The sequence below is a fragment of the Arachis duranensis genome, chromosome 9 (genome assembly GCF_000817695.3).
Source record: "Arachis duranensis cultivar V14167 chromosome 9, aradu.V14167.gnm2.J7QH, whole genome shotgun sequence".
Lineage (NCBI taxonomy): Eukaryota > Viridiplantae > Streptophyta > Magnoliopsida > Fabales > Fabaceae > Arachis > Arachis duranensis.
In genome coordinates, this window is record NC_029780.3 from 6,823,543 (window position 1) to 6,895,469 (window position 71,927).

The 71,927-nt window shown below is 34.4% G+C and overlaps 6 protein-coding genes across 6 annotated transcripts; 2 read left to right on the forward strand and 4 right to left on the reverse strand.

Annotated features, from left to right (window-relative positions):
* Nucleotides 1–24,413: 24,413 nt before the first annotated feature.
* Nucleotides 24,414–28,549, reverse strand: LOC107464414 (disease resistance protein RPV1). Its single transcript, XM_016083328.3, has 4 exons — nt 27,361–28,549; nt 26,164–27,247; nt 25,723–26,028; nt 24,414–25,617 (listed from the first exon to the last, which is right to left on the reverse strand). The coding sequence occupies exons 1-4, from the start codon at nt 28,347–28,349 to the stop codon at nt 24,502–24,504; spliced, it is 3,495 nt and encodes a 1,164-aa protein (XP_015938814.1). The 5' UTR covers nt 28,350–28,549; the 3' UTR covers nt 24,414–24,501.
* Nucleotides 28,550–29,422: 873 nt separating this feature from the next.
* Nucleotides 29,423–33,281, reverse strand: LOC127741501 (disease resistance-like protein DSC1; the record flags this gene model as incomplete). Its single annotated transcript, XM_052254166.1, has 4 exons — nt 29,423–29,622; nt 29,887–30,209; nt 30,963–31,191; nt 32,310–33,281. A coding segment is annotated over one exon (843 nt), but the record flags the coding sequence as incomplete, so codon positions are not given.
* A 2-nt stretch (nt 33,282–33,283) lies between these two features.
* LOC107464326 (disease resistance protein RPV1) lies at nt 33,284–36,436 on the reverse strand (the record flags this gene model as incomplete). The annotated part of the gene is made up of 4 exons (XM_016083256.3): nt 35,322–36,436; nt 34,045–35,143; nt 33,640–33,933; nt 33,284–33,526 (listed from the first exon to the last, which is right to left on the reverse strand). Coding segments are annotated over exons 1-4 (2,592 nt in total), but the record flags the coding sequence as incomplete, so codon positions are not given.
* Nucleotides 36,437–38,686: 2,250 nt separating this feature from the next.
* LOC110274942 (cysteine-rich receptor-like protein kinase 10) lies at nt 38,687–40,154 on the forward strand. Its single transcript, XM_052254826.1, has 4 exons — nt 38,687–39,039; nt 39,337–39,441; nt 39,567–39,712; nt 39,791–40,154. The coding sequence occupies exons 1-4, from the start codon at nt 38,994–38,996 to the stop codon at nt 40,028–40,030; spliced, it is 537 nt and encodes a 178-aa protein (XP_052110786.1). The 5' UTR covers nt 38,687–38,993; the 3' UTR covers nt 40,031–40,154.
* Nucleotides 40,155–44,769: 4,615 nt separating this feature from the next.
* Nucleotides 44,770–47,316, reverse strand: LOC107464328 (disease resistance protein RPV1-like). Its single transcript, XM_016083257.3, has 2 exons — nt 46,337–47,316; nt 44,770–45,805 (listed from the first exon to the last, which is right to left on the reverse strand). Exons 1-2 carry the CDS (start codon nt 47,158–47,160, stop codon nt 44,770–44,772), a joined length of 1,860 nt encoding a protein of 619 aa, XP_015938743.1. The 5' UTR covers nt 47,161–47,316.
* Nucleotides 47,317–48,995: 1,679 nt separating this feature from the next.
* On the forward strand, nt 48,996–49,538 carry LOC107464329 (uncharacterized). The gene has a single exon (XM_016083258.1). The coding sequence runs from the start codon at nt 48,996–48,998 to the stop codon at nt 49,536–49,538; it is 543 nt and encodes a 180-aa protein (XP_015938744.1).
* The last annotated feature ends 22,389 nt before the right edge of the window (nt 49,539–71,927 follow it).

Genomic DNA, 71,927 nt, shown 5'->3' on the forward strand with positions numbered 1-71,927 from the left:
CTTAACAAGTAACTATCGAGCATATCGAGCATGCGGATCTCCCAGGTAAGTGTCCATTGTTCCATGGCAACATGCATCTATTACTCTAAGTTACTATTGTTCACATATTCATCCATTAGTAGCTTAAATATTGAAACAAACACAAACAAAAATGCTATTGATAATACAAAGAAACAGATACTATGTAATCAGGAGTTGTGAGAGCATAGATAATAACTTAAAATGATTTGCTTTGCTAAGAATAAATACCTGTTAACTCCCTTCAAGCAGGCACATAAGATGTTTATGTCTAACATGATCTATAGCCTCCACTTTAATTATGAATTCTCTTTTCTTATTCTCTATTAAATAATTTCAAATTTCAATAACACAACAACAACTTCACTTTAATAATTGACAAAATCAATAGTCTCAACTACTGTCTAGTGTTATAATGAAAGAAAATTTGAAAGAAGTAAATCAAATAAAGTATCCTTACAATTTTTTAAAAAGTTTTTTTTACTGCCACCTCATTTTTATTGATCAACATATAGAATGCTTCTTACCCTTCTTAGAACTTCCTTCTCCTTCATACATCAAACTAAAATCTCTCTTATTGAGATAGTTTGATCTACACTCACTAACATTATTATGATCACAAAATAACACTCATGTAAAAAGAAATATTCACAAAAATTATGCTCTTAAAAAAGTTAAGTATATAAAAAATTACATGTTTAAAGAATGGATGCTACCATAGTAATCTAAATGGTGAAACTTCTTTTTCTGAAGTGATTTAGAATACACAGAACTAAATGCATAAAGTTAGACTCAAAAGTAAGAAACACAAGAAATGATAAAGAATATAAATAATAACTCTTGTTTGCTATCTTACTATAGCTATGAGCATTACCAAAATAATGTTGATTTTAGAAATTTCAACATATATAAGAAAACTAAAGTTAATTAGGAATATAATTAATCACATTAGTACGTACTAAATAGATAATTATATTTATGCATTTAAATTATACTTTATACCAAAGAGTTTATTCTCTATACCATCAAAAGGATAAATGAATAAAACATGCAAATTCAAGACAGTGCACTCATCTCCACCAACAACAAGAAGAGAAAATTTAAATCGACCAGTGTTTTAGAGAGGCAAGATTTAGAGCACTACCTATAGAAAAAAGTGACGGTGAAGGAGGTGCAATGAAGCAACCTAGAGTTCCTTTAAGTCTTCTTCGCGATTTGCCGTAAAATCGGATTCCGCCGATTTTGCTTACTTCTTCGGCGACTCGAACTGACGGCACTCGAACTGCAAATCATGGTTCCTTCTCTTTCACAAAATGTCTAATGCGATCGTACTCAGAACTTAAACATCAACAGATTGAGCAAAACGGATTTACTTTCAAGGTTAGTTGGCTTGACCTGAGTGCAGGAGTTAAGAAATTACGGATTTGGAGAAATTGAAGAGAATGTTATTAGCGAGAGAGGTTGGCTGCATGTTATCAAACTTGAATCAATTGCAGGAGCTAACAAATAAGGAATTTGAAGAAAAAGAATAGTGTGAGGGAGTTATCGTAAAAACTAGGTGAGTGGGCTATTAAATAAAAGTTACATTTAACATTACCGCAAAAAATTTCATTTATCTTATTATAAATGTTAATTTGAATTTTGTTTAGTGAAAATACAAATTAGAATTTAGAATTTTAACCTGTTGGATTTAAAAAAAATGACATCAATAAAAATTAAAATAAATAAACTTAAAACTTAAGAATTTGATACTTTGGATTAAAAAAGAATAAAAAATTTATACATAGTTAAAAAATGAACTTCCATAAAGTTTATTTTATTTTATTTTTTTATTAAATTAATAAAATGTTAATAAATAGATAGAATAATAAAATGTAGGTATAAAACTAATATTCTAAATTTTAAGAGTTAGAACAATATTCATTAATATTGCCGTAAATTAATAGTGAGTAATTAAATTAGTTATTATTCCAATCAATCATAGTTAGTATTTTTTATTTTTTAGAATTAGTTAGAGTTATTTTGTTAAAGATAAATATGTACTTTTTTTTTGTACTCTTTTGGTACTCTTTTTATAATTTTAACATTTATTTTTAATTGAATCATTTATTTTATTACTAAAGTCTCTAAATTAATGTATACTGTAGAATTGAACACTAAAACTGTATTTGGCTAGAAAGAATACGATCATATAAATATAAATAGTAAAATTGTATGTATATGAATTAGTCTTTTTTATTATATTACAATATGATTTTTATAAAGTAATGAACAACACAACTACACAAAAAAAATTACTTTTGAATCAAAAAAAAGAAAATTAACCAAATCAGCGCATAATTAGTAGTAAGTAAAAAAAATTCGGAGGTATGACAGAGTATAATTTTTCAACGGCAGCACTAAAAAGGAAGAAGGGAGAAAAACTAACAATTGGAGAATTGGAGAAGCCTGCATAAAAATTGAAAAAAGTATAAATTGCATAAAAATATTTTGAAAGGGGCAAAATTTTGAAGTGAAAATCATTTAAATTCGTCACGGTGATCATTAGGTCTGTGTAAATGAGAAAAAGTCATCTCAAATTGGCCACAAACAAACAAAACTGTCGAAAAAATCCACAAAATTTAGCTACGAAGATACAAGACATTAAGTGATTACTACGATCATATAATTTGTCACTATTTTTTATTCGTGGGTATCTTCCCGTTGATAATACCCGTATTTCTGTTAGTGAAAATATATTTTTATTAATTATTTTTATTATTAAGTTTGAACTTTTTATATTATATTACATTATTACATATATAAATACCCCAGCATCACCATTGCATTTAAGATGACACCTATATTTTTGTGATTGTACTATTGAGTGTGGAGACTCAAGTTGGTTGTAGTAGAAAATGTAGAATAGTAGCAGTTCGTTGGATTCAAAGACTTAGCAATGGTTGGCCCGACGTAATTGACCATAAGACAGCCACAAAAAAATTGCTCTCTGCAATCATGTTAATAGTATTTACTATTTAGAGTTGTATTATTATCTTCTGGTACCACAATATATAAAGTGCGGTGTATTCATTAGCTTCAGAAGTGAGGACACCCGCCGAACCTTCACTGAGAAAAAAACTCATTCCAGGAGGCATACATGGATTGTCTTCTCGAAAGAGCTCATTAAGATTCTTCAATGGAGCCATGGAGGGAAGACACGATCAGGTTCTTATACCAGTGTTCTATGGAACAGAACCGTCACATATACGGAACTAGAGTGGGAGTTTTATGAAGGAGTTTGCTAAACACAAAGAGATTTCGCAAAAAGCGAATCCAACAGAGAGAACAAGTGGAAAGAGGCTCTCAAGAAATCAGCTGATATAGCTGCATGCGTGGCACTCCAGAAACTATGCGTAAGTTTGTGTGTATATTTATATATAATTCTTATATTTTGTTTGCATAGACCATACATGATTTATGAATTTGATCTGCACTCCAATAAATTCAAATATTTTTCAATCTTTTTCATTAAATCTACTTAAATTTTTATTGACTTAAATATTAGAGTATCTTATAAATACTTTTTAATTGTGCTATATATCGTCTCGAAATTGATATGAAGGCTTTTCGAATATCCTCACCATCATCTCTAACCAATTTTATGAGTCCATTTACTCATAATTCCTTTCAGGTACGCAGTAGAGTAATTGTCTTTGTATACATTTATTTATATTTAATTTATAGATATAAATCTAAATCTAGTTAATGATATTGTTTATAAAATTTGATTATAAGTATAAATCAAATTTGATTGTATTATTTATAGAGTTCAGTTACATTATTTATGTGCTTGTTTCACTTGGTTTTTAGTCTTGTACAGTTGTACTATATGTGTGAAAATAATTACACTAATAAACGGAATAATATTTAAAATTACACATATATTTTAAATAAATTTTCGTTATAAGTCTAAATCATATTCATTACACATCTATTCTAGAATATCTCTATGCGTAAATTAAATTAGATTTAGTTATAAAAGTAGTAAATCAAATTAACTAGATTTAATTTATTATATATATATACTGCAGAAGTAATAAATCGAATTTACAAATCAAATCTAATTAATTCGATTTAATTCTAATTGATTTAATTTATTACTATTATAACTAAATCGAATCAAATTAATTTGATTTACATAGAGATATTCTAAAAAACAGGCGTGTAATAAAAATTAATTTAAAATATTTGTATAATTTTAAACTTTATTCAGTTTATAGTATAAATTACCCAAAATATTATGTTTAAGTCCATTAAATAATAGTTCCAAAATCTTTTTGAAAATTTTGAGGGACTAAAATATAATATTTAAAAAATTTATGAACCTGCACTGTCAGAATCAAAATCAAAACAATGTTAAAATGTTTGAACAAAAATCAAACTAAAAAATTTAATTAGTGTTATGCAAATTTTTAATAAATTTGGGTTGATTCAATATTTAAATTTTGAGAGTGAAATCTGTTTCTCTTAAAAAAGTTTTATTTTTTTAAAAGTATATCAAAGATCCTTAATTCAATTTAAAAGACAAAAAAAATCTAAAATATAAAAGAATAAACTTTAAAAATAAATAACTGAAAATAAAAGGAATGAACTTTAATTCAAAAAAGCAATAAATCGTCTTTGATGAAATTAAAGGATTTTAAATTCGAAATAGAATGCATTAATGTAAAAGAGAAATAAAAAAAATGAAAAGCTTCAAATGGAAAGTAAAATTGACCTGAGAAAGTAAATTTGCAAATGAATTTAAATGAAGGAAATATAAAGACAATAAAAAGAATTCTACAGAAATAAAATTCAAAGCAAGCTCAAAAAGTTTATGAGATGTGAGTGTACGTGAATATTGTTTGAAGTAAAATTTTAACTCTTTTTCTTCCATTCTTTAACTATATTATAAAACTCTTCAACCAATTAAATCTAAACAAATACTCCACGTTCGTATAATCTTAAGTAACTGTTCTTGCGTTTTGAATATTGTCATAATTGCCATCAATTGTCTTTACTTAACCTCTTCACCTCTTTGATAACCTGTCTTCGATGAGTCCTTCGAATTTTGTTCCCTTCTCGATAGATCATTTTTTATAAACCTCATGATTTCGAAACACACAAATAATGAGTTCCTACTTCGACATTCCAAACTAGTTTATTTTTTTACTAACAAATTGTCCAACAAATTGTCCCCTTACGATTGACGCATCTATCAAACTAGAAATAAAATGCTCAATCCTATTTGTTTCATAATTTTTAAAACTCATAATCAAGCAATTAATTTAAATATGGCCTATTAACTGCCCATGATTCTATGATTTCAAAAATAACGCCCACGAAAGCACGTTCCCCATTAATTACTGCCTACTCTCTCCTTTAATCATGGCTCTCGAAGAAGTTTCCTTCCCTTTTCAAAATTTGAAAATTTTCTCAAACCCCTTTATAAACCCTTCATCTTCAAATTTTCACTTTTTGCTTTTCAAAATTCGTCTTCTTCCAAAATCACAAAATTTCCTTTATTCAAAACTTCTTGTGCAACCTTCTCCATATTCAACCAATCAGCACTCACTTTTTTTCCTTCTATCCTTTTCATTCTGTAATCAATGACTTCATCTAAAACCTAAAAACCTCGTCAGCTAAGGACAAAGGCAAACAAGTTTTGACTGAAGCTTTCGAACAATCTAATTTAAAGATATTATCTAGATTTGAAGACACCGTTATTAAAGACCCAGATAACATCACAAATGTCAAAAAGATCCTCTTCTCCTTCACTGTTGAAGACGATACCTACTGCTTTCTCAGTCCTTTGCACTCCTTGGAACAAGCCAAGAAGACTATTCATCACTTTCCTAGTGCTGAGGAGAAAATTTGCTCGTCAAACAAGATATCTTCATAGCACCTTTTGTTGATGGCAAGAAACCCTTTCAAAATAATCCCAAAATCTCCTTTAAAACTGCCGATTTTATTGCTTGGTACCAAAGGCTTGAACTCATGAAAGGCGAAGCCTAGAGAATACAAGGTATAGACGACCTTCTTCGTCTTTCCAGTTTACACCAACTACACATAATTGGATGATTGGTGCTTCATTCTGTTTCTGGAACAAGACCACGAACAACTTCCACCTCTCATGTGGAATGATTGGTCCCATACTCTTCGATATAGCTGCTATTACTGGACTTTCGATGGACAACCCTGTAGCTACATTCGATATGAAGTCCACTAAATCCTATAATATTATTCAAAAAAGCTCTTATGGAGACTTTATTAAGCATAATATGGGTAAAGAAGGTAGTCCTGTTATTGAAGATGAATACGTAGTCTTCTTGTACTACTAGCTGAACGCTATCATTTTCTGTTCGAGGAGTATCTTGATGCAGAAATTGTTCATTCCATTGGCTACTTTACTTCATGAAGGGTACAATTTCAATTTGGCCAAATTGCTTTTAGAAAATCTATATGATGAATTAGGGCAATTAGTCGATAATCTTCGAAAGAGGACTTCGATCAGCACAGGAGGTTCCCTCTGGTTACTACAACTTTGGTCAATGCCATTTTCGAAAAACACATGAAACAGGGAGAATCACAACCTCTAAAAAGCAAAGCATTGAGAGTTTTTGATTAGTCACCTTACAACCAAATTTTAAAGATACACATTTGACTGACGAGCTTTATTGGAAAGCATTCTTGAAATTTCACTCATGTAAGAATTTTCGAAATGAGGATTTTATGCTTGCCCCCTTTGCAAATCGGAGATGTGGACCATCATGTTTCAATGCCTTCTCTTCTCCAATGATGATGGCAACAGTTTAAACAACACCATTTGGTCCAATTTCCTTGCTATTCAAGTATTTTCAAAAAGAATGCCTCAATACAAAAAAGAACAATTCAAGGTAACCCTCTGTGCCCCCCATTATGTTGCTGATGCGTGAGCATCATTAGTGTCTTTTCTATATGATTTATATGTGAATTTGTTGAATTTCTATGAGATTTAGGTGTTTTAAGCCATCATGGATGCTACTTTGAGTTGTATTACAATTTGATTGATTTTAGGTAACATTCTGGCAAGTTTGGCAGAATTTAGAACGAAGAAAAACAAGAGAATGTGGAGCTATGAACCTCGTGCTAAACGGCCAACCACCGGCGTTTAGCGCCTAAACCCTAAAGCTCAAAAGTTCTTTCAACCTTGGTGGCGCTAAACGCCATGACTCGATGTTTAGCGCCGAGAGCTTCGTAGCGCGTGCCTCAGTTTAGGAGACTTGGCGCTAAACGCCCAACCACCGGCATTTAGCACCTAAGCCTATATTTCGCATACAATGCACATTGCCTAGGTGGGCCGAGTGCGTAAATTTGAGTGGGACTACGCTTTACAACAAAAGCCACGAAAAGCAATTGGATTTGATTCTCAAATCAAATAACCATTAGAAAAGATACGGTTAGGGTTTTATTTTGATTTTAAATCTATTTTAATTAAGACTATAAATAGGAATTAGATTAGCCCATGCGGAACGCTCTTATCTTAATTTTCATTATGCACTTTTCACACTTTTCTCTGCTAGGGTTTACTTTCTCCATAAGCAACTAAACCTCCATTGTTAAGATTATGAGCTATATTTATTTAAATGGATTAATAAATAATTGTTCTTTTACTCTCGATTAATGCTTTGATTATCATTTAAGAATTAGTTTCGTTCTTCATCCTAAGAATTAGTGATTATTGAAAAATAACTCTAATTCAACTTGAATTCTATTTGAGTCTTGAAAAAGTTATATCATTAGAATTACAGCTTAAAACCAGTCTCTCATAACTTCTAATTATCTGGACTTAGTGTGGTACGTGACATATAATTGCACTCTGCTTTGGGGTTCTTAGGGTTGTGTGGCTTATAAACTGGAATTTGAACTTAACCCTCTAATGCAATTGAGTGATCAAGGGATTGACATTTGGTTTTATTAGAGGAGATTTGATTACCTTGGAATAGGAATTTAATCACTTGGGGTTTGCCATGAACATAATCATTACATGATCAAGGTAGTTGGCTTTGAATATTAATCTGGACATTTAAACATCTCCGAAATCACAACTTCACCCTCATCCGTTTTCACAACCATTTATTATTTGCTTTTCTTATTTCATTGCAATTTACGCTATTTGACTCACCAAACGTAACGCTCTTTTTAATTTGTCTAACTAGAATAGCTAATCAACCATTACTTGCTTGATCCATTAATCCTCGTAGGATCAACATTCATTCACCGTGAGTTATTACTTGGTACGACCCAGTGCACTTACTGGTGTTTGTAGATTCAAAAATTCCGCATCAGTTGCTAGAAAAATGGGTTTTTCACAAGCTATCCCAACTCCTTTTCCATGAAAAAACCAAGCTCTTTGCCATGTCAAATTCAAATCAAAAGAAGACATTAAAAAGTGTCTCGATGTCAATGACAAGAATCGGAACCACTATTCCCCATTGTCTTTCATTTATAGTGACTTCGTCACTAAGTCTTTTGCTGAATGGTGGAACAACAATTATTTTGATACAATCATTCATTGGATGACATCAAGAAAAGTTCAATCAAAACTCATCCTGGTGTTTCCGAGGCATCCCCAAAGAGGGCTAAAAAAAAAATCGAGGCTATCAAGACATCAAAGCAACAAAAACAAAAGGCACAAAAAACTTCCACCAAGATTACAAAATCAACAAAGGTAAAACTTAGTTAAACTTCCCTTTTGTTTTTTTTTAAACGTTTAATCTTTTAGAGTTCTCATATTAAACCATCTTAGCTTTATTTCAGAAACAATCATCCAGTGAAAACTCTTCTTATGAAAGCCCTCAACCTTCAACAAAACAAACTTCTTCCCATTCAAGTGATTCCTCTTCTACCTCTAGCGATTTCGATTCGAGTAGTTCATCGAAAGCTACTTCTTGATTTCAGCACCTCGAGCCCAGAAAAACTACTAAGGTATATTCATGACTAATACAACATCAACCTTATGGATTTCAACTTTATTTTACTAATTATTACTTTGTCATAACAAAGGCTGGGAAAATCAATCAACCAACTCCTTCTGCTTTGATGATACAAAATTATTCCAAAAAAGAAAGGAGACCATCATTCAGGCTCATCTACTTCTAGTGGCAACGTGATCTCCCATTATCTGCCACAAACTCAGAAAGCTCAATTATCTGCTCAGCCAACAATCACAACCATCATCCTTCCTGTCAAGACCATCAATCCACCATTCATCAAGGAACAAATTCCAATGGAGTCAATTAAAGAGAAATCCCCACCAGTTCAAACTGTAAATAATTCTTCTTCTTCTTCTTCTCCTATTGATGTTGACCTTATCATCAATCCCCCTCTTTCAAAGAAATTGACTATCATATCAAGAATATTGGATAGAAAATATCTCCTTTTCAGGTTATTCCTGAGTTTGAAATCCCCTCAGATCCAACTGAACAACCTGGGCCATCTCCTCAACATGGTCCTAAACCTAAAGAAGGGCCTTCAGCCACTGTTTCCAACCCACCAAATGCTGACTTGGCTGAGCTTATAGCTGTCATGTCTACTATCACTCACAAGATAGAAATGCCGACTTCGATCCCATCTGTGGGAGAAGTGCCAGTGCAGAATCTACTAAAAGAACTAACTCCCAGAACCATTCATAAGTTGATTGCCCTTCTTAGACTTCTAACTCATACTATCGATGAATGGGTGAATCGAGATGACCTGAATGCTACTCTCTCTGATATCTTATGCTCCACCCTCGAATACCAGGTTCCACCTAATTTTTCTATAGTGGTGAAGATATTTGAGAAAGTCACCAACAACCCCTTCATTTCTCAAAATAAGATGGACGAAGTAAAAAAAGGGATGGCTACCATCTAAGAAGAATCCACTCAACTCGATACCTCCCATAAATCAAAACAAAAGGCATTAAATGAATTTGAAATTAACGTTGCTCATGCTACCAGTACTCGAGCTCGACTGGCACATCAATAGAAAAGAACTCGAAAAAGAACTGGCTCAAATTCGAAAAGAAGAAGCCTTGCTCGACGGTCCCTTTTTGAAAGCCCAAAAGAAAAATCAAGACCTCTTTTGAGACTGTTGTGACATAGAAAGCAAACAGGCTGAAATTATGAGGAAATATAAAAGGTTGGAAGTTGAAGAACATGATGAGATCATGGTTTACGTCTCTCATGATGAAGAAAGAGTACGTCTCTTATTTGAACTGGAAGAATCACTAGAGCCCTATCTTTAAAGACTTGGGATGCTTTTCTTTATGCTTAACCATTCTTATGTAATACTTTTGAAACTCTTCTTCTATCATTTTTGATTTTGTTCATATATTAAATGTTATCTTTCCAGCATCGATACTGTTTTAAATACTTCCCATTTATTGATTTGACTTCGATACTAGACTCAATATTCTTAATGCGATATGCATTACTAGAATACAAATCAACTATTTGGAAGGGACCTTCCCAGTTATAAGACTATTTACCATAAAATCTCGACTTTCTTTCCATCGGTAATATAACTTTGAGAACTAATTCGCCCATTTGGAAACACTTTTCTTTTACTCGTCGATTATAAATACGAGCAATATTCTCCTTTTGATAAATAAGATTTTCGAGCGCCAAAATACGTTCATTATCTAACTCATTTAATTCATCAAACATTGCATTCCAATAATCCTCAATTGGCAACTCATCTTGCCTCATTACTCTTATGGTATTGAGGTTAATTTCTAAAGGTAATACTGCATCATGACCATAAACCAATTTTAAGGAAACATGTTCGTCGATCCCCTAGGTGAATTTCCATACATTCATAACACTTGACTTAAAGTTTCATGCCAAGTTCGAGGTCTTTGACTGATTTATTTTTTAATTAAATTAATTAGAATTTTATTTGCGGCTTCGACTTAGCCATTTGCCTGCGCATAATATGGGGTCAAGGTCACCATAGTTATGTTTCTTGATGCTGCAAAATTTTTGATACGTTGGCCAGTAAACATTATGCCCTGATCAGTGCTCAACGTTTGAAGAATTCCGAATCGATGAACTATATGTTCCTCTATAAAATCAATGATTTCAATTTGACTTACCTCCACCAAAGGAACAGCTTCAAACCATTTTGTAAAATAGTCAATGGCTACTAGAATAAATTTATGATTCTTTGACGAAGGAGGGTGGATTATTCCAATCAAATCCAATGCCAATCCTCTAAACGGCTAAGGTTTAATAATCGAATGTAACTCAGAAGCTGGAACTTATTGTATTATCCCATGCCTATGACAATCTTGACACGCCTTTGTGTAATTGATACAATCTTTAATCATAAATGGCCAATAAATTCGATATCGTCATAGCACTCATTTCATTCTTTCTCCAGCTTAATGAGCACCACATATACCTTTATGAACTTTTCCAAGAGCAATCTCTCTTCAGATTGACTTAAACACTTCATGAGGTTCCCTTCGATACCTTTTTTTATATAACTCATCACCTATCAGCACAAAATTCATCGCTTTTAACTTAGTCCTTCGATCAACTTGAATATTAGGATTTCTCAGATATTCCGTAATTGGTATTCTCCAATCATCATCATCCCACTCATCTATCAATAAAACTTCCCTTTCTTTAATAGGCACAAGGATTTGTTGTACATTAGCCAACTTTCCTAAAGTCTCGGGAAGAATCTATTATTTTCATGTAATATGAGCCAACTCATTAGCAACCTTGTTTCGAATTCTTGGGATATGTACCAATGACAGTCTTCAAAATGATACCAATAACTCCCAAGCTATTGATAGGTACCTTTACACTTTTTCATTGTTACATTTAAACTCTTTCGACAATTGCTTCAAAACCAACTGAGAATCTCCTAAAATCTGGACATCTAGCGTTGCTTTATCGATCAAAATTTCTAATTCTAATATCAAAGCTTCATATTAGCTATGTTATTTGAACATGGATATTTTAGTTCGAACAGAAATTCCGATGGGATACCTTCTGGTGATATAATCAAGATACCAACCTCCGCACCATCTTTATTCTTCAAACCATCAAAATACAACTTCCAAAATTCAGAATTCACCTCAATAATATTTGCTCCCCTGGTCATTAGAATCATTCGATTGATCAAGTAGAAAATCCGCAATGACCTGACCTTTAACAACCTTAGCTGGTATATATTGTAAATCAAATTTTGTTAAAGCAAGCATCCATTTGCCTAATCGACCTCTTAACATGGGATAAGATAACATGTACTTCATCAAATATGTATGAGAAATTATTTTTGTGGTTTTCGCAACCATATAACATTTTAGTTTTGAGTAAGCATAGTAAAGAGAAAGACATAACTTTTCAATAGGAGAATATCTTATCTCGATATCGAACAATACTCGAGCCAAATAGTAAATTTTTCTCTCACATCCTTTCGTATCATCTTGAGCCAACATGCACATAATAGTATTTGTTGATACCGCAATATATAACTTTAATGGCTCATGAGGTCGAATGGTCGCCATTATTGGTGCTTTCAATAAATAATCTTTGAGCGATTCAAATGCCTTTTGATGTTCCTCTTTCCATACATATTGAGATTCACCTTTGAGTTTAGCCAAAGATGAAAAAACATGGATTCGACCAGAAAGGTTAGAAATGAAACGTCTTAAAAAATTAATCTTTCCCAAGAAAAATTGTACCTCCTTCTTCGACGTTGGTGGTGGCAATTCTAAAATTGCCTTGGCTTTATTCTGATCAATAGCAATTCCTTTCTTTTGAACCAAAAATTCCAAAAAATTCCTGCAGATACTCCGAATACACATTTCAAAGGATTCATTTTTAAACTTTTCTAACGCATCATTTCGAATGCTTGACATAGATGATTAAGATGTTGATCTATCGAATTTGATTTAACTATAAACTCATGAAAAATGGTATTAATAGCACGTTGATACGTTGCCCCAACATTCTTCAAACCAAAAGGCATCACCACCCATTCATAAGTTCCCAAATCTTCAGGACATCGAAAGGCAGTATTCGATACATCATCCTTGGGTATAAAAATTTGGTTATACCCAGAATAACTATCCATGAAACTTATAATTTTATTGCCTGCTATGGAATCAATAATATATCTACCACAGGCAAAAAATACTCATCTTTGGATAGCATTATTTAGATCTCAAAAATCAATACAAACATGTAATTTTCCATCATCGGAACAATATTTGATACCCAATCAACATAACGAGTTGTTCGAATAAATTTTGCCTTAATTAATCTCTCAATCTCTTATTTAATTTAAGATTTATCTCAAGAGAAAAACATCGAGGAGCTTGTTTTACTGGAAAAGAAAATGGTTTTAATGTCAATCAATGTTCTACCGAAGAACGATCGATCCCAGGAATTTTATCATAATCCCAAGCAAAATAATCTTTATAGTAAGAAGATTGATTAAACTTGCTCGAAATTGCTCATCAATATTTTTGCAAATATAAGTGGGTCTAACATCATCATCAGACCCCAAATTGGCTTCCTCAAGAGGATCTTGGGACTCAAAACCTTTATCAATATTATCATCATTTACTGAATACTTCTCAAAACCCAAAGGCTCTAAATCATAGATACAATCAAAAGAGAAGACTATTGAATCATGTGAAGAAAAATAAATTTATTATCAACCAAATCAGCAATCGAATCTCTTTTAATACAAAGACTTTGGGATACATCGATGCTAAACTGGTTAACAACATTAGTCCTAGGAATGGAAATATAAGTAGTATTTAAATTGAGACTAAATTCGATCTGAGGAATTGAATTTGTACTAGGAATTGAAAAAACTAAATTGAAATTCCTATGTGATTCAACTTCATCAGAAGAATCACCCTTAATAAAAGAGAAATCTGCAGAATTTAAATTACTTAAAAAACTTTTTAATGAAACTAAATATTTTGAGATATCTTGCTCCTTGGTCATAATGAGATATTCTCGAACTTGTCATCCTTCAGAAATCACTACTTCCACCCAGTAGAAGAAAAATCAAGCTTTGGCAGACGAAGCTTCACATTTAGACCTTTCGAAGTCAGAAAACAACCTTCACAATTATAGGAATTGAGCACCTTGTCAACATTAAGAGGTTTTAGTTTTTCATTGCACACCTTAAAACCGACATGTATATGCTCCACATAAAGGCTCGAATCTGCTTTTATTATTTCAAATTTTCCTTCATAAATCCAAAGAAGAATGCTCTGATGCACAGTCGAGGAAACAACCCCCACACCATGAATCCAATCTCGTCCAAGTAAGGCATTATAACTAGCCTTCGAAAACACTACCACGAAAATAATGTCTCGAAATGAAGACCCCGCTTGCACTTGGAGAGTCACCAACCCTTTTGCAGGAGTCGACATACCACTGTAATCAGTCACTGAAATATTAGTAGGGATTAAATCATTAGCATGTTTTCCCACTTTGACCAACATCCGTTCTGGTAACAAACTAATTGTCGCCCCTCTATCGACCAACACTTTATTAACGCAAATACCACTCATGTAAGCAATAACATGCAATGGTCGAAGATGGGCGTTTTGTTTCTCAGTTGGCCTTTTCAAATAATCCAACTCAACCTCAGGACGCATAAAGGCAAAAGCCTTTTCATCTTCCACAGCGTAATCCTCATTTGGATTTTCTTCATACTCTCCCAAATATTCTATCGAAATAATCGAGATGGTCCTTACCATCTCCTCATCTCCTTCCTCAAAATAATCTTCATCTAAGTCAGCATCTTTTTCCTTATCATCGACTGGAGCTACAATAATAGTCTTGCCTTTTTTTAATTTGGCTGGTGAAGGAATCCCTTTAGGAATAGCTTCCTCATTAGATGGAAAAACTACTCAAGAAAGAACAGAAGAAGTTGCCCCTTTGTCCTTAGAATTCAATGGTTCCTTTTGCATTACTTGTCGTCTAAACCTACCACCTCGATTTCCTCTGGCTCTCCCTCGAGGATATTGATAATGACCTCGATGAAAACCTTAATGGCCCCTTTGAGGATTACGCCTATATTGTGCATCTCGATTACGAAACTCTTGACAATTTCCTTATCCATTGCACACCTAAGGCTTGTGATCGACTCAACGAAGGGGAAAAATTCCTTTGATAAACTCCAGAGCTTTGTCCCTCTTGTTATCGAGGGGGCTGCCTCTGACGAATTTGCTCTTCTTTGTGAGCTAATTCTTTCTTCATTCTTTCTTTTTTGAATATTGTCGCAGCATCAACATCGAACACAACATTGCATTGAGGATACAAAGACACATCTCGATCTTTTAATTTTTGCTGTATCAGAAACTCCAACAAACCTTCATCAACATTCGGGTACTGCTCAAACATTAGTTTCGAAATCTCCTAAGACAGTATCAAATTCATAAGAAAAAACAACCATGTTGATTCTTAAGAAAGGCTCGGCGAAATTCGCACTTGCATCGAAAGGATCAGAATCAACTTTCATATCTTTTTTGCCATCATCGAACTTCAATCTGCCCTCTATAATTGCCTCTTGAATCAAGTCCTTGAAACAAATACAATTATTAATCAAATGGCTAGTTGCTTGATGAAATTTACAATAGGGTTTCTCCTTCAAATATTTTATCGAAAGTAATGTCCTACCCTCTGGCAAAACCAACTGTTTATCTCTAAGCAACACATCAAATATTTGATCAGATTTTGAAATATCAAAACTATACTTCTTTCTACTCTTATATTTTATATCATTAGATTTATCAACATTTGTAATTTTCTTAAGCAAAGAACAAACATAAGGTGGTCCTTTCTTTAATTCAGCCAAATCGACTTCAGGATTTTCAAAATCAGATTCCTCACTCGAGGATTTCATTTTGACATATGAAACTTTTTCTTTTTGAGAAAAAGATTTACTTTTCAACCTTTTCTCACTTTTACATTTCTCTTTCTTTTTTTCAAAGAATTTCTACCTGACGAACTCTTTCAGCTAGACGAGCCAAGTCAAGTATATGGACATTAAGCAACTTTCGACGCATGTAAAAAGCTAATCCTATAGTTGCTATCTTCACCACTTCACTCTCAGGAAGAGACACATAACATCAACTTTGAGCATTTTTTAAATGAATCATGAAGTCATCGATCGATTCTCCATTATCACGTTTCAAAGCCACCAAATCAGTAACGGTTACATTCAACTCTCCTCTATAAAATTGAGAGTGGAAAACACTTTCCAATTGTGCTCAAGTCACAATCGAATTAGGTCTGAGATTTGAAAACCAAGTAAAAGCATTCTTCGTTAATGAATAATGCTAAAACTTCATTTTCAAATTCTCATCATTTGCCAAATTGCCTATTTCGACCAGATATCGAGCAATATGCTCAGTAGTTGATTCACCAACTTCTACTGTGAATATTGTTATTATTTTAGGATTTTTTACACCCCTAGGTACTTCTGTCATTTGCACAACAGTAGAAAATGCGAAAACAAAATATGGTCGATTCATAAAACCTACATTGAATCCAACCCTATTAAGAACATCTTCTACAATTCTCATAACTTGATAACGTTTACCACATTGGTTGACTCGCATTCGAGCCAACACCTCATCCGCATTTTGATCACGTTGAACTATTCGAGGGTTATCTCCACCCAAGTGTGCATCATCATTTCCATTTCTAAGTATGTACTCCAAACTTTCTTGGTCTCCTTCAACATTTTGTTTATCACCCTCATCGTAATCAACAATTCGAGCAATTCGCTTGACTTGCCTAGCAAGACATTCAACTTTGTCTCATGATCTACCATCATGGGGTTTAGAATAGTAGTCATTTGTTGGGTCAATAGGTTGACCAAATCATGATTACTTTCATTGACATGTTGTCGAAAAGCCACCATCGAAATAGGACCATTCAATGTCGAACCCACATGATAGTCTCGAGAAAATTTTGGGTATTGTGGAAACGATTGATTATTATTCACTCCACTTGCATTTCCAAATCGGATTGGAGGAGCATAACCACCTACTGGTGGAGTGTAACTTGGAGGGAATTCGTGGTTAAGTTTGTAGTGGAGCAATTCGTGGGCGTGGGTTACGACCACTATTCCCAACTGGGGGATTAGTAACCGTCGCATTCTCACTCAACGTACTTCCTTCTAAACGCGATGTTATATCCGCCGAAGTTTGTGTAACTACAGGAATATTATCATTTGCAGATAACCCACTATTAGCGTTAGAAACCTCGTCTGCCATATATATAATTCTTCCACTTCTAAGTTGCATACACTATACCATTGAAAAATCATTTAACACACTTAAATTCTAAAGTGTCCCACCGAGCGTGCTAATTTGTTATGCAGATTTTTAGCAAATCTGGATTGGTTTGATATATGAATTTTGGAAGCAAAATTTACTCCTCTTAAAGGTTTTAGTTTTCTAAAAGTGCATTAAAGAATAAACTTTGAAAATAAATAACTGAAAATAAAAGGAATGAACTTTAATTCAAAGAAAGCAATAAATCGCCTTTGATGAATTCAAATGACTTTGAATTCGAAATAAAGTGCATTAATGTAAAAGAGAAATAAAAGAAAATAAAAGCTTCAAATAGAAAGTAAAATTGACATGAGAAAGTAAATTTGCAAATGAATTTAAACGAAGAAAATATAAAAATAATGGAAGGAATCTTATAGAAATAAAATTTGAAGCACACTCAGAAGTCCTTGGGATATGAGTGTGCGTAAGTATTTTTTGAAGCAAAGTTCTAACTCTTTTTCCTTCCATTCTTCAACTATTTATAGAACTCTTCAACCAATCAAATCTAAACAAATATTCCATGTGCATGTAATCTTAAATAACCATTCCCGCGCTTTGAATATTGTCATAATTGCCATTAATTGTCTTTATTTATTAACCTCTTTACCTCTTCGATAACCTTCCTTCAATGAGTCATGTCGATCGAACTTTGTTCCCTTGTCGATAGATCATTTTCGATAAACCTCATGATTCTGAAACACACGAAATGAGTTCCTACATCGATGTTTCAAACTTGTTTATTTTTCGACTAACAATTTTTGTTTTCTTGGTATGCCTTAGATAAGACAATTATATTTTTGACCGGATTAGACAAGAGAATTGAACAACTTTTATTTTTGGTGATTCAACAACAATTTTTTTTTTTTGGTTTTGGTATTCAACAACAACTTTTTTTAATTGGGCAAAATGTGAAGCGCATTTTTATCTTTTTTTTTTTTTTTTGAGTCAAGTGCTTTTTGCCATTTCCTCCCAAACGCAAACAAAAGTTACAAATTAGATCTTTCAACGACAAATTTCTATGTTTGTGTATGCGGATATATCTATATAAGCCCATAAAATCGCACTTCTATTATTGAAAACTGACATAAGGAAACAAGTTAGGTGTGTAGGGATGTCCAATCCCAAAAAGAAAAGCCCATGGAGGTGGTCCTCTAACTCAAAGGTCCAAGTACAACAGTGTAATTTTGGAAATTTTTGTTCGTGTATTCAAAAAAATTCTGAAAAAAAATTATTTATACGTTATAGAAACCTTTAAATTTACTACAAAAAAAAACCCTTTAAATTTGTGAAAGTAAATAAATAAATAAATATATAACCAAATTTATTAGTATAGACTGTCAAAAATTCGAATTTCAACTTGTGCATACACTAATTCATTAGCCAAACAATAAACACTTAAATGAAACTATAATCTGCAACAAATTAATCTTTAACCTATTTAACCTAATAGGTTAAGGAATTTTATAAAAAATCTAAATAAATAAATATTTACAATCTATATCCTTATTTCATCCGTGGCCCTTTCAGGTTTAACTCCTTCATTACCATATATTGAATCAAAAACTAGGGTGTTTATGAATCGGATCGTATCCGCATATCCGCGGTAAATATCCGCATCCGATCCGAAAATTACGGATACGATCCAATCCGTAAATTGATCGGATCGGATCGGATCCAATTCGCACTCTTTGCGGATCGCGGATATCTGCTCTACGTCCGTGAATCTGCAGATTCGCAAAAAATAAATAAATATATTATGTTTGGTATTATATTTACTTGTTTGTATGTTTTAGTTAGTAATTATTATTCATATATTGTATTATTTTATTTTTGTTATTTAGAGAGAGTTTGATTAAAAATATTTTAGGAATAAATAAATTTAAGAGTATAAAAGAAATATTTTTATCGAATTTTTTTACATAGAAATATGATTAAAAAGAGAAGGTTTAATTATGCGGATATATCCGATATCCGATCCGATTCGATCTGCAAATGTGCGGATCGAATCGGATCAGATCCGACACTAAAAAGTGCGGATATCATATCCGATCCGCGGACACCTCTAATAATCAGTGAATATTTTTCAATAAAATCAGACTACGTCATATACAATTTCAATGAAAAGAGACAAAAGAAAAAAGGAAAAAAGGTGTACATCTTGCAAAACTTTTGTTCTTCAACCAAATGCACATTTCCGTGACATGATTCGTAATGGATCAAACTCTGGTAATCAAATTTTAATAATAATAATTGCACTAATAAGCATTTATACATAAGAAAAAATTTTGCAAAATTGTGAATTTGTTTGTCACATGTTGTGGTGTATGTGATGGTGTCAGCAAGATCAAGCAAGAAGAATTAATAAACAAGTCTCGCTTAGCTTTTTTTTTTTGTGACTAAGTTTCGCTTAGCTTGGTGTCCAACATGTCAAATCTAAAGAAAAATAAATAAATAAATAAATTGAAAAGATATTATTACTAATATTTTTAAATTAAATAAAATTTTTCAAATTTCATAAAGTAGATTTTTTTTTTCTTCTTGTGAGTGTCTTTCTTGATTCATTTGATATTAATTCTCCATGTTTCAACTATTACAATCAAGAGATCTTTTTCAGTTATGAATGTTGTAAAGAATAACTCAGAAACAAAATAAAAGATGAGTTTCTTGCTAATTGTCTTTTAATTATATTAAAAAGAAAATTGCTGAAAAATTTAACACAGATTCTATTATCGATAAATTTTATGATACAAAAAATCGACCACTTCGTTAATAAAAAATACATACATATTTTTTGTATTTTAAAATATATTCTCTATCGGTATATTTTTGTAATACATTTTACATTATATAATTTTTTGTATAATTTTTTAATATTATATATATTGTTGGCCCCCATGATAATATTTCTGGATCCGTCCATGCACCGTCCCTGCACAGATGTGAATTTTTTTCTATCCCTAATCCAACTTATATTTATATTATGTTACATTTTTTATCGATACAATTGATAGTTGATAGTAATGTAGAACTTTAAAGCATATATGAATTTAATATAAAGGACAAAATACATATATCATATGTCATCTGTTAAAGAGCAAGGAGGTCTAATGCCCTTGAAAACTACGGGGAGCAAAGTGTATTAATCAAAGACCTCCAGGAGAGTAAAAGTAATTGTCCCTATACAATTCTCTTTTTTACATTAAAATATTACGAATGTAGGTAACGCGGTACTTGAGTTCTTTCTTCCAAACAATCTTAACTCTTGGTGAGGAAAAAAACGTGTAGCCCAAAATATGTGAATTCCAACAATGAAACTAACGAAAGTGGTAGTGGAGGTGGAGAGCAGAGCTTGCAACACGATGGTTAATGATAATTGGATAAATTAATAATAATTGGATAACTAGAGACCAGAGAAACTCGAGTCTAACACATACAAACCTAGGAGAAATTGAATATTATTTACCCAATATTTTGTTATACTCCAGTTGTATCAATAAACCTATATAAATCAATACCTTGGATCCTTATCCAATTTGATTAATACACATTGGATTAAGTTGTTTGCCATGGGATTCGTGTATGGTTTGTATGCAGCATGTGCAATGCCATGCTTCAACTTGCTGCTATTGATCAAACGCTTGTTCCATGGTTGACTACGGGAAAATATGCAATTCAAACTCTTCTTTTTTGTACTTTAACCGCAGGAACGAGAACCCATTTTTGTTCCAACTCCTTTGATGAAAAGATTAATGCCAGTCGTATATATAAAGATTGCAATACCTTTTTCTCCTTGGCTGAATTAACGACGGCATAGGGAGACCCCGCCTACTAAATTTTCAGTGTCTCTGAGCTTCCAGACCTCTCAGGTGACAAAGGTAGCTAAAGAGTGTTATGACAAAGGCGCAAAGTGATAAATACGGCAAGAATGAGAGTATAAAAAACTTCAAGGTATCCTTTTATGGATTTGGCAACATCGGTATTTCGAAAATGAAATTAGGATAAAAAAGAAGTTAACTGTGTTAGGGTTTAGGGTGTTTATATGACATTGGTGTACATGTTTATAGATGAGAAGTGTGAGATCGTAGATCCTATGAGAAAACGCTTGATTAATCCCGAAACTATAGGGTCCTATGAAGAAACAAGTAATGTTCAAATATTTATGTTATTTCTTTTTGGAAGAAAACATTTCCTATACCAACACTGTGATATGGTGTGGCTACCATTTTTTCTGTTTTGGTTGTTATCATAATGTCAATTAAGTCAGTTAATGTTGTTGTTTTTCACTGTTTTGACCTTTCGGAATTTTTCTGAATGGCTCAACTAAATCATTCATTCAGGTGGAGAATATAGCAAGAGAACAAGGATAGCGGGAACTCTCAAACACGGGGTTATTCATGGTAGCTACACCTAGTGGGATGAGACTTTGTTGTTCTTGTTGTTTAATTATTTTGTTGGATAATCCTGATGAACGAGTTGAACTAGAAATTTTATTTTTAGAAGCAAGGTAGCTGACATTGTATATTTAGAGATGGGGAATTTTGGTGGTCCCTTTTGGGTGCTGCAATCCCTTTGGTTGTTGCAGGACAAGCTTTTAGGGTGAAGAAGAGGAATGCAGAGGAGCAGAGGCTGAAGAGCACGAGGGGAATCTGACCTTGATGCGTGTGCTGACGCTTGCGCTCGCACTGTTTGTGTTAACCAGCATCAGCTACCTAATTGGAATGACATATGCCTTAGGAGGTGCCAGAGTGAATGCCTGAAACTCTTATCTCAATCTTCCTAACTGATGGTTTGTCAGATTTAGTGCAATGAAAAAGTTTGTACATTGCATGTTTTTGTTTCATCATTTTAACTCTATAATCCCAGTTTTCTTGGGCAACCCTATAGAAATGCAAAATGGGAAATTAGTCAACTAGATCATAGTTCATTTATGATCAAATGCTTGTTTCTTTTGCTGCTCTATCTGTAATTTCTGATGGCATTCACACACGTTCAATGTTGCAGCATTATGTTATGATTGGCAACAAAGCAATTGTGTGTTTGTTTCTGTTTTTATAACTAAATGAGTTTCTGTATCATTTGTTTTTGTATTTCTGTCTCTAATAGTGTCCAAATGCAACTAAATCTGCATTCTTTTTTGTCTTTCACCTCTCTAAAAACTATCCAGCAATTGATGGCAGAAACCTTCTTTAACTGAAGACCAAGTAACTGTAAGAAGCTAAGATCAATAACAAGAAAAATACACCCAAAACCTAGAAAATAAGGACAACTTTACAAAAGAAACATGTCTTGTAAAATAAAAAAATTGAAATTTGAAAGTAACAATCCAACAGTTTTACTTAAGGCTTAAGAGTTCATCTATATCAAAGGTTTTTATAATTTGGAAGTGTATATTATTATTCTTTAATTAATAATATCACTTATCTATTATATTCTTATGAAATTATCCTCACAATGAAAAACTTCGTCTATCATTATAGAAAATAAAATAACAAAAATAGAAAAAAATAGAAAAATCACACAATAAAAAAGTGACAATATCACTTTCTTTATCATTTTTGGACATATAAATTAGACATGTCCATATCCTTAGAGATTACGTATAGGGACATATTCATGATAAGTGTGAAGAATAAATTCCATGCTTTGTCATGATAGAAGCAAAATACCATGGAGTATGAAACTAGAACATTCAATTCCATAACACACTCATAAGCAAAGTAGAAGACATATAAGGCCATACAGATTACAGGAGTCCACCCACCATGACCCAAAAACAATAAACAAACAGCACAGCCTAGCTCTGTAAATCCAATTGGCCATCTCTCAAATTGGCCCCTTATATTGAATAAAAAAATAAAAAATTAGGCCCGTTATTCACTGTTTCCATTAGCCGGCTCCCCCCTCCAACCAACAAGGCAGACAAGCTTGCAGAGCTCTGCCAAACCTGTTTCCAGCAACCAACGGCTTCCCACTGTCAACATATCCTTTGATTTGTATGCACAGATCTGTACCGTATAACTGGCCTCAAATTATTAAAGTAGTTCCCTCAACATTTCCAAAGTATTTCAATTTTGTCCATCTAATTAAATTGTCAACCATTATTCAGCTCTCTCTTTCCAAATTTGACAGTGTCCTATCCACACACCATTGCCACCGCCACCACCACCATTGTGCGGTGGCGTGCACTTCTAGATAAAGCCAAGAGCAAATCTGGAGGGGGAAAAAGGTTAGAAAAGAAAAAAATTATACAAACATTTAAATAAATCACTAAACTTTCATGTGACTAACCTGAAATAAATAGTACCAAAAATAATTAATTTAATGATTTAGTTAAAAGATTTCTAAGGACAATAATATACTCTTTAAAATTTTTTATATATTCAATACATTAAAAATATCAAAAACTTCTCAACAGAAATCAAATATATGAAAAGCTTAAAATAGGTCCTTTTAAGTTATGTTTGGTTGGAGAAAAAATGGAAGAAAAATAGAAGGAATGAAAGAAAAATTGCAGATTTTTATGTGTAATTTATGAAGGGTGTTATACAACTTCTCTTCCTTTCCTTCTATTTTTCTTTCACTTATCTCCTATTTAGTAAGCATACAATTGTGATCCATAAGATAAAATTAAAAATAATAATATTATCATTAAGCATCAAATTTTTTTATTTTAGATTCATAAAACAGATAGAAATGTAATTCATTTAACTTTTTCTTAAACCAAATTATAGTATAATCCAAATGCACGATTACCCCCCCCCCTCCTTATAAAACATAGTAACGAACATATTTGGTTCAAAAAAACTTTTGTTTTTTCAATTTCAATTATGAAAAATCTAACAGTTTTATACCTTTTATTCTCATTTGTAAGATTTTGTCAAGGAATTCATGAAAGCAAGATTTTCTTTATGGAATTAGTCAATTAGAAATTAGCCTAAGGTAACAAGAGAAAGCAAGGTAAACATGAATGATAAAAATTCAAGAGAAAAAAAAAGACACTGTACACGAGTTTTAGCTGGGGCCCGGGAGCTTTCAACTCCAACCTCATGGTTCCATGTGCTATAAAATCCAGTATCCCAATGCCTTGCTTTTCATGTCCAACTCCAAAATAGTAACGTCTATTCAGTTCTAAAATTGGAATCATTTAGTGGATAGACACCACACTCTTTGATCAACAAGTTATCATCTTGTTTACTTCCAGTATCGCCACTGCTGACAAAGAATTCAAATGTGACTTTCGGGTTTTGCCCGGAAGACGCAATCTTATTATTCAATCTGTCCAGCTTGATTACATCAAAGATGCCTCCATAATTATATGCCATATAAACATGATCAGAACACCCTTCTGCCGGAATGTGATTTAGAAATAATATGCCAAATGAATATTTGTGCATGTTACTACCATCTTCCAAGTAGCAACGGCATTTAATATCAAGTTCATAATCCAAACTATACTTAGGGAGAACAACGCAGAGAAGGGAACTAAAACCATAACTGGAAGGTGAAGAAACTTCAAAAGTTATGGAAGTACCCTTTGTCCGATGCATGAACCACTCTGGTACTCTGTAGTCGGGATAACAAATCTTGAAGAAATCACTTCTCCGAACTACTCCTTTTCCTCCTCTTCTGGATTCACACACGTAAGCAAGTTTCCTTATATTTTTAAGGTACCAATAAATACAATTCGCCACATCCAACTTCATGCAATTATGGAACGAGATGTTTATGCGTTTTTCTTCTTGTAGTCTAGGAATATTTGAACTGAATGTCACAGTTTGCAGCATTATGCAGTCCAGAGCAGTCAAATGACGAATGGATGATGGAAGCTCTGGCAAATGTTGAAGCATCTTACACCCTTTTAGTGACAGTGTTTTCAGCCCCGTAAGGTGCTTGATGCTCACCGGCAATGTCTCCACAGGGCTTCCATCTAGAAGTAATTTCCGTAAAGATGATAAGTGACTGACATAGGGTGGGATTAAACTTGTGCGGCTCTTGATAGAGAGGTGCTTAAGAGATTTTGAATGCATCTTAGTTTCAAGCATCTCAAGTTTTGCACAGTTCAGAAGATCTAAAAGTTCAAGTTTTCCAAGTGATAAAAGAGATGGATGGACATGACGCAAACTTCGACAGCCAGACAGATGTACACTTTTGAGATTATCTGCCTTGGAGAAATCCGGAAGCTCCACCAACTTTCGGGAATCTGTTAGATCTACTTCCTCTAAATTAACAAGATTCTGCAATAATGCAAATGGAAAAACCAAAATGGTAAATCATAATATGGGGTTAAAAAATCACACATATCCATCAAACAAATGACAAAACATGCATTGTGTACAAACCTGAACCCCATCCCAAAGTCTTTTAAGTTTACTGTTCCGGATGCGAAGAGTAACAAGCTTCTCAGGACAAAAATTCGATGGCAGAGATGGCAAAGGGTAGGCATCCCACTCCAAGTATCTTAATTTAGAAGGAAATGGCTTTAGTCCTACGGGAAGATGCAGTTTATTTAATCTGCCATCATTTTCCGATGGGATATATAATTTGAGAAATCTTAACTTAGGCATCTTTTTGAATGTATCAGCATTCAACTGTAGATCTTCTATTTGAGACATATCCAATACTATGCTTTCAATAGAATCAGTTCCCTGATAAACAAAAAGAAAAAGAAATGAATTAAATCAAATGAAATCAAGTACTATCAAAACATTGCCTCTAGGAATTCAACTAAACTATGTCTCTGTTCTAACAAATTTTCTCCCAGATAAGAGTGTGTGGCTTACTTTGTTGTTTCCCAAAACATCCCAAATATCATTAGAATCCCACAAGTGGCTACGATTTTCAGCATTTCCACTAGATTGTTGACAAACAATATCCCAACCTAATTCTTGGATCAAGTCATGCATCCGCACACAATTATGAGATATAGCTATTAAAGCTCTATCAAGAAGGGATCTCATGCCAATAGCTGCATAGAAGCCACAACTGTCTAACAGATTAACTACGTATTCTACAAGCTCTCCCTTAAAAAAACATGCGATGTCTAGAAAAATTTGTTTAGCCTCATCATCTAATCCATCATAACTCAATCTTAAAATATTCTGAATTTCTGGATCTGGTGTCTTCTCAAGCTTTTGCAATGCACTATGCCAATCAGTTTTACTCTTTGAATGGAGAAAAGAACCCAATACTATTAAGGCTAGTGGGATGCCTTTGCAACAGCCAACCGCTTTCCATGATAGCTCCTCGTATCCTATTTGTGGACAGTCTTCATTGAATGCATTCAAACTAAACAGTTTAAATGACTCATGAGAATCTAATATCTTCATCTCATATATTGTTTCAACCGTTGGAACCAGCACATTTTTGTCTCTAGCTGTGATAATGATCTTACTACCTGCGCCACAGCATTGAAGCTTCCGAACCAGGTAATTTAATTGCTCTAAACTACTCACATCATCAAGGACTATGAAATTTCTTTGTTTGCTTAACCTGTCCTCAACAAAAGTGGATTTTCCTGTGTTATTTTGCCAAAATTTTCCCTGTAAGAGCTCCAAGTAAAGTCGACGAACTAACTCAGTTAACCCGGACTTTCCTGATCTTTTCCGTACATTTTCTAAGAAGCAGGAGCCTTCAAACTTATAAGAATATTTCTCAAATATAAGTCTTGCTAGAGTTGTTTTTCCTATACCCCCCATGCCACAAATTCCAATCATTCTGACTTCAACAGATTCACTTAATAGTGATTTTACATTTTCAAGATTTTCACCAATGCCAACGAGACTTTTACTATCATTGGGTGGGTTGTGGTCAATCAGCTTCTGCAAAACATCTTTGACAATATTCTGAATGAATTCAATTTCGTCCCTACAATATGAAGGAAGAGGGGGGGTGAAGACATAACATTAGGAGCAGTGTAACACGATCGTCAACAAAATTGAACAAAAAGGGGTTCCTTAACTCAATAAACGCATACTTACCTATAAGAACGGGAGTCCAAGCCTTCTAAATTTGCTGCTGCAGTGAGAGCTTCCCTCCACTTCTGAACCTCAGCCTTCTTGTTTTTCTGCAAGTGTTTTTTAAACGCTTCACTGTAACTTCCTAGCTGATACCTTACATGTGATGGATCAACGTTGTAGAAGACAGGTATAACAAGCCGTCCATATTCTTTCTTGCACTCCATTATTTTAACCAGTTCTTGCAAGCACCACTTTGAGGATGCATAGTTCTCTGAGAATACAACAAGCGAAAGGCAAGACTCTTCAATTGCTCTGAGGAGGGACATGATCGAATCTCCTTCGTGAAGCAAGTCATCAGTGTATGTAACTATCTGCTTTCGGGACAGAGATTTGAAAAGATGGGAAGTGAAGCTTGCGCGTGTATCCTCACCTCTGAAGCTGATGAAAACATCATACTGTAAAGCAGGTAACGGACTATTCAAACGGGAAGAACCGGAATCTTCGACCGGTCGATTCACTTTTGGATCCGAAACCAACACCCGGTCTGAGGTATTAAAATTGTTAACCGGTGGCAGATCTTGGAACTTCACCGGCGTAATTTGCGGAGGAACAACAGCACCGCCGTTGACTTTGGATTTCAGTTTAGCTGGGAAGGGTTGGGTGGACGCGGAATCAGGACCGTTACCAGGGAAGATGAATAATCTCATCCGAGCGGTTTTAGCGGAATCTCTGTAGAGGTTATCATACTCAAGCATCAGGCTGTTTAGGTCGCTGTCGCTGGTGACGGATATTAGGGCGTCGAAGTCATCGCCGAGGAGCTGATACTTGAAGTGGATGTCACCGGCGGCGTCAAAGAGGGCGGAGAGTTCGGCGAGCATGGCGGTCAAGTCGATTCCACGGTTAACGTAGTGGAGCTTGTTGTGGCCGCCGACGTAGGAGATCTTCTTGTTGGGGCGGTGGTGGATCTCGCCGCCATAGCTGCAGAGAAACTTCACGTCGTAATTCTCCATGTTCTGAACTTTTCTTTCTGCGTTTGGAGTTTGTAATCAGAAGGAGCGTTAGCAATGGAAATCGATGAAATAACTTCTTTTTAATTTCGCTATCGGCAACGAAGTTACCAGGAAGGTTCCAGATTAGGTTTAGTCAACACACAGTATTTCCTTTTGTTTTCGGTGAGGGGAAAAGCTGTATTGTAGAAGACAAAAGTGATTGTTCCCACTAAATTTGCTCCAAAATGGTTACTTGCACAAAAAATATACTAGGTATTTAGATTAAAAACCATTAATTTATGAAAAAAAATTAGCCTAAAATTTTGTATAAATTAAGGGAAAGTACCATGAGCTATAAACAATGTGTTGAATGGAGGTTTATGAAATATTAGAAATATAAATATTAGTGTTATCTTTTCTCATCAGCTGATGCTTTTGGGACGAGTGATATCATGATATAGTATTAGAGCGCTAGATCCGAAAAGTCAAGTCTTTGGTGAACCCCAAAATCTGTTATTCTAAATAGTATGGAAGATATTTATTTTATAACTCAATAGGCTATTGTACACATTGTACAAATAATCCATTGTCTCCCGGAATCTTTATATACTCTTCATATACCATTTGTGTACTATTTATGCCCTCTTTATGTACTCTTCTAATTTTAGTAACATGTGCTACATAAACGGCTCTGATACCACTTGTTGTGACTCTTCTGATATGTAAAGAGTGACAAAGGCAACTTTGGTATATTAAAGACCCAAACACTAAAAGCACTATTTATATTTGATCATGACACTCATTAAACCCTAAAACCTAAATAAAATAGTATCTAAAGTCCAAAAGATAATTATCACAAGGACAAAAGATAATATCTGATTTTATTCTCATTTAATTTCAAATCAAAAGTAATTATGACTTATTCAATTTAGCATTTATAGCAATAAATGAAATCATCATTATATAAGTCATCCAATTTAAAATAGCATAATTTATGATTATAATTAATATATATATTATCCACAAATAAATTAAAAAATTAAAATAATTTCCTAACACCCACATTTTGATATGGCAATATTTAAATATGAAGCTGCAAGAATCACCAAACAAAATATTTTCAATCTAAAATGTCATAATTGCAGAACGAAGGATAATTAGATCATAAGAATAAGAAAAACAATTGAACTTATTATTTCAAAAAGAAATTATATGTTTTAACTTCTAATCACACAAAGATTCAAAGAAAAACTCCTTTTCCGTCGCAGCTACACCTTGATGCCATTCTAAGGGCCTGCAAATAGATACAGCCACAAATAGATACAGCACCGAATAAGATGCCAAACCAGAAATGATGAATACAAAAATGATATATACATGGACAAATCAAATTAATCAATATACACAAATATAGAACAAGATTAACTTGACAATACGAATGAAAAGGCATGCAGTTTTTCACATAAAGTTCATAAACTGATCAATTATTTCCTAGGAACAAAAAATAAAAGAATAAAAAAGAGGCATAGTCAGAGAAAATGGAGATTAAAGAACGAACCAATGAAGAGCCAGCAATGCTGCAGTTTTGGGTGGTGCTGTGATCGGTTGTCTTCCCTAAGGTGACCACACAATCTAGGGGGAGTACCAGAGACACCATCAGTTGTATTCTCCAGCAATAACTCCGGGCCGCACTAGTGGTGCTGCCAATTCTTGGGTGTGGTTGTGGACTTGTGGCTTGTGGGTCTAGGCAAGTGAAAAACGCAAGAACAGGAGGACATCCGGATGGGGCTAAGAGCTTCCTGCTTCAACCTTTTGAGAAGAGAACCCAGAGAAGAGAGCAGCAGAGCAGCCTGTAGACTCTTTAAGGTAGTGTTGTACTGACTAAATTTTGAAAATAAATTGACCTGACTTGAGTTTATTTATTTATAAATTAAATCTCGTGTAATAATTGTGCAAAAATTGAATTGACTTCAAAATCAAATCTAATGTGTGAAATATATTAATTACGTTAAGAATGATTAAATAAATTATTTATTTCATTTGGCAAAATAAGAGTTTATGCATGAGTTGACTAGTTTTTGCACGGTAGAATTGTATAGTCCTTTTTGAGGTAACTCGATAACTGTAAATTTGTATAGTGAGAAATGAACTAAAATTAATGTCTAGTGATAATAAACGTTACTTTTTGAAAAAATAAAATATATGATGATGAACAATGTAAAATTTTGCACAAATGACAATGAAGTAAAATGGATCTCTGCCGATGTTACATATTAGTTTGAAAAACATAATATATATGATGAATACATATTTTGTTGAAATCATTATTTAATAAAGATAAATCATAAAGAAAGTACCAAGATCTTGCAATTTACTGTTAAAAAAAATGGAAAAAGCAAAAGATAGACACCAATATTTTAAAATTAAAAGCCAACAAAGTATATAACTTTTATTTTAAGTTAGTTACCTTAAGATATAATTATTTGAGTAACATAGACTAGAGAATCATTTTCAGTATAATTACTCTCATAATTTTTTATTGAAAAAGGATATTTTGGTAAGTAAAATAAAATAAAAGTATAAATTGGATCAAAATGTAACTACGGTTGAATTAAAACACCTAGAAAATGGTACCTTATGCAATTCAGAGAATAGAATTTCCATCCTGAATTAGACACCATTCTTCGTTGACTTCTCTTTCCATCATTTACCCATGTGTGCAGCTGTGCCAGGCAGAGAAAAGCTACAAACCATCCTCTTGAATACTTAATCTTGGTGCTCCTCCTCAGCCGCTACAGTCACCCCAATTGATTCATTGTGCAATGTGCACAATCTCATTTGTGACAGAAACCTTGCTATTGTACTTTCATTTAACGATATTTAAAAAAAAAAAAGAGGAAAAAAAAATCAAACTTAAAAAAAAAAAAAGAGGAAAAAAAATCAAACAACAATATTCACTATATCAGTAACAAAAATAGGAGGAAGATAAGACTTAATAAAAGCTTTTCTTTGACTTCCAACAATAATTATTAGAGTTTAGAAACATTAAAAGATAATAACAAAAATAAAAATAAAAAAGAGAGAAATGTAAGTGTTGGAGGAGGGGGAGAGCTACCAGACCTGGACCTGTATATCTACCAAAACAAAACAAAATTTGAAAACACGTCCTTAAGGTAGCGTTTGGTGGAGAGACAGAGACAGAAAGACTAAGACTGAGAGACTGAGACTAAGAGACAGGGATTGAAACAAATCTCAGTATTCTGTTTGGTGCAAAATGGGAGACAGGAATTGAAACAAGAATGAAACTCTAATTTAATTTGCACAAAGGGTAAAATTGGAATTAATTAATTGAAATGAAAGAATTTTGGGTATAAAATGTTATTAAAGTTTCAATCTCCATCTCTAAAAATTTCAGTCTCCTGTGTCCCTACTTTTTGGAAGTACTGAAATACTGAAATTTTGGAGACAGAGACAGAAATTTTAGTACCAGTCTCTGAACTAACAAACACGATACTGAATCTCAGTCTTTCTGTCTCAGTACCTGAAAACAAACGCTACCTTAAGAGCTCTCTACGTGCAAAGCATAATTGGGGGAGGAAAAAAAAAACAAAAAAACAAAACAAAACAAAGATCATACATAAATATTTAGAGGCCTCATGCAAGGTAACCTCTCCTTGGCTTATAATAGTTCATGTCAAATCAAATTATTACAATAACTGATTTTTTTTTAAAACTTGAATAATTGAAATATGTTGTTAATTATTACCTCAAGAATGCATTTTATAAACAATAAATAAAATAAAATTTCAACATACGTTTTTTATGATATATTTCAATAACACATCGTATTAAAACCTTAAAATCTTCAATCATATAATTTTTTGAAATTTATTTACTGTTAAATTTAACACAGAGTCATCTTGTCAAATAGGCCATTCAATAGACCAAAGATAAAATTGAAAGAAAGAAGGGTGTCTTTACACATTTAGCCGAACTCCTTTATCTTTGCGGGAGAGTACAGTCCTTGCTTATTGGAACTTCCAACTCCAATACCCCACAATTCAGTGGTCTCGCCTATTGTTTATATATGCCCCAACCCCAAAAGATTATCTATTCCACGCAATTATTGGAGCCATTTAACGGATAGACACCACACTCTTTGATCAACAAATTTAAATCTTTTTTCCCCCGAGCCATGCCACTGCTAACAAAGAATTCAAAGGTGAGTTTTGGTTTATGTCCGGAGGAGGCAATCTTATTATTCAATTGGTCCAGCTTGATCACATCGAAGATTCCGCTGAAGTTATACGTCATATAAACATGATCTGAATGCCCTTCCACTGGAACGTGACTTAAAAATAATATGCCAAGCGAATACTTGTGCATTTTTCCATCTTCCAAGTAGCATCTGCATTTAATATCAAGCTCGAAATCCAAACTGTGCGAAGAGAGAACAATGCAGAGAAGCGAACCAAAATAGTAACTGGAAGGAGGAGCAACTTCAAAAGTAATAGAAGACCCCACTGCCCGATATGTGAACCACTCTGGTACTCTGGAGTCCGGGTAACAAATTTTAAAGAAGTCACTTCTCCAAACTACAATGTTTTCTCTTCCTACTCCTCTCCTCCTAAATTCACATTCATATGCCTGTTTTCTTACATGTTGAAGGAATGAATAAATACAGTTCTCCACATCCAAATTCACACAATTCTGCAACGAAATACTTACGCGTTTTTCTTCTTGTAGCTCATAACTAAATAAACCAAATGCTACTTTTTGCAGCAATGTGCAGTTTAGGGCCTTCAAATGTCGAATGGATGGAGGAAGCTCTGGCCAATATTGAAGCATCTTACAACCTATTAATGAGAGTGTTTTCAGATTTGGAAGATGCTTGATGCTCCCAGGCAAAGTCTCCACATGGCTTCCATCCAACTGTAACTTTTGTAACGATGATAAGCAACGCACAGGTGCTTAAGAGATCTTGAATGCTTCTTGTTTCCAAGCATTTCAAGCTTAATGCAATTCAATAGATCCAAAAGCTCAAGCTTGCCAAGTGATAAAATAGATGGATGGACATGGGCCAAACTTCTACAGTTGGACAGATGTACACTTTTAAGATTTTTTGCTTTAGAGAGATCTGGGAGTTCTACCAACTTTTGGCACCCAGTTAGATCTACTTCCTCTAAATCCACAAGATTCTGCGACAAATCAAATGGAGACATCACAAAGGCAAATCATTAGAGAAGGGAGGAAATCACAACCATTTTCAAGCAAAAAGATAAAAAAGCATATACTATGTATATGTACAAACCTGCTTTCCATCCCATAGTCTTGCAAGTTGACTGTTCTGAATACGGAGGGTAACAAGCTTCTCGGGACAAAAGTTTGATGGCAGAGTCGGCAAAGGGTACGCATGCCATTCAAAGTACCTTAATGGCTTCAACCCTATAGGAAGCTGCAGATTACTTAATTTACCATGCTTCTCTGACGAGTCATACAATTTGAGCAATCTTAATCTAGACATCTTTTTGAATGTGTCAGCACTCAACTGTAGATCATCTATATGAGACATATCTAACATTATGCTTTCAATTGCATCGGTTCCCTGATAAACAAAAGAGAAAATAAATCAAATCAAAATAGTGTCCAAGAATTCATCAAGGTATATACGTGTTCTACTAAATAGTCTTCCTGAAAACAATTGTATATCCCTTACCTTGTTGTTTCCCAAAACATCCCTAATATCATTATAGTCCCACAAACGGCTACGATATTCAGGATTTTTGATAGATTCTTTGCGAACAATTTCCAAAGCCATTTCATGGATCAAGTCATGCATCCTCAGAGAATTATCAGATATAGCTATTAGAGACTTATCATGAAGGGACCTCATGCCATTAGCTGCATCGAAGCCACAATTTTCTAACAGATTAACTACATGTTCTTTAAGGAATCCCTTAAAAAAACATGCAATGTCTAGAAAAATTTCTCTCTCCTCATAATTTAATCCATCATAGGTCAACCTTAATACATTTTGAATTGGTGCGTCAGGAATCTTTTTGATGTTTTGCAATGCACTATCCCATTCAATTTCACTCTTGGAACGAAGAAAAGAACCCAACACTTTCAAAGCTAATGGTAAACCTTCACAATATTTAACTGCTTCCCATGATAGATTTTCATATCCCATTTTCGGATGGTCTTGATTGAATGCATTCAAGCTAAACAATGTAAGGGAGTCCTCAGAATTTAACACCTTCATCTCATATATTTCTTCATCTTCCCATTGAGCAAATACACTCTTGTCTGTAGCTGTGACAATGATCTTACTACCTGCACCAAACCATAGATGCTCCCCAGCAAGGTATTTTAATTGCTTTGAACAACTCACATCATCAAGAACTATGAAAATTCTTCGACTGCGGAGCCTTTCCTTAGCATTGGTGGATTTTCTTGTGCTGTCTTTGCAATTATTTTCCTGCAACAACTCTGAGTAAAGTTCATTGCGTAATTCATATAGCGAATGTCCATATTTTTCTGATCTTTCTCTAACATCTTCCAAGAAGCAGGAACCTTCATACTGATAAGAGTATTTCTCGAATACAAATTTTGCTAGAGTGGTCTTTCCTATCCCACCCATGCCCCAAATTCCAATCATTCTTGTTTGGACTTCAAGGACTTCTCTTAGCGACGAATCTATAGCTTTAAGATTTCCGTCAATACCTACAAAACTTTTAATATCATTCGGTGGGTTGTGATCAATCAGCTTCTGCAAAACGTCTTTCACAATCTTTTGAATGAGCTCAGACTCATCCCTACAATAGTTCAAAGGAAAAATACATAAGGAGCAAATTATATTTCCTGCATACGGTATAACCAAATCAGCAATAAACAAAATTGAACTAAAAGTTAAACAATTATCGCACGCTATAATTCATCATCTGAATAGAGATTTCTCAATTTACAATTAAAAGTACATCGTTAGTTTGTTACCTGCAGGAGCTGGAGACCCACCCAGATAAATTTGCTGCTTCAGTGAGAGCTTCCCTCCATTTCTGAACCTTCTTCATGCTATTATTTTGTAACTTCTTTAATGCTTCACTGTAACTTCCAAGCTGCTTCCGCACATGTGATCGATCTATTTTATAGAACACAGGAACAGCAACCAGTCCATTTTCTTTACTGCACTCCATTATTTTCACAAGCTCTTCCAAGCACCACTTTGAAGAAGCATAGTTCTCCGAGAACACAACCACCGATACGAACGACTCTTCAATTGCTTGGTGGATCGAAGCAGAGATCTCATTTCCCTTCTGAACAGTAAAATCCACGAAGGTCTTTACCTGCTTTCGCGACAGAGCTTTACAAAGATGGGAAGTGAAACCGTTGCGTGTGTCTTCGCCTCTGAAGCTCAGAAACACATCATACTTTGCAGCAGATAACAGGCTATTAAATCGGGTCGGATCAGAACAATCAATCCGCTCTGTTTTAACATCAACTGGCGGAGGCGGAAGAACAACAACTAAACTGTCGCCGTTGACTTTGGAGTTTTGTTTGACTGTCTTCTTGGTTTTTAGGGTTTCGGTGGAAGCGGGATTGCGATCCAAATTGAAATGGTTGCCAGGGAAGACGAAGAGCCTTATGCGAGCGATTTTAGGGGAATCTCTGTAGAGATTATCATACTCGAGCATCATGTTGTTCAGGTCGTTGTCACCGGTGACGGAGATGAGGGCATCGAGTTCATCGTTGGGGAGTAGGTACTTGAAGCAGATGTTGCCGGCGACGTCAAAGAGGGCGGAAAGTTCGGCGAGCATGGCGATGAAGTCGATTCCACGGTTAACGTAGAGGATCTTGTTGAGGCCACCGACGTAGGAGATCTTGGTATCGTTAGGGCGGCGTTTGATCTCGCCTCCGTAGGTGCATAGAAACTTCGCGTCGTAGTTCTCCATGTTGTGATTTTTGTCTTTCTGCGTTTCCACTGTGCAATCTAGAATGCGCCTGTGGTGTGTTTGGTAAAGGAAATCTTTCAAATATTAAATAACCGCCTTTTTTTTTCTTTTTCCTTCAGCAATGAAGTTACCTGGAAGCTTCTCATATTGATTCGTGCTCTTTCTCTTTAATTTCTTTTCATTTTTAATTGATTTTCCTTGCGTGCTTACCTTTTATGAGTCATTCATTTCAGTATTTCACTAGTTTTGTTAGCTTTCCTTTCAATAATTGCTGCAATAGACAAAATGAATGAGGAGATGCGGGATTTGCGTTTGGATCTATTGTGAAGGTAAAGTAACTTAGCGGGTATCTTTATTCTTTAGATCAAATTTTCGTTATTCGCGTTTTAACGACAAGTGATTTTGATTGTACAAGTTAATGCTGATACTACTATCTCCAAGGTAGAAAAAATCGAGATTTTACGTGAAATCGAAAAAGTAAATAAAAAACGTAAAACGTAAAATCTTAACAAGATTTAAATCGTAAAATCGTCAAACTTAGTACAAATTTCGTAAAATCGATAAACTCATTTAAAATCGTATATCGAAAGATTTTAAAAGTTAAATCGAGATTCTAGCTACTATGACTATCTCTTTTGTAAATGACTTTTTAAAAAGTGTTTTTTTAAATTGATGTTGTAATTGTCTGCGATTGTTGCAGCTATGCGAAACACCGGCCAATTAACACAAGAAGAAGAGTACCCTGTACAGGTTAGGTGTCAATCTTAGATGGGCCTCAAAAGTTCTAATAGCACAAGTGAGGTATAAAGAATTATATTTTTTAATCAATTTGGTGTCTATGGATTGCAACAAGTAGCAAGACATTGAGACAAATGGTACCTTTAGACGGGATAAAGCAAGATAATATCGTAATGTGATTTTATGGCAGCAACAACGGGTGAAATATGGTAAAGATAGAGAGAGGAAGAGAATCGGTGATGAGAGAGAGGGAACAAATATGATCTAAGAAAAATTTTATTGAATGGATTGTTGTGAAAGGAGCTGCCAGACCAAAAGAGATGGATTGTAGGAAATGAGTGTTTTAGTTATCTTATCCTTATTTAATACTAATTAGTTGTTCTTGTTGCTACCTTTTTTTAGAATAAAGTTGCTTTGAATTTTGCTGTATGTTCGGTTTGTTAGCTATTAGTCAATAGTATATTATCGCTAACTGTTTGTTCTATTATTAAAAAAAAATGAATAGGGTTCTTTGCTTTTCACTTCAAGTCTTCAGTTTTTGGTTATTATTTTTGTTTTCCTGTATATTATTTCAGGTATATTAGGATGCGTTGCAGCTTAAAATGAATTACTTGCTGGAAGAGAATGCAAGACTCAAGAGCTAGCAACATCAGACGTGCATCTACGTTTATATACATACATACATACATTATATTACTCATTTAGATCAGATTTTCACTCTTCGCATTTTAATTACAAGTGATTTTGTTTGTTTATGTTTGCTTTTATGGTGATACTGCGATCTCTTTTGGTGGATACATGATCTAGTAAATGTTTAGTAAAAGCTTATAGTAGCAATTGTAAATTGTAATTATGCATCTTGTGCTTATTTTGATTGCATAAGAATTAGAAACAAGCGTGAAGAATTTTTTGTCATTTGTCAAAGAAATTAGGATGTGTGTAGTTTAGATCAGATTTTCATTCTTCGCATTTTAATCAAATTAAGTCTTTACTTCTATTTTTTAAACAGTGTTCTTTAAAAAAATTTAGTCTACTTTTTTTTAAACAGTCTTTATGTATATTTATATATGTATTCTTTTTAAACTGTGGGTTAATGTTCTTATTAAACTTCATGCCTTATTTATGACAATGAACGATGCAAAAAGCAGAGTTGAAAGAAATAATTTTTTTTCTTTTTCAGTGAAAATAAAAAAGAAACGTATTTTCAAAAAGTAATTATGTTATTTGATTAGTAGCTAAGATTGTGCATATACTTCAGTAATATGAGATTGGCGGAAACTTGCACAGAAGGTGTTTGTGAAATTGACGAGATTGCGACACGGAAGGAGAGAAAGTATGAAAGTGTATGCCTATTGTGGTTCAAATGCTATATGCATTGTGGATAGTAATGTTGCAATATGCAAGTGTCTGAAAGGGTATATTCCCAATCCCAGTTTTCCTAAACCACAAAATATGTCATATTGGTCCAATGGTTGTGAGAGAAAGGTTGCACTGGGTTGCAATAACACCAATGGCTTCTTGAGGTACACAGGCATAAAATTGCCAGACACATCTTCTTCATGGTATAGTGAGACAATGAACCTCCAGGAATGTCAAAAGTTTTGCCTGAAAAACTCTTCTTGTTCAGCATATTCAAGTTTGGATATTCGTAATGGAGGAAGTGGTTGTCAAGACCTTTACCTAAAAGTCCCTTCTTCAGAATTGGGTACCTTTCTTTTCTCCCTTTAGTTTCTCTCTATTTTGATTTATTGTGGATTTTGGAATTATTCTAAGGTAACTAATAGTATTTTGGATTCCATTGCTATGTCTCACCTATGGTTTGGATAATATTTTCTCTCCTATAGATTTTGTGCATACTATACTTTTGGTTTTGAAAACAAAAGTACAAACACTATAAGTAGAATTGGGTAGTTTTGTAAGTTTGAAAGCTGGAAAGGTGAGTTAAACTAAGCATTTTTGTATTGTAGCTTGAAATGCCATGCTTAAGAAGAGAGAGAATACTGTACTTGAAACAAGATCTTCTGGTAACAAGATTTTTCTAGCCTCTTTGGTATAAATGTACCTAAATATGTTGAATTATTAATATACGGAAGTTTCAAAGTCACAGAAATTTTTGGAATAGGAGTAGTACTTATTGTTATTATATTAGCAATGCAATGAATGCATATTAGTTGTTAAATAGTAATTATTTTTAGAATAAATACACTATCTTTATTAGTCACTCAAAATTTGAAGAAAGTGGAACAAACTATGTCAAAGTAGAATCTTTTGTACTAAGTTGGGGAGTAATGAAGTTCAACATTTTTCTGACAATATTGCAGCTGCTAATGGCCATGGAAACATCAAGCAAAAGAAGGTAGGAATTGCAGTTGGTGTGATTATTTTCGGATTAATCACATGTGTCAGCATAATGATTATACATCCAGGTAGATATCCTTATGAGTTAATTTGCCATCTTCCATAAATACCGAAAAAATAGAGAAAACAAAATATGGAAGTTGTTTGTTATAGACCCTCAGCTATTATTGACTGTTATCTTCCAATCAATTAGGGACAAGAAAAATAATTTACAGAGAAAAACAGATGCAAGAAGATATTGATCTACCAGCATTCAATTTCTCAGTCTTAGCTAAAGCTACCGAAAAATTTTCAAGCAGTAACAAACTTGGAGAAGGTGGTTTTGGAGAAGTATACAAGGTGAAATAGTAAAAAAAGAATTCATCAGTTTCTATTTCCCTTAAACAAACTCTAATGGTGCTAATGATTACTTTTCAGGGTACATTGACTGATGGGCAAGAGTTAGCCATAAAAAGACTTTCAAAAAAGTCTGGCCAAGGGTTGGAAGAGTTCAAAACTGAAGTGGCGTTAATAGCCAAACTTCAGCATCGTAATCTTGTGAAGCTTCTTGGTTTTTGCATTCAAGGAGTAGAAAAAATATTGGTCTATAAATACATGCCAAACAAAAGCCTGGACTACTTCATTTCTGGTTGGACCCTTTTCTACTGTATATTCTAAAATATTTATGACAATATTAATATTTCATATGTATAGTTTGTGTAGTTTTGAATTCTACAAGTGGTAAACTAAGCATGTCTACTTGATTTTTAGATGAAATTAGAAGGAAGTTGCTAGATTGGCCTAAACGAGTTGTGGGAAAAACAAGTTGTGCCACCTCCCTTGCAGTTTTCCATATTGGTGTTTTACTAACGGTTTGTTTCATTCTTCATGTCCCCTTATTTCAAGTTTGTATCTTAATTGCTTAGTTGCTTTGTATGTGATTCTAAAGAGAAATGAGGTGCGACTATCAAAATATATGAAGAATGAAAAACTAATCAGATAAAAGAGTATAAATGATAAATATGTCTTGTGTGTTTATCAAGTGGATCATCTCATTAACAAAAGAGTAACAAAAGAGAACACATCAAAATATTTGTAGCTGAAATATATGCTTCTTTCTATTCATTAACTTGCTGCTACACTTTTTTATTGTTTATATCCATAACTTATTTGATTGGCAAGGCGAAATATTTTTTGTTCATTTCTCAGAAATTAGGATGTATATAGTTTAAGAATTCAATAAGATTATAGCTTTAGGTTTTATGATACAAATGTCATTGAAGGCATTGAAATTGCTTTGGAAAACTTATTAGGAGCTTGGTAAAAACCAAAGTGTCTCCTTTGAATATTGTAACTCAATAGAGCCTCCTCACTCATTCTTATTTCTTTAAATACTACAAAAACATCCAAATTTTAAAGATTCTTGATGGTTGAAAATTTTGTTCTTTTGATTTGTACATGTATAAAATTCAATAGTTACACAATCAAATACAATTACTATTGCAAGTTTTTTTACTAGAATTATATGTTTGCTATATCCATTTTATTTTTTTTGGTTTGCTCTTTAAATGTAAGTTCTGAACATATAATATTGGATGTATCATCTTTGGTTGTTTGATAAAAGTTGAAGAAAATTAAATTGTTTTCTGATCTCTCTAATTCTTATTGTGTAACTATTTTTTTCCTCCTCCCGCATTCTTATCTTTCTAAATCCTATAAAAGTTTTAAGATTTCTTGAGGGTTGAAAATTTTGATCTCTTTGATTTGTTTATGACTTTATGGATAACATTCAATAGTTACACAAGCAAATCCAACTTCATTTTGGACACCTATATAGATTTTTTTTCTCTCAATGGACTCACAAGTTTATACTTTAGTATTACCTCCAATAATAGTAACTATCCTAAGAAATAATATTTGGATGGAAAATGAATTAGGAACAGCAGAACACATTTGGCATGCATATGATAAGAGTTGCCGCATATGTTTCTCATCATTTTAGTAAATCTTGGATTTACATATTGTCGTTTAGGTGGTAGGTTTCTGTTGCACAAAATATCTTCGCTGCATATTTCTTTCGATGAAATTTCACGAATTTTAAATGCTAAATTGTATGCATTCGACTGCCACTAAGTATTTGTGTATTGTAAAATACGGTATTTTCTTAAAAAAGAAAAATAGAAGAACCAATTCGCTAATTCATGGTGACCACTTTGTTGTTATTGTTGTTGTGAAATTGGACATGGTAGTGGTGGTGGCAACGGAAGAGAGTAAAGCTTAAGACTAAGGGACAGCTCCAGTGTAAAAGTAAAAGATTTTGATTCTCTAAATTTTAAATTTTATTTTAGAGGATAAAATGTAATTTTTCATCATTTATTTTATAAATGAAATTAAGAAAAAATACGAGAGAAAAATTATTCAAGAATAAAAAATCACATTTTATTTTCTAAAATGAAAATTCAAAATTTAAATATCCAAATTAAAAAATAAATTAGTAAAGTGAGATACCACTTGTAACTTCAATGACTAAATTCGTTAAATATTTAAAATACTGAATTAAGTCGATTTCCAAATTTTAATGGTTAAATTAAGTCTTTACTTACACTCTTCTAAATTTGATGAAAATATATTTCAATCTAAACTTATTATAAAGTTATTATTATACTATTTTTTTGTTATATCACAAATTTGAATGACGCTTAACATATAATCATTTTTTCTTCTTTTCCATGTATTTTTAATTTGTTGTGTATAAACTTTCCAAATTTTCTTTTTATAAATTTCTAGAATTTAATTTTGATGCATAAAGTAATTTTACATGTGCATGAGGTGCATCTAATTAGGTAATGTAACATCATTAAAAATAACTATTACATTATTAGTACATCAAAATTAAACTCTTAAAAAAAATCTTTTTTTTTTTACCAAAGATAGAGAGACTCGAACTCGTGATCTCTTAGATGAGTATAAGAAGACTATGTCATTTAAACTATAACTCATTGACTTCAAAAAAATCCTTAATAACTATTAAAAATTTAAAATGTATTGAAATTTACATAAAAAAAATTCAGCAAAAATCATATTTGTTATATACTACAGTTCTTGTTTAGTTACATAATTATATTCATATCCACTTTCAAATATTTTACTCATTTAAAAAGAAATGGTAAAGACATTAGATTTTCTTAATTTCTTTTGTCTCTATATAGAGCCACTGCTATACAAACAATAAAATCATATTAATCTGTTTCGCTTAACTAGGATTTCCTTCCAATTTTGCTGTTCTTAGAGTATCAATAAATTTCTAGTAGTAACCAACATGATATCTTTCGAAGCAATTTTATAAATTTGAGGGGAAAAGTGTAAAAGTTGTTTACGTTATTTCAAGAAAACATTCATTCCTCATCATACAGAGAATTTGTTTGGGTAAATTTTTTAAAAAATATTTTTTTAGTTTTTTTTAAAATCTTATAAAAAAATAAAAATAATTTTATGTTTAAATATTTCCTACAAAAAAAATCTTTTTATTTATCAATGATATTTAGGTATAACAGTATAAAAATATTTTTTGTTTATTTATTATGTAAAAAATAATTTTTTTAAAAAAATCTTTTAAATATATAAATTGTAACTTCTCAAAAAAGATATTTTTATTTTTATTTTTCTAGTACTTTTACTTTTACTACTAAAAATTTACTAAATACGAAATCTTTTTTTATTAAAAAAAATCTTTTTCTATCAATTTAATCATTTAACGGTACCAACATAAGCAAAAAAAAAGCAACTCTCCAAACTAATAGTGTGAATCCTAAAATCTGTTACTAATTAAGAATATAATAAGGTGTCCTTCAAAATGGAGCGAGGACATGACCCTTTGGGTCAAGATTGAGACAATGACTGCAAGGCTAATCTTAGTTTAGAAATTTAGCTATCAGCAGTGCTGCTTAAAAGTTGAAACATACAGTCTTCAAGCCTCCCCAGTCGTTAGTCATAATGATCAAGGTTCCTTCACTCTCACGAGTTGTTCTTGCTGAATTTTGTGAAAACTTCCTCGTTATTGAAGCATGGATATGGAATGTATAACAATACAATCCAAGCAATTGACAAATGTGACTCAACATTTAGCAAAGCAAAAACGTTACCACTTGCAACAAAGCCAACATAGCAGTAAAGGGAGGCATAGCAGTAGAGGTCAATCGGCAAAATAGATCAACAATGCTTATGAGTCATAGAAAAATTTTCTATTTGTGAAAGTCATAATCCTCCAAAGATGTCAAGATTCAACATAACTCAAACTAACTACATAAAAATCTCGTAAGAAAAAAAATTGGCAGTAAAAAACAAGTCTTAGTTTAATATTTCAGAAACGACACTACCAAATCTAAAGAAATATCATGATAATTGAGATATATGATAAAATAATTCACTCCATAAACATCCGAACAAATATATTCATTATTATTAGTAATAAAAAAATTATTAAAGAAAACCTAATTTGTCTTGTTGATATCCTCGAAGAGAACATGCTCAACAGTTTGTAGAACCTCAACCATAGCAAGAAGAATAATCAGACTATCAGTAAGTGGGAGATTAGTGTGCATTAAAGTCGAAAATGACACGAGTAACCCATAAAGTACGAAAAATATACACACATAATAATAATAATAATAATAATAATAATAATAATAATAATAATAATAATAAAATTGTGTGTGGGAGGTCGAACTAAATTGATCTCTATTCTACTCAATTTTATTCCTGAAAACAAGGACTTATAATACGAACTTCTCTTGATATTAAGCAATATTACATATAGAACTCCTCAATGTGGAAAAACATACACTAACCTCTCTGGAGGACTAAGTGATATTACACTTAGTACCCTTTATTTTTGGATAAAGTATATTTTGTATCTTAAAGTTTGCTAAAATTTTCAAAAATACCCTTAACTTTTATTTTGTTTCAATTTTATCTTAAAAGTTTTCAATTTGGATCAAATATACCTTTAGCGGCTAATTTTTGAAAAACAATTATGATCAATTCAATAATAATTTCATAAGAACAATCTTCAACACAAGCAAATCATACATAATTGTCATGCATTATTGCTAGATTGGTTCTAAACATTATAAAATTTAGCTGTCAAGAGTATATTTGATACAAATTGAAAACTTTAAAACAAAATTGAAATAAAATAAAACTTAAAGTATTTTTTTAACTTTTATCAAACTTCAATGACAAAAACTATACTTTACCTTTTCATTTTTTGACAAGGCGTGGCTCTGATGATATGCGAAATTGGCATATCCTAAAAACATAACATTAAGGGATGCTAATGTAAATATGACAAATCAGCAATGCCAAGTGTAATATCAGATAACCTCAAGAAAGGCTAGTGTAATTTACCCTAAAAACAATTATGTCCGATACCTTGCTATGATTTTCAGGATTCTTGATAGATTTTTGACAAATGATTCCCCTCCCCACTTCTTGTTCAAATCCTGCAACAGCTCAAAATGATCATATATAGCTAATAGAGCCTCATCAAGAAGGGAACTTATTAATACATCAATTCTCTGTTCTTTTTGCTCTCTCTTAAAAGATGTTGCAATGTCTAAAACAATGTAATTCTGCTGATAATTTGACCCATCATAACTCAATCTTGACACATTTTGAATTGATGCATTAGGATTCTTCTCGAGTTTTTGCAACGCACTATCCCATTCAGTTTCACTCTTGGAATGAAGAAAAGAACCCAATACTTTTAAAGCTAACGGGACACCTTTGCAGTAGGTAACTGCTTTCCATGATAGCTCTTGGTATCCCCTTTTTGGATACTTTTGATTGAATGCATTCAAGCTAAACAGAGTAAGGGAATCTTGAAAATCTAACACCTCCATCTTATAAATTTTTTCAACTCTTTTTTCCAGCACACTCTTGTTCCTTGTAATTACAATTATTCTACTTCCTGCACCATAGCATTGAAGGTCTCCAACTAGGTATTCTAATTGCTTTGAACTACCCACATCATCAAGAACTATGAAACTTCTTTGTCTGCTGCAGAGACAGCACTTTGCAGAATTTGTATCTGCCATGCTATTTGGGAAGTCTTTTCCTTCTAACAACTTGGAGTGAAGTTGATTACACAACTCATCTATCTCCTGCCCATACTTTTCCAATCTTTCCAGAACACCTTCTAAGAAACAGGAACCTTCATACCGATAAGAATGTTTCTCAAATAATTTCTTCACTACAGTCGTCTTGCCTACTCCTGCCATCCCACAAATCCCAATTATTCCCGTTTGTTCATCAGGAACCGAACTTAATAACAATTCTAACTTTTCAAGATTTTTATTAATACCAACTACACCCTTGATATCCTTAGGCAGACAAGGATTATTCAGCTTTCGCAAAACATCTTTGACAATCTTATCCACAAGTTCAAAGTCGTCCCTACAATATGAATACAACAAATGGAGCAGATAAGTTTTACTGCATCATATGATCAGAAATTAAAATTGAATAAAGAAGTCAAATAATTATTTCCTATTACAAAATCGATCATCTAAGCAGCTATTTCTTAATTAAAAACAAAGGATTTACCCATCTTATCCTAAAGGTACATTTTACTAGCATAATGATAAAAAACATTTATATAATTTTTGTCCGTAACTTCGCCATTTTCTTCAAAAATAGCCAAACGTTCAATTTCATTAATTTTGTCCTAACGTTTTTTATTCATTCAATTTTGGCCTAATGTTTTCAATTTGGGTCTAAACTCTCCTGAATGTTTATTTTAGACAGTTAAAAATTTTTTTTTAATAAAATCACAAACATATATTTATCCAGATTTTTTCCAAATATTTTAATGCATTGAAGACGTAAATAAAAACTATACTTCCAACAATTTTTACAAAAATGTTTGCTTTTATGCTGCTCTTAAAATGTAAATCTAGAGAGAACCCAAAATAAATTCATCCTTACCTACAAGAGCTGGAATCCCAGCCTTCTAAATCCGCAACTTTGGCGAGAGCATCCATCCATTTCAGAAGATTGTTAATGTTACTCTGCAAGTGAGACTTGAATTTTTCATTGAAACTCACTAGCTGCTTTCGTACATCAGATGGATCCACACCATAAAACACAGGTATAACTTTCCTTCCGCACGCCATTATTTTCAATAACTCATCGACGCACCAACTTGAGGTAACAAAATTCTCTGACAAGATCACAATAGATACAGACGAATTGTCAATAGCTCTTGTAAGAGAATCCGAGATGCAATCCCCTTTGTGAAGCTCATCACCAGTGAAGGTTTTTATATGTTTTTTATTCAGAGCTTTGACAAGATGGGAAGTGAATCCGGTAAGAGTGTCCTTCCCTCTACAGCTGATAAACACATCATGCTTCCAAAGATTCGAAGATAGCCCATTAGAGTCTGGCTTAACCGAATCGAGAGGTTTGTTAGGGTTTGGGAAGAGGAAGAGTCTCATGCGGGGGAATCTAGGGGAGTCGCGGTAGAGTTGATCGAACACGAGCATCATGTTGTGGAGGTCTCTGTCGTTGGTGACGGAGACGAGAGCATTGAGGTCATCGCTGCCGGGGACTTGGTATTTGAAGAAGTAATGGTCGTTGCAGGCGCCGTCAAAGAGGCTGGAGATTTTGGCAACCATGGCTGTGAAGTCAATTCTACGGTCAACATAAAGAAGCTTATTGGTGCCACCGACGTAGGCGAGCTTGTTGTTGCGGCCGCGGGGATTGATCTCGCCGCCGTAGCTGCAGAGGAACTTTGCTTCGTCGATCTCCATGAAACTGAAAGTATTATTATTGTGTTATTTGGTTTTGAGTTTGAAATTCACATATGCGGCAGCAATTTCAGTAATTGAAATACTCCTTGTCGGAGCGCTTGACCTGAAACTGCAAGATAAGTTCGAGGAAACATGGAGGAAGGCTCCACATTTGGATTTTTGATACTTTTAAAGTGAAATTGCTGCTTTCGCGGAAGATGCAAAGTAATTGTGTTGAAAGTTGAAACTTGACAGAGCATGTGGGACCCACTGAAACTACCTTACGTGCTTACCGTTACTGCGTCAACCGTTCATTTGGATTCAATTTGGTCCGTGGTAAGTCATATTTTTTTGTCTTTGTAATTTTGGAAAAAATTTTAAAAGAGTAGTATTAGGGAGTTAATGGTCTAAGTGTACAATGTGTATAATGGGTTAAATTTTTGGTTCATGAATAAATCAATAAAATGAACATCATCTATATTATCTAGAATAACCATCCAAATACTAGGATAAATAATCATCCCATAAGCTGATTTTTGGGTTCACCAAAGATTGAACTCCTAACTTTTCAGATCTATAACTCTAATATCATATCATGAAACCACTTATCCCAAAAGCGTAACGATAGGACAATATAACACATTATATCTCTAATACTTCATAAACTACTAAAACCAATTAATAACTATTTAGAGTTAATATATTTAACACTAGTTTAAGAAAAAACAAACAATACATAACATGTTATATTTTTATTAATCAAATTATTATAATTTAAATTAATCTTAACAAAATAATTTAAAATTATAATTTCAATCTTATCACGTGCATGGCACGGGTTAATACACTTGTTTAGGGGTATTTTTGACACTTTTGTCAAACTTTAGGGAAAAAATATACTTTATCCTTATTATTTTTTCTTTTTTTTCAACCAACAGACTCGAACCCGCAATTTTTTAAATGAGTATGGGGAGATTATACTATTTGAACTATAACTCTTTGGCATGCTTCTTCCATATTACCAAATTTACATTTGTATAATATACTAAAATATAAAATATAATTTTTAAACTTATAAAATTTATAATTAATAAATTAAACTGAAATTAATTTTTGATAAATACAAATCACAACAATTATATTTGAATCATAAAAAAAATAACAATTATAGATAAATTAATTTTTAAAATTCAAAAAGATTTTATTAAACATAAATATAAAAATAAATTTAAATATAAAATTATAATAATCTTTTTAATTTTTATAGGTATAAATTAACTTTTTTTCGGTGCTTTGAAAAATATTCCAAGTTTTTTAAAGTTTTAAATACAAATATATGATTTTTGTTACATTATGGTATCAGAGTAGTTTGTTCTTGTAGAGTCTGAGGAACGAATTGACTATGCTTCTGTACATTCTCTGTGTGTGTGTTTATATCATATTAGGATATCTAACTGATATAACTGGCATAAACATTCATGAGCATGCATTTGGAACTTTGAAGCACTAGACTTCCGATATTGTGACTAATCAACTTGATGTCGATTGTTTGGTGTGTATAGGAACCAAATGACGCTTCGTGGACGCGGTCGAGGTCGTGGGAGAGGTCGGGCTAGTAATGAGGAACCAAAAACTGACATAAACAATCCAGTAAACTTTCTGGCTGCATTAGAGAATATGACTGCTGCTATATAGGCCACTGCGACAGCACCTGGGCAACAAATGAATCACGGTAATTGGGAAATGGCGGAAATGAAAATCAAGGCCCAATAACTCTCGCAACTTTCTTGAAAGTCAATCCACCGATATTCGAGAAAACCACCAATCCGACTGAAGTCGATAACTGATTCCAGACAATGGAACGAGCCTTAAAAGCACAACTGATGCCTGAAGAACAGTGTGTAGAATTCGCTACTTATCAGCTCACTGGGGAAGCATTACATTGGTGGCAGAGAACACGACGCCTCCTGCAACATGGTGATGATCTTATTTCCTGGGATGCCTTCCGGGTGAAATTTTATAAGAAGTACTTTTCGAATTCTCTAAGGACGGAAAAGGAACATGGGTTACTGCAACTGAAGCAGGGTGTTATGTCCGTGTCTGAATATACAAACAAGTTTGAGAAACTGTATCGGTTTTCCCGTATCTGTCAGGGTGCTCCTGGAGACTTTGAGGATTGGAAGTGTATTAAGTATGAGGGAGGACTTCAGAGTGATATTTTGAGCTTCATTGGACCGACAGAGATTAGGGTTTTTTTCGAACTTGTGAATAAGAGTCGTGTCGTTGAAGAATGCGTGAGGAAGGCTGCTGTGGTGGAGAATGACTACCAGGAATCCCACCGCAGGGAGCATAACCAAGGATTCGCACCAAGGGGTCAAGAGTTTAAGAGAAGAAGATGATACACACAACATTTTCTCCAAGGACGGGATAGCTTTGCGACGAATGAGGATTCCCAATGAAACGGTAATGGAAAACAGACAGCGGTTGCTTCAGATGTTTTGAGTTGTCAGAGATGTGGAGGTCATCACCCAAATAGGCCGTGTCATTATGGTTCGGGTTTGTGTTACAATTGCAGAAAGTCAGGACATTTGGTCAGAGATTGCCCGCACAGAAGGGACTGGGGTACAGCCAGATCCGATCCTCGAATATGAGGTAATAAGAAAACTGATAACTTAATTTCTAACCACTTTGGATAATACTAAAGATTGGTATTTACTCGTAACACATAGTTAAATGAAAAATCATGATCTATTGTAGGCGACCCTAAGTTATCTTAATAAGAGGTTTAGCTAGCGTAAACGATTAGTTAGGTCCTTAATAAAAAGCGATCAGAGTAACGCAGCGAAAGCAAAAAACTTGGGAGGATATTAGGACAGCTAAGGTCAGGTTGAGAAGGGAACCACTCGCGCGAACTCTTGGAGCGAACGATATTTTCGATGGTGAAAGTTTCTGTTAGGTGGGTAGAATATAAAACCCGGTTAATTAATATATAATTAAGCCATAAATTAGGAATTGTTCTAGAAAATTAGAAATGTGATTTTTATGGTTTAATATGATAAAGAAAATTAAAATAAAAATTTTGACACTAATTTTAAAGAATTTCGCCCAAAATTAGACCGAACGGGCCAAACCGGACTAACCGGCCGTATTGGGCCCTTGGCCTAACCCAAGTCATTAAAACAAATAACTCGGTTCCCTTTTCTTCCCCAAAGTGAAACACATGCTGCTCATACACTTGGGGAGAGAACCTTGAGTTCAAATCCTTGCTCATTATTCAATCTAACATAACTTTTGATCCGGAGCTCCGATCGCCGCACCATTTGCGGCCACGCGACCACGGAGTTGATCTCTACAAAGCCCACAAACTTTATTCATGGGATAAGCCATTGTTTTATTTTAGTTTTCTCAGCCCTTGAATTCGAAATTATTGGGTTAAAGTGTTGAGATTTTGGACTGTTTGATATTATAGGATCTAATTAGCTTGAAGAAAAGGCTTAATCTCGTCTCTTTGATTTTTGGGTGTGGTAAGTTTCTCAACCCTAAGTCAAATGCTTGTGTTTTTGTGATTAGATATTGAGTTTGTATGTATGGGTGCATATTATGTGTGTTAGGCAAGGTATATATGTAAATGGATTGGAGCTTGATGGAGATTTTGGGAGCTTGAGATAATTTGCAAGCTAGAAGTCTGATCCTAGAGGTGTTGGAATCTTGAAAGTTGAGGAAAAGTTGAATTAGAAATGTTCTGGGTTGAGTGGAGAATCAGCCAAGGTATGATTTTGGTTTCTCGTATCTAAAATATAATGTGTCGTGAAAATTTAGGTTAGTTAACTATATGATAAGATTGAATTATTGTTGTTGTTGATAATTGAGATTGGTTGATATGTATCAAGGTTAGTAATCTTGAGGTTGTGATTAATGCCCATTATAGTTGTATTGTTTAATCTTGTGTATGAGATTGGTAAATGATTGATGATGATTGTGTTGAATGATAAAGTTAAAGAGAATGTGTGATGAATTATGATGATAATATTTGAGAATGAATAATGATTTGTGTGTGGTGGGTTGAGAACTTGATGGAGGTGGTGAATTGGTAAGTTGAGAAGTGTTGTGATATAATTGGGGTTTGGTTTGGAGCCACAATGGTAAGATTTGGTAAGTTTTAAAGGGGTTGGGATTGAAATGTTTTGAAAGTTGAGGTTTTGCAAAATTCTGCATAATCTGATTTTCTGGCAGCAGCTTCAAACACTTTTTAGGATTGATTTAACCATCACAATTGGATGAAATTAATTTTTCTTGAATCTATGTGATGTTTAGATTAATTTTACAAAATTTGGTTAAAGTTTAACGGTTGGATTAGGAGATATAAAGTTTTGAAATTTGTTACTTTAAAGCTGATTTTCTACTGGTGCATAATCAAACCAGCAACTTTCCAAGCTTATATCTCCCAATTCTGGCCGTAAATTTGAGTGGGACCAAAACGACATTGAGACTGGGACTATTTTCTTGTTTGTGTAGAAATTTCATACCTTCATAAATTGTTTAGAAGTTGTGCTTCTTTTAATAATAGAGCTCTTAGCTGTTTTGACAACAAAACCAGTTTTTGAAAGCAAACTTGTAATCAGTATAACTCTCTTTAGAAAAATACTTTTTTATGGGACTTTGATTGATTTAAAGCTCTATAAGTCTAGTTTATTTATGACAAATTTCAGATACATCAAGTGAAAATATTATTTTTAGTGAATTTTCTAAGAACAGGGTAGCTTGCTGTCTTGGTGCAGAGCTCTCAAACTTGAAACCAGTTTTTGCAAAGAGAAAATGATTTTTGAGTCTCGAGAAGGAGAATTAGACTTGTAATCTTCTGTGGACGGATTTTTGGAAAAAATGAAGTGTGCAGAAATGATTATAATGTTATGAATGATGACAAAATTGATAATCAATGATTGATAATGAATGAATGTGGTAAATGAATCATGATGGAAAATTTTGAATGTGAGTATGTTTGTAATTTTATCTCTCTGGTTGTAAAGGTGACAGGACACCGATACCCTCTAATGGTGATAGGCACAGATACCCTCTAATGGTGACAGGGCACGGATTCCCTCTAATGGTAATAAGGCGCAACAAAGAGACTGTGCCTGGGTTAGCTACCGGACACGTCAAGTTGGCTTGATAACTGACAAAATGAGACTCATCAGCAACTAAGACAGGCATGCATCATATGCATTTATATGTTTGTTTGGTGTGATTTGTTTAGAATGCCTAATTGACTGCATAAATACTTGATACTTGTTTAACTACTGTATATGCTTTCTATTTGTGATTTTCTTGCTTGAAATAATTGTGTTTGTGGCACTTTGGTTCCGTTGGTGGTTGGGAGGTTCGGAGGAGTTGGAAATGGGAGTTTTAGATAGCTTTGAAGACCCTTAGCTAGTTGTCTGTTTTATTTTTATGGTTTAGTTATGCTTATAAGCTTTAATTATATGTCGGAAGTTCTAGGATTGTCTTCGACTTTCTCAGGACATTATATGTTAGATATGTGGGCACCATTACCATGCTGAGAACCTCCGGTTCTCACCCATGCGGATTTTGTGGTTTTCAGATATAGGACGTAAGGCTCCTTGCTGAGGCATGCTGGAAGCTTCTGATTTAGCAAAGATCCTTATCTTTTGGGGCTTTATTTTGGCTATCTGTATTTATTTAGATACTTATTATCTCCACTTTTATATATATACTGTATTGACTCCTCTTAGAGGTTATTTTGGAGAAACAGGTTCTGTAATTCTATCTTTTGGGTGTCTTTTGGGCTCTCATGTATATATGTATATATACTTATATGTTCGGGCCAATTACCTTCGCGAACCGAGTTTTGAACCTTGTTATTTATATTTTGGCACTCTTCTGTATATACATCCGCGTCAGCTTATCTTTTATCCTGCTTAGCTTATGTTATGGCGTTCGGGAATGTTGCGCTTTTCAATTTAACGTTTTTTATTTGCCCCGTTTTGATTTACCCACTTTTCTTCAAAGGCTCCTAGTTATGAAAATTTTTGCCATACTATACATACTATATTTTATTTTTAGAGGTCGTAATACCTCGCCACCTCTGTCTTATGACTTAAGCATAAGTCTCTATGTGGTAGGGTGTTACAATTTTTTTATTTAATAAACACAAAATAAAATGTTTATATATTAAAAAAATTTTACCAAATCAAATATAAATATTAACATTGGTAAAATATTATATTTAAACATTATTTTTGATGAATTTATTCTGTAAATAATTTGATTATTGAATTTAATTATATACTTATGAATTTAGTTTATTTACATTAATAACTACCATCTTGTTTGTTGGGATTCATGATTTTATTGACTATTTTTGTATAAAATAATAAATATAAAAAATTATTTATTTTATTCTTTATGATATTTTCCGGCCTAATATATTAAGTAGTATTTTGTTGAAAATTTAAGCCTGTTTAAATATTTGTTATTGATAACAGATTAAATTTTTTTAAATATAATTCAATGATTAAAAAAATTGTAAAAAAAATTATAATTACAATTTAAAGGGTGAAATTCTATTTTCATAATGATTATTTTTATCTTTTAAATAGTATAAATAAATATGAAATAAATCAAAATTTAAATCAAAACAATTTCAATTCCTTTTGTATATAAATATTAGTCGATGTATATCTTGAAAAGTTCAAAATAAAAAAGTATAGTATAGAAGCAAAATAAGATTTCAGATAGGAAAAAATTAATTTTAATTTACTGTTAATATAAAATACAACAATAATAACAACAACAAAGTCTTGTCTGATTAAGTGGGGTTGGTTACATAGATCAAATGATATCATTAATGTCTATTATGTATCATGTCTACAGAGAGACCATTTACATGTAGATCTCACTTGATCATTTTATAGATGGTCTTTATCTATTTTTCATCTCTTATCCATTTTCCATCTCATCCATCCTCCTGAGTGAATGCTTTGTCAGTCTTCTTCTCACATGTCCAAACTACGTGAGACGCGACTCTACCATTTTTTCACAATAGGTGTTACTCCAATTCTCTCTCTTATATCTGCGTTCTTATTCTATCCAATCGCGTATGACCACTCATCTATCTCCACATCTTCATCTCTGCCATATTTAACTTGTGTTGGTGCTCTCCTTTGGCCGCCCAACACTCTGTACCATAACGCATTACTGGTCTGATGGCAATGCGATAGAGTTTACCTTTAAGTTTTAAAGGCACTTTTTTACACATATAAAACCATACGGACTCCGTCATTTTGACCCACTTGCTTAGATCCTATAATTTACATCCTGTTTAATTTTTTTCATTATCCTGTAGAATGCACCCAAGATATTTAAAATTTTTAACCTTTTTTAGGATATTTTCTCCAATCTTCACCTTTATATTAGGGTTTTTCCTTCGGCGGCCGAACTTACGTTTCATATATTTCGTCTTGCTACGGCTTATGTGCAGACCATACACTTCTAGAACTTCTCTCCATAAATCCAACTTCTTATTTATGTCTTCTCTTGACTCTCCCTTAAGGAAGATATCATCAGCAAAAAGTATGCACCATGGCATAGGCTCTTGTATATGTTATATGAGTACTTCCAAGACTAATATGAAATGGTATATACTTAAGGATGATCTCTGGTGTAATCTTATACCAATAGAAAATTTCTCTATCACACCACCTTGAGTTTTCACACTAGTTGTAGCCCATCATACATACCTTTACTTACACGAATATATGTCATCCTTATTCTTTTCCTTTCGAAAATCTTTCATGAGACCTCATTTGGCATTCTATCATATGTTTTTTTTCCAAATCAATAAACACCATATGTAGATCTCTTTTATTACTACGATATCTCTCAATCATCATTCTTAACATATATATAGCCTCAGTGGTGGATCTTCCTGATATAGAACCAATATAAAACCAAATTGGTTCTCTATTACTTGTGTCTCTTGTCTCAACATCCATTCTATCACCATTTCCCATAACTTCATATTATGGTTCATGAGTTTAATCTCTCTATAGTTTTCGCAACCTTGTATATCCCCCTTATTCTTGTAAATAAGTACCAAAGTGCTCTTTTTCCACTCATCTGACATCTTCTTTGACATTAAAAATCATGGTTAACCAACTGATATCTTTCTCTTCAAGACCCTTTCAAACTTAAATCGGAATATTATCGAGTCCTATTGTCATGCCATTTTTCATCTACTTTATAATCTCTTTTACTTCGAAGTCTCGAATCCTTCGATAGTAGTCGAAGTTTTGATCTTCTTCTCTTGTACATAACTGACCAAGGCTCAGAAGAGTCTTCTGTCCTTCATTAAATAACTTGTAGAAGTAGCTCTTCCACCTTTAATTGATCTTCTCATCTTGAGCCAAAACATCTCCGTCTTTCTCCTTTATGCACTTAACCTGATCTAAGTCTCTAGTTATTCTTTCATGACTCTTTGCGATTTTATATATACCTTTTTCTTTTTTCTTCGTGCCTAAAGACTAGTAGAGACCCTCATGTGCTCTTGTTTTTGCTTCACTTACAGCCATTTTTTTGTCTCTTTCTTAGCCGCCTTATATTTTTTCCCAATTATCTGCATTGTGGCACAAATATCACTCTTTAAAGCACTCTATTTTTGCCTTTAATTTTTCTTGTACACTCGCATTCTACCACCAGCAGGACTCCTTGTCTCTAGGTCATATCCTTCTAAATTCACAAAAACTTTATTTTCTTGTTCTTCTAATAACTTCTAACATCTCCCTCCACATCTCCTTTGCGCTTCAATCCCTTCCCACTTTGCCTCTTCTCCTACCCGTCTTAGGAAGCTTCTTTGTTCCTCACCTTTCATCCACTGCCACCTCATCCTTAGGTTTTTCGTATGATATTTTTCCTCAATTTTTACTCAATGTGAAAATCCATGACGAGCATTCTATGTTGTGTTATTAAACTTTCTTCCGAAATAATTTTACAATCAATGTAAAATTTTTGGTCAACTCTCCTCAACAAGAGGAAGCCAATTTGAGAGCTTGTCATACCACTCTTATAGGTTATAAGATGTTCGTCTCTATTTTTAAAACATGTATTTGCGATGAGAAGGTCAAAAACTAAGGAAAAATCCAAAATAGTTTTACCCTCAATATTAACTACCATAAAATCATGACCTCTATGAATAATTCCACATCCAGTCACTTCTCTTCCGACATGGCCATTTAAATCTCCTCCTGAGAAAATATTATCTCCTGAAGGTATGTCTTTGATCAAACTCTCTAGATCTTCACAAAACCTTATCTTGTGTTGCTCGTCCGAATCTCACTTGCGGTGCATAAGCGTTAATCTCATGAAAAGTACCTCCTTACATCACAAGTTTAACAGAGATGATCTGATTACCCACCTTCTTGACATCCACTACATCCTTCTTCCACTGCTTATCCACAATAATACCTACCACATTCCTATGATCTTCACCTTTCTTATATACTAAAGTTTGAACCTGAAGGTATCCAACTCCCTAGTTTTCATACCGACCCATTTTGTTTCTTGTAGACACATGATGTTGATCTTTCTCTTTGTCATGGTATTCACCATCTCCATAGATTTTTCTATTAGAGTGTCTATGTTCCATGTCCCAAATCTCAATCTTCTGTCGCTCCGATATTTACTTTTACATTTTTCTTTGTGAACTAGCTTATTTACCCTTGTCCATTCACGAAAACGCAGAAATTCTTGTTTATTTAACACTACATCCGGACACCAATGCAGCGGCTCTTGCTCATTTAAAATTGTACGTGAGCTATACAGCATGTTGCTTTTGGACAACGACCTAACTTTAGCGCAATAACATCTTTGATCTATGCCATAAAAATTTGACTAAATTTTTATATTGGCTATCAAATGCCTAACACAACCCTCTTCTTTTATCCGAATTTATGACCAACTATGTACTGGTGTAAGATATATCGATAATATAAAAAATTGCATAAAATTATTCAATTACGTATTTATATGATTTTTAAGTGATATAATTAAAAATTAATTATTATTATTAAGGTGAGAATATAAATTCAATTATTAAACCTTTATAAATACTTGGAAGGTATTTTTGTTTTCAAATATTGATCACCTGTTCACTATTCCCTCCTTTGTCATGTTTCTCTCCTGGTTTGTCAAAAGTGTAATCACAAATTCACGATTCTCGAAAAAAAAGAAAGAAAAAAAATTGCAGTAAGTGCCTGGTTGGTGCCACTTGCCCCCGTTCGATCCTGGTTCTCGTAAAATTTTAAATAATTAAAAAAATTTTCCAAGCCCATTGAGAGTGACGTATAAATTTTTAATCGCAGCCATTTCACTCTGCAATGCACGGAACCTACGCGGTCGCTTCGTTCTTATTTAATTCCAAATCCAATATCACGGCAAACCCAAACACTACCACCAAAGAAAACAGTATGGCAGAGAACACGGCAGCGAGGTTTATGTGCAGCTTCGGCGGCCAGATCAGGCACCACGATGGCGGCGGCAGTAACAACCACCAACACTTCTTTTACTACGGCGGCAACAACAGGATTCTCGAAGTCGATCGCAACATCAGCTTCCACGATTTGACCGCTGAGCTCTCCGCCCTCTGCGGAGGCGCTGCCATTAACTTCTTCAAGTATCTTATCCCCGGCGACGATCTCGACACACTCGTTACAGTCACCAACGATAGAGACCTCGGTTACATGATGAGGGAATATGATCTGCACTTCCGAGGTTCTGCTTCCGCTGACCGGATGAGAATCTTTCTTTTCTTCGATCCCGTCCACAACGGTGCTGCCGCAGTAAATTCCTCCTACGAGTATCAGTCCGTCAATGTCATGGTGATGATGATAGTGACAGTAGTGTTGATGTTGATATTGACGTGGTTGCTGTTGGTGGTGGCGACGGCTGTCGTCGAGGTGGTGATGGCTATAATGGAGGTGATGGTGGTGGAGTGGTGGTGGTGGTAATTGTAACGGTGATATCGGTATTGATGTCTGCTGTCGTCCATCGTGATGGTGATGGAGTGGAGGTGGTGGGTGGGGTAGGGGTGTTGGACTGGTGGCAGTGGACTAGCTAATGGTGATGCAGGCGTTGGCGTTCACAATAATGGTGTTGGTGTGGGTGGAATTGACGGAAGAGGTAAAGAAGAAGGGAAGGGTCTATGTGGTGATAGATTGGGCTGTTTGATTGCTCAGCTCTTTCGCCCCTAAACAAATTAGAAATTTGAATTCTGTCTGTATACAGCAATTCATTTTCCAATAACATACCCTCAAATTCGCGACGGATAACGCCATGTTGGTGGAATTCAGGGAAGAGAAAGAAGATAGAAATGTTTTGGTGCGATTTTAATTGAAAAAAAGGGGGATAAAATTTGAATTATATATATCGTGAATAATTTAAAAAAAAGGATACAGAGCTAATATTATTAAAATATAAAAAATTAATTTGATCGAGAGGGAAAATGAAACTGACTTAGCGAAATAATTTGAGAGGTTTTTTGTTACTATATTAAGTATTAACAGTATAAAGAAATATTATATTATCATCTAAATCACTGGCAAGTTGTTGGGGCTTGTGGAGTTGTGGTGTATGGTAGTGTATGTGATCTTAATTTAGCCTGGGAACCTAGGAAGCGTTTTCTGCCTCTGTTGAGGACCAAGATTCAGGAGCTTGCTGAAGTGTGAGGTTTTTGCTGACTCTGGCTAGGTTTGCTGCTCCTGGTGCTCATGCTTGCGCTCAATAGAGCCAATTCTCTCGTTAGGTCTTGTTTTCTTTTCTTGTCCTGTTTGTTAATTGTGATTTTTTTTATGGTTACTTACCAAGTTATTACTATGTAACTATTTTTAGGATTTTAAAGCTTAAGTTAGTCAGGGTCGGACCAAGTTAATAGGTGAGGGGACACTTGCCGGATTTTTTATTTTTATAAATAAAATAAATTTAATAATTATTAAAATAAATGATTTAAAAAATATTTACGGATTTAAATTTTTTATTCTTATCTCGATTACATTGTAAACGAGATAAGACACGTCAACTGTCACGTGTACATCTTATTTACAGTATAAACGAGATAAGGCGATAAGGCCTGTCTGCACCTATAAGTATAAGTCATTTATAGCGGTATTCTGAGCCCCATTTTGACTTAGTCAACCTCTTTCTTCTTCTTTTAATCCTTTCCTACCATATTTTAGACTAATACGATGATGGCGCGTTAGGCGGGGAACTACAGAGACATCAACAGGCTGAATGAGACATCGCATTACGTCGGAGCGGCTAACTTTGAGGTTAGTTGCATTCTATTTGTTTAATCTAAGTATATGGCCATTGTTAGGGTAGTCCTGTAGTGACAAGAATGTAGTTAAATGGTTTAGGGATAGGTCTCTAGGAGGAATTTAGAACTCTGTTTTTCTTGTGCTAGGTTGTTAGCAATTATAACATTCTAATTAGGATTTTCTTACTGGCATATGTAATTTAGAGACATGTGTAGACTAAAAACATGGAAGTATGTTCTTAAGTAGAAGTAGCTGTAAGTTAGCTTGAAATATTTGCTTAACGTCTAATGTATTGTAGTGCATGTTAAGCTGATCTAATTACTAAACTAAAAAAAGAGTAAGAATTCAGTAAAACAAAAGTTTATAATAATCTCTTTATAAGGCTGAATTATTTTTTATTCTTCAGAGGCCTCGCCTTCTACTGTCTCGGTGAGTGAGTCATATCCTTCCTCCATCCGACGCTAGGAGTGTTCAAATCCAAACCGATCTTAATTAAACCGCTCATCCAATTCAATCTAAACCGAAAATCGATTAAAACCGCACTAATTCGGATTTGATTGGATTCTATTTTTTACAAACCATTGGATTGGATCGGATTTCGGATCTACTTTTCATAACCGATCCAATCCAATCCAAACCGCACAATGTGCTATAATATTATTATTTTATTATTATATTTACAATTATACTTATAACATGTTCAATTTTTTTAGATTTTTATATTATTCATGTATTATTATTATTTAATAAATATTTTATGTTCAAAATGTTATTTATTTATTATTTTAACTAACCTATAATTTTATTTCTATCGTTATGTTATCGTTGGCTTTTTAAGATATTATTGGGACTTGTTATATCATTGTTGATTATTTAAAATTTGATGTTGAGACTTGTTATATGTATTTAATTTTTTTAATTTATAAACTGCAAATCCAATCCAATCCAAACCGCTTGAAATTGGATCGGATCGGATTGGATTTTTTTTTAAAAAAAGCATCCAATCCAAACCGCACCGCAAGTAAAATTAGTGGTCAGATCGGATGAGTTTTTGACTCAAAATCGATCCAAATTGCACTGCGAACACCCCTACCCGACTCCATCATCCCGTATTTGGCTGAGGCCGGATTCGGCGATACGGTGCCCCTCAAGGACTTCACTTTTGACAACTCCCTGATTTCGACACTTGTGGAGCGATGGCATCCGGAGACGCACAATTTCATCTTCCTTGGAGTGAGGTCACTATCACCCTGCAGGATGTGGCGTACCACCTAGGCCTATGCCCACACGGTAACCCCGTTGGTGGGAGTGTGCCTCCATGACTTTAGTAGGTGGTACGGCACAGAGACGTGGGCTATGGTAGAGCAGCTGCTTGGTGCCAGGTCTTCGGTGGCGGCACAGCAGGCTGCGCAGAGGAAGGAGTCCTTCACACTCAAGCTTGTGTGGCTGCAGGATCGTGTCTGCTAGATGCCCCCGACAGACGATCCGGAGACCCTCTAACAGTACGGAAGGTGCTATATTATGTTACTTATCGGAGGTATCTGATGACCGACAAGTCCAGCAACCTGGTGCACATACGTTGGCTACCGCTTCTTCGAGACTTTGGGAAGTGTAGGGCACTTTTCTGAGGCTCGGCTATGCTGGCCTGGACGTACCAGTCACTTTGTTCGGTGGCACAGCAAGGTGTCACAGACATCACCGGTTGCACTCCGCTTTTGATGAGTTGGATCTACCAGAGATTTTCTCAGTGGTGTCCACCAGATAGAGGGATCTACCAATATCTACTGGCTGCGAAGTAACAAATATTTATTTATGTATCTGCATTGAATATTGTTAACTCATATATGATGTTACCTATGATGTTGTATATATTTTATTGGGATGTGTCAGGTTGGTTGGATTGCAGCAGCAGAGTAGGGATCGGTATGAGGCCAGGGTCCTGCATTGGAGGGTTTTGATTGACCGGTTACGGTTCGACGAGGTTAGTCATGAAATAACATATATTATGATTTTGTGAGTGCATGTGTCGTTTTATATTATATCTTTGATAGTTAGATAGATATCATATGGTCAATTATGTCGGTAACTTTTTTTTCAGTTTGCATGGAGAGTCAACGATGACCCTATTGTGCAGGCTTTGTGCCCGCCCTGGTTCCGTGAGGAGGAGGAGTGGGGGATCTGGTTGTCAGCCATCCCGCTGGTATACTTCAATATTGTACGGTTTTTCCACGTTGATCGGATGAAATGACAATTCAATGGGGAGCAGCAGGTGCCAGGCACTCTGGTGAACCTTGGCAGGTATGAATGGTGTATTACTTTTCGATACTTATATGAGTTTAGATGTTTGTTATTCTCGTAGTGATAGTAATTTATACACTTTGTGTTTAATGAAAGGTACCTGACCACCACTAGCCGTGGTGAGGATGTCTGGTGGCTGGAACGACTTCAGCAGTGGTACGATGGATGGACCCAGAGGTTCGATCCCGGTCGCAGGATCACCGTGCATCATACATTTGACACCAAGCCGACCAAAGAGTACTATGATTGGTGGCGTGGGGCTTGCCGTGTTCGGTATCTATTGGGGCAGGAGATTTTGGAGGACCCGAGGTTCGTAGAGTTGCCCCCCGACGTACAGCTTACAGCCAGCCAGCCTAGGGATGATATCGCCCTTCCGAGGGACGTGCCGGATCGACGGAGACGTGCGAGGGAGATCAGGGAGGATACTCGACGACCTGCTAGGAGGGACAGAGGCCAGAGAGAGCGTCGACCAGGTGAGGCGGTTAGGAGGGAGAGGGTCAGGCCTCGTCGGGTTAGGGTTGATGCCGAGTCTGACAAGGAGGCAGAGTACGACCATCAGGAGGATCACGGTGACATCCCATAGGACAGAGAGGCTTCACATCTGGGTTTGCCTCCTCCACCTCCTCCACCTCCTCCCCCTTCCCCGCACAGAGCATGGCTATTATCTGGTTCCAGTGGGCAGCAGTCTCGAGCAGCATGGGACACATCACCGCCAGGTTGGTATAAGGGAGGTTCGTCTGGGACCCACCAGGACGAGGAGGAGATGCTTGATGAGATCTTTAATTCTTTATTGATGACGCCTTCCAGCTTCACACCGCCGCGCCCGGGGACATGGATAGGATAGCCGAGTCATTCCGCACAGGCAGGGAGGTTGGTATCGGGGAGTACCAGCACCCATCAGCTTCGGCACCTTGTTGTACGACTCTTTCCAATCGCCGTATATTTATGCAATTGCCTTCTGCTTTGCCATCCACACCTTTCTGTAGGATGGTTTGAAATGATAGCTTGCCTGCACCGCACCTTGCAAAACCGGAATACTCACAGAGGGGTTGGACTGAATCAATGACAATATGACCCTGCAGATCAAGCTGCTGTCTAACTGACGATGGTCTTGAGACATGGTGGGTGCTAGACAACTGTGCGCTCCACCAACCCTCCAAACCTCCCTGAACACAACAAAACAGTATTACTTCAGCCATATCTCAAACCTACTTAATATATCATACAGAAGTACTAAATATCGCAATTAAAGTTGAACTTATTAGTATTCGAGGTTCTGCCGAAGGGCCACACAGAGGCTCCATTGACACCCATTCTCAGCTTGACGGTAGTGCACATGGTTCTTTAATCGGTCCGATTCGATCATCCAGTACTCTGCACTCCTGCGAATACTGTAGTCCTTCACAACCTGAAGCACTGCCCCTCAGCTTTTGAACCTATGTTCGACCCAAAACTCTACACCTCCGTCTATGTTGTAATCTTCTTCACTCGTGTCAGAAAACGGAGCCTTCTCATGCATGGCGTCGAGATCTAGACTGTGGTGGTGGCAGGACATGGCACGCCACAGTCTGGGCAGGTGTTTCCAAAACGAACTCATCCTCATCCCCACCATCGAACGAATCACTGTTCGCATTATCCATCACGTAATCCTCGTCTGACGCCTCCTCGCCCTCCTTTGCCTCATCCACTAGAATGGCGACATGAATGGGCAGTGGTGCAAGAGATCGATCATCCTATACATATGTCGAGTGTATGGAACTCCCACCACCACTATGTCCCACCTCGGCGGAAAGCTCCATTACCTGCTCCACCATGATCCTCCCATGGATGTCAAACATCAGTCACACATGCTCATCCCCTTGAAGTCGGAATAGTCGAAACCGGAAGACTCTGTTACCCATGGTGCCAGCAACCTATACGCCACCCTTCCGATCTCCCTCACTTCTATACCACCGAACTTGCTCAATATCAAACTCTTCAAATGTGACAACGTATTCACACGCTGAGTGCGAAACAATATCGGATCCTCACACTCAAATGTCACCCCGTTGTCGCCATTTCTCATACAACAATTGGGATAAACAAGCACAACTATGTATGGACTGTTACCGGCCATTGATGCCTTATTTTCGTTAGAAAAACCAGACAAAAAAAGGATAGAAAATGTTTGTGGAGAATACTAAGGGTTACACGTCCTTTTATAGCTGCTGCCAATTTGTCCTTTGTTTATCTCGTTTACAGTTTCATGTATCTCGTTTTTAGTGTAAACGAGATATACACGTGGCAGCTAACTTGTCTTATCTCGTTTACACCAGAAAATTTAAATCGGTAAATATTTTTTAAATTATTTATTTTGATAATTATTATATTTATTTTTTAAAAAAATACAATTTAATCTTAAAATAACAACATAATTTATCACTACGTAAACTTATATATAATTCCATCACAATTAAAAGTGTTTGATTGTTTATGAATCGGATAATATCTGAAAATTTATAGTATTTATTCATATTTAATTTGTAATTTATGGATATAATCCAATTTATAAGATGATCGGATTAAATCGCGAATATCACATCTATATTAGCATATTCGATTAGAGTCCTGCTATACATACAAGTCTTTTTGGCTTACAAGTCTTACAAGTCCAATAAAATACATGCACTACACTTAATTAACGCATATAGAAAATACATATATTTTATTCAATTTAATTCAATAAGTTAAGTACGGATCAAATAAGAATTTTAATTATTTTTAATTTGATCCAGTTCAACATGTAAATACTCCTAATCATAACTCAATTATATGATTTGTACAAGATAAAAATAAGATAACATTAAAATTCTATATCAAAGAAGTGACTTGTATCGTATAAGGTATTATGTGTTACTTTTAATTTTTATCTATCTATATTTTAAATATATAAGTTTAATTAAATAATTATATAAAATTATTTATACTAAAATTAAACCCTTACAATTTTTGAACTTCCTATGGTAAATCTTTGTCCACTAACCCAATTCCATATTGGGCCAACCCGCTAACACTTATATATGACATTCCTATTGTCATAGTCAACTCATGCTGACTCAGTTAAGTTTGTTAAAAAAAAAACATGAATAAACTAATTTTGGACCCTGCTTGTCATTTGTCAACACTAGCACCGCTGAATGGCTGATAGTGATCAAGATTTTAAAAACAGTTAAACTAGATTAAACATATCATAACCAAATCATTTTAATGTCCATTAAAATAAGAAAGAAGGGAAAAAAAATACAAATAGCTTCGGATAAACAGTTATCCAAATATAGATCTTTTGGTCAAATTTGAATATGAATTAAAGATTCTTATTAATATGTGTTTAGGTAAATAAGTGCCTATTTGACCAAGTGCTCTGCTAAGGCGTTCTCCATGTCATATTGACGCAGCCGATCACACAAAATTTTTATTCAAAAACTCAAACTACTCACTAATTCGATTGAAATAGCAACATCAAATAGGAATCATGATTCATATTAGGCCAAACAATGCAAAAGATTGAATTGGATAAGGAAGACTTTTCCAACGAAATAAAAATGTGCTCTAAAAGTTTGTTAGGCAGGGTTTTTGCAACAAGGTCATTTTTCATGGGAACTATGGAAAATGCATTGAGAGCAATCTCGAATAGACCTGAGGGCTTTAAGGTTGCAAGAAAAAGGAGGCAACCAATTCCAATTCTTCTTCTCTGAGGAGGTTGATGCACTGAGAATTGAGAGGGGAGTCCCCGCTCCATTGTTATTCAAAGATTATATTTTATATTTTAGGAGGTGGACTGAAGCAGATGTATCGTCAGAGTCGAAGATAACGCTGTTTCCAATATGGGTTCAATTCTGGGGAGTGCCGGAATGCTATAAGACGCTGGACGTGGGAAGGAAGCTAGGAAAGAAATTGGGAGAAGTTCTGGATGTTGGAATGTGTGATGTTTGAGGAAAAGAGTCCATAATTCTTAAAGCGAAGATTATGATCGATGGAGAAAGGATCGTGCGGGATGGTTTGAAGCTGAAAAGCCATGACCAGAAAATGATGGAAATTGGCTTACGATATGAAAGAATCGGAATATTTTACACGTATTGTGCTCACCTTGGACATGGACCCAAAATATGTGGAGCTCTATTAGAAGATACAGCTGCAAACAACATTAGAGAGGACATGGTGGAGGAATGGCTCAAGGCGGATCAAGTGGCAAGGCGGATTATAGTGAAAGCGGAACAAAACCCAATAGAAAATACAAATCAAGCTAAGGCTAACCCTCAACCTCGGAAGAAACTACCACCCTCCTGGCTGCTCGATGGATTTGCTAATCTCAGTGTGGTGGAAACAGGAGCAACAAGGGGGAAACCACATGTTGGGCTGGATAGTGATGAGATGGAGGCCAGCAAGGAGAAAGTTGTGGAAGGGGGAGAGAGTCCAGCAACGTAGGACTTCCCTTTGACCTTGGGTGATATTACTTCGACCCTCAATATCATTTAAAATATTAAGGGTACAGAGGATATTGGGAACGGAAGGAAGACAATCTTAAAGGTGAAACAATTGGCGAGACAAGGAAATAACGGGGAGAGTTTACTACTTGGAGGGAACGGAGGAATGAAGAGAAGGAAAATTTAGAACAGAACAAGAGGGTATGCATGGAAACAAATATGGATTGGAATGAGATGGTGGAGGGTGCCAGCCGTCAAATGGTACCCCGGGAACCATGAGGCTGATTAGTTGGAACTATCGAGATTTGGAGAGACCCCTGACAGTCCACAATCTTAAAGGGATTACTAAATCTCACTCCCCTGAGCTCGGTTTTCTTTGCGAAACAAAAAATCAAGCTCGAAGTGTGGAATTGAAACTGAGGGCAGCAGGCTTTAGCAACTATATCATTGTCAACCCGAATGAAACAACTGAGGGTTTGACGCTTGGATGGAAGGAGGATGTCGCAGTTCAGGTACTACAACATTCGTACTACTTCATTGCTGCAAAAGTAGTGGATTCAAGCATAAATATAGAGTGGGGGTGATTGGAATTTACCTAAGCACAAATGATCAAACCGACTTCATCAGTTTGAAGAACTTAGTTCGGTTATTCAACAATTTCAGGGGGTAGTAACAATAATGGGAGATTTTAATGCTATTTCATCCTAGAATGGAAAATCAGGAGGCAATTTCAAACCCCAATCGATAATTGATGCTTTTAATTCCTTTATAGATGCTCACTCTCTTGCTGATTTGGGTATGTTGGGTAGGCCTTTTACCTGGACTAACAGGCGCAGAGGAGAGGCTCTCATTCAGGAAAGATTAGACCGTGTGCTTGGGGGAGTTAGTTGGGTGGTTAACTATCCGCATGCTACTGTTTTAAGATTGTCTGAAACCGGTTCAGATCATGCTCTTATCCTACTTGATACTAATCCAGCCAAGGAAAAATAGAAAAAGAGATTTAAATTCCAAGAGAGATGGTGCTCTAGTCCAGAATTTCGACAAATAATCAATGAAGCTTGGAAGGAAAGAGTTGAAGTTTCACCCATGTTTGTGTTGGCACAAAAAAATTAAAAAATGCCGCTATAAACTGGTTTAGTGGCAGCAAAATTAGCAACACAAACTCCAAAAGAAGAATTGAACAAATCCAGGTCAGATTGAAGCTCTTCGAACAGAGGGTAAATTCGGGGGACAAGAATTAATTGAATTAGAAAGGCAGCTAGAAATAGCATTTCATGATGAGAAAATGTATTGGAAAGCCAAGTCCAGGATCAAATGGTTACAAGCGGGTGATCAGGACACGCAATTTTTCCATCAAAAGTTCAGAAATAGAACCAGGAGGAACAAGATCTGGAAACTAGAAGGAGACAATGGTGAAGTTGCAACCACTAATGCAGGAATAGCCGAGGTGGCAGAGAGTTATTTCAGGGGCCAATTTACTTCTAACTGCCAAGCTAATCCTGAATCGTATTTTACAGACTTCAAGCCAAAGGTTACAGCTTCCATGAACCATCGGCTTCGAAGACCGATCACTATCGAAGTTTTTTTGTAAGTGGGAGAATTCTAAAAAGCCTTAATCACACCCAAATTTGTTTGATCCCAAAGGTTCCAGATGCCAATACTATGAATCAGGTGCGACCTATAAGTCTTTCTTCAGTTATCTATAAAATTATCTCTAAAGTCATGGTGCATAGACTTTAAGGAATGATGCCTAAACTAATAATCCTTAACCAGAGTACTTTTATTAAAGGTCGACTTATATCCGATAATATTCTCATTGCCCATGAATACATGCACTATCTGAAAACTAAGCGAAAGGGTGTGGCAGCAGAAATGGCCATCAAACTTGATATGAGTAAAGCCTATGATAAGGTAGAGTGGCATTTTCTATGGTTTATGCTAAACAAGCTGAGATTTGAAGATACTTGGATTAACTGGGTTCCCGAACTTGTAACTACTGTTTCTTATTCTGTCATTGTGGAAGGCCAACCTTTTGACTTTTTCAAGCCAAATAGAGGTATCTGCCAAGGAGACCCTCTATCATCCTATCTTTTTTTATTTTGTGTAGATGGACTCTCCTTTTTGCTACATAAGGCAGAACAAAAAAGTACTATTCAAGAAATTCAAGTCATTAGGCGATGTCCTAGAGTAAACCATTTATTATTTGCTGACGAGTCTATTCTATTCTGTAAAGCTTCTATAGATAGTTGTGATAATATTCTTAATTTACTAGCATCCTATCAGAGCTTCAGCGAGCAACAAGTTAATTTGGTCAAGTCGGCAATATTTTTTAGTAACAACACCCCAAACCCAATTCAAATTCAATTGGCAGAGGCATTGAACATTAACCACATCGGGGCTCACGACAAGTATCTTGGTTTACCCTCTATTGTGTCTAAATCTAAAAAGGCAACATTCAATTTCGTTAAAGAAAAATTTCGAAACAAGGTTCAAGGGTGGAAGCGTAGCCTCCTCTCGGCAGGGGGAAGACAAGTCCTTCTAAAGGCGGTGGGCGAAGCCATTCCAATCTATACTCTATCCTATTTCAGACTTTCAAATAGCCTAATCTCAGATATTCATAGCATTCTCACACAGTTTTGGTGGGGACAAAAAGGAAATCAAAGACGTATGGGTTGGATAAGCTGGAATACGATGACCAGACCGAAGAGGGAAGGAGGACTGGATTTTAAAGACCTTAAAGCACAAAATCTAGCCTTATTGGGAAAGCAATTTTGGAGGATCCGAACACAACCTAATTCTCTTGTAGCCAAAATACTCAAAGAAAAGTACTACAAATATACGGAGACACTAAAGGCAGAGATAAAAAGCTCACCTTGATGGGGCTGAAAAAGCCTTTTAGAGGGACGCTCTGTAGTTGAAAAAGGGACAACTTGGCGAATTGGCTCGGCCTCTCAGCTGCGTATCTATGAAGACCCTTGGCTTCTTCCTCCGTATCCGTTCACTATCACGCACAGCCCGCACCATCCAAACCTAGGACGACCTCTTTTTTGGGGTTAAAGACCTGTTCACAGAGAACCAACAGTGGAATTAGACATTGATCCATGAAAACTTTCTTGCAGATATTGCTAAGAAAATATTGACTCCGAAGATTGAACCTGGAGCTGATGAACTTCAGTGGATATTGAACAAGGGTGGAAAGTATGACACTGCATTAGGCTATCCAGTGGCATACCAATTCAATCACGACCCAATTGAGTTTTGTCCCCAATTGCTGAGACAAAAGGATGTATGGGTCACCTTGTGGAAGCTAGCTATCCCCCACAAAATCAAGATTTTTCTTTAGAAGAGCATCCACCAACGTCTCCCGGTCTGCCACCTCCTTCACCATCGCTTCCCATCAATATTTGGAATCTGCCCGTGTTGTTCAGAAGAAGATGAAACAATGCTTCACTGCTTAGTGACATGCAAATATGCTAAAGAAGTTTGGAATCAAAGCCCACTAGCATACCTGCTAGCAACCCCCTTCTGGTACCTTTACCCAATGGTGGATATCATCAATGGAAGCCCTCAAATCTAGCCCCAATCGACAAACCCATTCCCATTTTCTTGCTATTATTCTCTGGTTCTTGTGGAAGGAACGAAATTCATGGATTTTTGAACACAAACGGAGATCCTCGGTGAAATCCTCTCTTCAGTTTGCAAGCACTATGATGTTGCAACCTCCAAGCTCCCTTCTTACCTATCTTGTTGGGTTATAACCCTATTTTCTTTCATCTGATCCTATTAATGAACAGCTGTACTTTCTTTTTTATTAATGAAAGTTTATATCTTTAAAAAAAATAATAAAAAAACTTAACCTGTTATAACTTAAATAACATCATTTTTCTATACTCATTTAAAAGTTATAAATTTCAATTTTACTCCTAACTTAAAAAACAAAATAGAAAAAAGTCATAATCATCGATATATACTAAATTCAACGGGCCAATAAAATCTTTCAACTTATACCTTCTTCCAACAAGTATAACCTATAAGAATATGGTAACAACCCAATAGAAATGAGTACAATAAAAAGTGCTCTTTACTCTAATTAATTAAAAACAATTCGTTCATAGAATAAAATTATTTTAGTACATAAAGTACTTAGTATGGTTATTGCATATCTTTTGGGTTCATCCTATTTGATTATGCTGCTTTGGTTGAAGGAGATGTGGCATAGAAGAAGAAAAAGGAGAGCAGAGAAGAAGAAAGATGGTGACTTCTAATGGTGGACATAAATTGAGTCAAATAACGATAATAACCACGTCACCTATCCGCCGTGGCGTCTCTCAGTACACGTCATCACGCCGTTAAGGAATATTCTTCGAAAAATGCTTCAGGGACGACCGTGAGTCACCTTTATTAAATTCAGGGACAATATTGAGGCCATTGTATGTTTAGGAACGACCGTGAGGCTCGATTGCAAGTTCAGGGACTACTTTGAGATTTAATTCTAAAAAAAAGATGTTCTTCACATCATAAATAAATAAATAAATATTTTTATCTTATTTTATCCAAACACAGTTGATAAATAAATAAATTTTTTACATGAAATATCCAAATATAAAATTATTTTTATTTTTATAAAAATTTTTTTTAAAAACAGATTACTAAAAAAAATATTTTCTAAAAATAATGTCCAAATAAACTCATAATCTCCTTCATAATAGTTGCTATTAGAATAATAGTTTTCATCTTTATTAGAACTCCCTAGCGATCTATTGTAAAATAATAAAATTCATATAATAAATTGATAAAAATATATTTTATTCTATATTAAAAATAATTATAATACCGACCTTATCAAAAAATAAATAAAAAATAATAAAAATATTTATTTATAATTAAAAGAATGATATAGTATTTTCATATAAAATGTCACCGAAAAGAGGATTGTTCTTTTCAAACTATTATTTATTATTTTTCTCTAAAATTTGATGATGGTCTTGTAATTAAATTTAAAAACAATTAAATACAATAATTTATTATTATATTTGGAAGTTATTGATGAAATTAGCATCTTATATCTATAAGAAGAGGGAAAAATTGTCTTCCTGTGAATTGAGGTAGTAGGACGGGTATATTTCAATATTTTGTTCTTTACATCTGTCTATAATTTTAACTATATGTTTCATTATCTATTTTATTGCTGATATTTTATATATTATTCTAAATCTATACTAGTAGATATCTTAGGTAGCGTTTGTTTTCGAAGACAGGACACAAAGACATGAACAGTACATGTTTAAAATATGTTTGGAAGCAGAGACATGGACACGGAACACATTGTCTCCGAGACAGTTTTTCATATTTTTGTGTCCACTCTTTTACGAAGGACAATGATGGACACGGAAATTGGAAGAGTGGACACAGATCTTTTTATAAATTTTATTTTTTTTTTTGTCCATAGATATTTTTTATTATTCCACTATTATCCCTTCTTATTTTTCCTATAATTAGTCTTAAAATTTTTGAAAGATAAATATTATTAAAGGTAAAATTGATCTTTTAAAATGTTAAAAAATAATTTATAAGTTATAAAATTAATTTTATATAATTTAAAGAAAAATCAGTTTTTAGATAAAAAAAATTGGTTTTTTAAATAAAAATAAATTTTTATGTGAAAAACTTTTTTTTCATGTAAAAACGGATTTTTTTTAAA

What these genes read in the sequence shown, in the direction of transcription:
- LOC107464414 (XM_016083328.3), bottom strand. Translation starts at nt 28,349, where the DNA reads ATGGAGAATTACGACGTGAAGTTTCTCTGCAGCTATGGCGGCGAGATC. An exon ending in TTGGACTCCCGTTCTTATAG is followed by an intron (nt 27,248 to 27,360) that starts GTAAGTATGCGT and finishes TTCATATTGTAG; the next exon opens with GGACGAAATTGAATTCATTC. An exon ending in ATGTTTTGGGAAACAACAAA is followed by an intron (nt 26,029 to 26,163) that starts GTAAGCCACACA and finishes TTTGTTTATCAG; the next exon opens with GGAACTGATTCTATTGAAAG.
- LOC110274942 (XM_052254826.1), top strand. Translation starts at nt 38,994, where the DNA reads ATGCTTAAGAAGAGAGAGAATACTGTACTTGAAACAAGATCTTCTG. An exon ending in ACTTGAAACAAGATCTTCTG is followed by an intron (nt 39,040 to 39,336) that starts GTAACAAGATTT and finishes ACAATATTGCAG; the next exon opens with CTGCTAATGGCCATGGAAAC. An exon ending in CATAATGATTATACATCCAG is followed by an intron (nt 39,442 to 39,566) that starts GTAGATATCCTT and finishes CCAATCAATTAG; the next exon opens with GGACAAGAAAAATAATTTAC.
- LOC107464328 (XM_016083257.3), bottom strand. Translation starts at nt 47,160, where the DNA reads ATGGAGATCGACGAAGCAAAGTTCCTCTGCAGCTACGGCGGCGAGATC. An exon ending in TGGGATTCCAGCTCTTGTAG is followed by an intron (nt 45,806 to 46,336) that starts GTAAGGATGAAT and finishes TTCATATTGTAG; the next exon opens with GGACGACTTTGAACTTGTGG.
- LOC107464329 (XM_016083258.1), top strand. Translation starts at nt 48,996, where the DNA reads ATGGAACGAGCCTTAAAAGCACAACTGATGCCTGAAGAACAGTGTGTA.